Consider the following 51735-nt stretch of genomic DNA (forward strand, 5'->3'; position numbering starts at 1 on the left):
CTCTCTCTCTCTCTCTCTCTCTTCGATTACTTACAAGAAAAAAAGAGAGCAAGAATAATTTAAAATACTGCATATATTTGTCAGGCTGCAACGAACGATTATATTAAAAATATATTTTTGTCTAGCTAGTGTTCTCAACAACGTGGCTGTTTAAAAAATGTGGGCAGTTTTAATATTTTACTGATGAAGGCCAATTACATGTCATTCTATAAAGAAATATCTTTCATCTGAAGTTTCCAAAAAATTGGGATGGGTAAAAATGTTCTTAATTTTCTTTGAAATATTTGCTGACCGATAGTCAACATCGAGATTAAAAATGTATTATAAAAAAAAAAAAAAAATTACTTATTAAATATGTAAACATTTAATTTGTAGATTTGACTAAAAAACCCTGGGACCTGACAGTTAAGGAAAGTAAATTGGCCAGACTGTTAAAGCTGTGTTATTAATGTAAAGTTGTGTACATAATAAATGAAGATTCAGGGTTTTATCTTGTGTGATAAATACATAATGGCAATAAATGACTTGTGTGTTCTTTGGTTTGACGGAAAATCAGATAACTTACCGTTAATTAAAATTAATTAAAATAAATTTATTTAAATAAAATACCCCTTATCTGAACTTCTCGGGTCACGGGGAGCCTGTGCCTATCTCAGGCGTCATCAGGCATCAAGGCAGGATACACCCTGGACGGAGTGCCAACCCATTGCAGGGCACACACACACACTCTCATTCACTCACGCAATCACACTACGGACAATTTTCCAGAGATGCTAATCAACCTACCATTCATGTCTTTGGACCGAGGTAGAAACTGGAGTACCTGGAGGAAACCCCCGAGGCACAGGGAGAACATGCAAACTCCACACACACAAGGCGGAGGCGGGAATCGAACCCCCAACCCTGCAGGTGTGAGGCGAACGTGCTAACCACTAAGCCACCGTGCCTCGAGGGGAAACATATTTGCTGTTAATCATAAGTGTTGTGTAGTAACACAGTACAGTAAACTACTGTTTAGAAGAGTCTGACCTTTTTCAGCGTATAGTTTGTAGCTTATAAATCACCTTGACATTATTCATTCTTTAATTCATCTCCTTTCACCACCAAAATACAGTAAGGTCCTTTAATATTCAGACATTTACAAAGTTATTATGATATTATATCTACCACAGAATATTATAAGTGAAATTAAGTAATGAATATGATTTTAATTTGAAAGTTTTTCTAATCGTTGAGCACTTTTTCTTTTAGTATTACCTTCACATCGAGTCATTCTCGAATGAACAGCGGGACACAATGTGTCCAACCTGCCTTGTGTCTGAAATCCAGGCTGGTGGAGGTGAGGTAATAGAGTAAGTTTTCATAGCACTCTTTGGAGCTGCTAATACCAATAAATCATCACTTAAACGTTCCAGTCTATAGAGTCTTGTTGCTGTAAATGTGCATCCCTTCATGACCACAATTTATCATCTTCTAATGGCTACATTAAGCATGATAAAATGTTCTTTCCAGTGACTGCATCTAAATCTGAATCCATCCCCATTTGGGATGTGGTATAAGATTCACAGTATGAAAGATGTGATATGAGGAATTGTGTGATGCAAACATATCAGTATGGACCAGAATATCAAAGAAATTCTTCCAAAATCTTATGGAATTCTTTTATGTCATTTATTCTTGCAGAATTAAGGTTGATTTGTGAGCAGAGAGAGGCTCTAACCAGAATAAATATAGCGTTCCTAAAAAACTGTTCAACTGTTCTCTGTATGGAGTTTCCTCCCCAGGACAAAGACATGCATTGTAGGTTGAATCTCTAAAGTGTCTGTAGGTTGTGAGTGCGTGTATGATTGTGCACTGTTATATACAGAGTACCCTGCTTTTGTCCCCAGAGACTCCTGGGCACTGAAAAGTAGGATAAGTGCTGTAAAGAATGGATGGATGGATGGATGGATGGATGGATGGATGGATGGATGGATGGATGGATGGATGGATGGATGGATGGATGGAATCAGCTTCAATACACTGAGAGAGATATACCTTAAATAAGACCTTTCTTAATGTTCAACTATTTATGGACCCGACTATAGCTAAAATATTGGTATTGTTCTTCTGACGAATGTGTTTAGCATCAATGTCCTTAAAAACAAACTCTGCATTAGTAGTGCATTAAGATTAATAGCAATTAATCAATAAATTGATATTTCAATTGATCAATTTCAATTCAATTTCAATTCTGCCATTATGAATTATATACAGAAACATATGCTTGCAATAGTTACTTAAAAAAACGTACAAATAAACAACAACAACTAAAACAACAACAAAAATATGTGTGGACCCACATTACTACTTTGTCATTTCTGGAGTAATGTGAATAAAAAAAGAATGTGTTCAGTGCTACTAGTCATTGTTAATATCCACCCCATACATGTCTTTACCCTAAAATGGTCCTGTGTAGCTTCCCCTCCAGTTGTTTCAGAACATACTTCCTCTGCTGAACACCTTCAACTTGGTCAAGAAGTGAAAGTAAACAAAAGTTAGGCATGAGAGCAGGTTCTTCATGATGTAGAGTATCGGAGTCACGTAACCAAAGATATTCACCAGACAGAGCCGTAAAACCAGGAAGGGTAGCTCCTGTGTTACCGCTCCTAAACAAGTCAGCAATGGACTTTTAGGAGTTACAACCACACGCAGAATGGAGAAAAAGCTTAGGATGTATATAGGAAAGACCCAGTTTGAGTTGTAGACATCCTGAACCCCAGCCACTCTTATCATCTCCACTGTGTCCAGCCAGAAAATAAATGTCTCCAGGAAGAGCTCATGGCGAGGGTCTCGAAAACAGATGAAACGGAAAAAGCCTGAATCAGAGTGGGAGGAGTACAAATAGGCCATACTGGAAGACCGTGAGATGCTATCCGTATCTACCCAGCGTCCTGATGGTGATGTACTCATGACCTCTGACCTCAGTGGTGAGCCATTTGCAGCTCTGTTACTTTGCAGGTGCGATGACACAGTGGACACCTGCTCCAGGTGAGTCAGAACAGGACCAGGAGCCTCAAGGTACAGATTACCTGCTTCATAAAACAAAACCATTTAATTAAAACCATTTAATAGTCATTTAATAAATAATTTAGTAAATAATTAGCAATTCTGAATCCAAGCATTTATCCAATCATTCAGTCACGTATAAAATCATGTAGGTACAGATCACTTGCTTTAGTGAATATTCACTTTAAACATCAACAAAAGTTTGGGCACCCTGCAGAGTTTATAGCATGCACCACCCCCTTCAGGTGGTCACAGGTTCACATAAATTGGACATTAAAGACAGAAGAAGAAAAATAAATCATTGCTGGATCTTATACTTACTGTATAACCTTTATATATTTGTCTACAATTGAAGTATTTGAAGACTAGTATATTGCTAAAGTAGAAATATAGCATTTTATTTATTTCAGATCAAATTATTTTAGTAAGCCATACCTTTTCCTGTCAGGCGGTATGGACGAACTCTCTCTATAATGTCCATGCAGATGAGGGCAAAGAGCACCAGTGAGACAGGAAGCTCACTAAAGTGGTCATATAAAATTTCGTTGTCCAACTGAACCTGCCAAGACGTAAAGAAGGAGTCAGTAAAAGTGCTGCTGGACACTACCTCTGAGAAAGGTAGCTTATAAAAATAAAAATAAAAAACAACTTATATATACTTATATAGAAAAATAACTTATATATTCAACAGAATGTAATTACATAAATACTAACTAAATAATAAATAAATAAATCTACCTATTGTACTGAACGATATAAGGTCAATTTCATCAAGGAAGTTATCGTCAGCCTCATGGTCATAACCCTAAACAATTCCAATCAATGTTTTCTGTTGGTTGTAATAGAAAACCATTGACATTCCACATGTACAATTCAAGTTAATGATAAAACAGTTGGTTTTAGTGTGGCTTACTGAATAACGCACACAAGATCATTTTCTTTTCTTTTCTTTAAGTCCTTCATACATTTGCCTCAGATTATTGTGAACATAGTGAATGGTTTATGAACATTAAAACTATAGTCACCAAATCTCAACCCAATGACTAAACTCTAGTATAGAACTACAGATATAGATTTTCTTACTATTATCTGTAGAAGGCCAGAGAGTTTATAAGATTGATTTGTAATTGAGTTTAGGGCTAATTGTTTTATTAGCCACATTACTCTAAGCTGCAGAATACCTGTGTTGAATTATTACCCACATTTACATAACCTATAAAAAAAAAAAACTTACTGAAAGAATCCAACTGAAAATTTGTTTCACTTGAACAGTTCCATCAAGAGGTGGGTCAGATTTTGTAATCTGCTAATGACAAAATGTTACAAAGAATGCTAAGTGGCCTACCTTCGAGCTGGCAATAAGAATGGCAAAACACGGTAGCGTGCAGAGAAGTGTGTGAGCGAGAGTCACAGGTCTCCTGTGAAAGCACACAGATTAACCAGCTGTTAGCATGGACAGTGTAGTCAAGATACACAGCTAATGTTATTGGTATTTAAATAATGTTATTACTGTATGCAGTTTGTACTGGTTATAAGTATAGGCTAAAAACACAAGATTATAACCTATATTTTATGTTTTGTTCAGGACATTACTTCATGTGCATTTGCAATTTTCAAAATGATAATTATCAGTGTATTAGGGATTCATGGTGGTAAAGTGAGTAGCATTAAATACCTTACAGCTCCAGTGCCTCTGGGCAACGCTACCTTACCTTAATTTAACTACAGTATTAAAGTTGAAGTGTGAATAAGTGTGTGCATTGTGCTATGCAATGGACTGGCATCTCATCCAGGGTGTATCACAGGACTGGCCCTGGATTCACTGTGACCCTAACCAAACTGATTAATGAAGATGGATGCAGGAAGGATTGGAGAAAAAATTGGTAAGATGAAGGTCATTTTGTCCATGTCACACACAGACAAGCTATCAAGAGGATCTCTAAGCATGCAAAAAGATCTTGTGTATTTCTACTGAAATTGTTTGATGAAGTTAAGGTAGTGAATAGAATATAAGGGGTGATGGTAACTGAGAGGTCATTATATACAAAGGCAACACACACTTACCAGTTAGTAACGTCTTTAAACAACCCCCTGGACTTCAGGATAAAAAACTTCAGTGGCGCCCAAACAAGCAGAGACACAGTGGTCACATAGGCTATGGAAGCTGCTACCACCAACCAGTAAACAGTAGTGTCGTTGCATTTCACAGACATCATAAGCGATGCAAATCGCTCTAGAACTACAAGCACAGGCACACACAGACATGCAAACTCCAACAGCTCATACAGGATAAGCTTGATTGTCCTTCCAGAAAACATTCTGACTCGTGTCTGCGTGAAAATGGTCCAGGAGTTACCAGTCAAAATGAGAGCTGAGTCAGATGCATCCACTACCCCCACTGACACACACTTGTTCACACATAACTAACTGACTGCTGCTATGGACTCTGAACTTTCAGTCCTATTCATTTTTATTGGTATAACGATGAAGAAGTCATGCTTCTCTTTTTATTAAGGTCACAAAAAAAAATTCACTCAAGTAGCTATAAACTATACTTTGTGTATTTTTGATTTTGTAAGCAGAAATTGCAGAGAGGTGATGGATACGTAATGTGTGCTTGTACATGTGCTCATTTATGCAATTATCCAATACTGAGACATCAAAACAGTGTATAAACTAATAGAGATCCAGATCAAGATCTTCAGTTTATTTTCAATTCCAACATCACAATGTGATGCAACTGACATAGACTTTGGCATGGTTGTTGGTGCCAGACTGAGTGGTTTGAGTATTTCATTAACCGGTGGTCTCCTAGGATTTTCACACACAACACAAAAAAATAAAAAAAATTTAAAAAATAAGTGCCAATTTTGTGGCCAAAACCATTTCCTTGATCAGAGATTACAGAGGAGAATGACTAGTCTGGGTTATGGTTTATATATTATATTGCTGCCACACAGCTGTCCGTTGGGATAGTTGCATGATTTTGCTATTCCATAAAAACGTGTGTGTGTGGTTGGGTGGGGTGGGGGGCATTTAAAACAGATGCATTTAAAAAACCAACTAATAAAACTGGCCTGGACAAAAATATTGGTAAATTAGATTGAAAATGATTTGACCATATGGACATGTTACTCTAAAGTGTGTTCAACAATTTTGTTCACATGTGCATATAAACCTAACAGCTATAGCATTAAAACCACTGACAGGTGACATGAATGTAGATGATGATCTAATTACAGTGGCACATGTTGAGAAGTTGGATATTTAAGGCAGAAAATGAAGTCTTAAGTTCTTAAAATTGATGTGCACCAACAATGCCACCGCAGTGAAAGTGGCATAGAGAAAAGTTCACACCTTTTCTTTTCTGATGGATGTTTGCTGTGAACATTAACTGAAGCTCCTGACCCGAATATGACCGATTTATTTTTGTACTGCAATGCTGCCACGGGATTGGCTGGATGGTCGTACAAGGTATTCCTAATAAACTGGACAATAAGTGTAAACACTATTGACATCTAAATGGAAATCATTTTTAGTAATAAATACATTAGTATTTTGTTCACCATATACTGTAAATATGTATATAAATACAGTATAGTCATTTTAAATGTACTCTATATTTTCAAGTTATAATTTAAGCCAGTCTAAAGAACTGAAGCTAAGATAATTTTACACCCAAACTCTACCGTGATCATTTCATGTTTCCCTTTTTGTCATTGTAATAAATCAAAAAACACTTCACACAACAATGTACATTTGGGCTAATTTTATTGTGAATACTAATCATTCAGATGATTAAAATAGTATCATAAACAACTACGTATACTTAACAGAACTGATACACCAAGAATCTTTAAAACATGAAAACGGTCATTCTCCCTGTGAATAAAGTTTATATCGGGATCACAGCTGTGTGTTAAAGGCAGGAGACCACGTTGGAACTGGCTCATTGTCCCCAGGTCAAGATCTTTGTAGCGTCTCTTTAATATTTAGATACCCCCCTACGCGGATGATACCAGGGTATAAACGATATGACCCCTGTTCCAAATTACACATCCTAATCAAGTCACTTTTAGCCTCCGGCATATCCCAAAATGATTCAAAATGTAGTGACCGAAGGGTGGACCACACTCGTGGTGTAGATACATCATACACAACGGTTCCTCGCCGTGTTGGAATCAAACGTGAAAATGTACACAATTTTAGTGTTGAAATTCCCAGTGCGTAAAGGTTTCGATTTTCCAGTTAGCCGCTTTATTCCTTCTGCGGTTAAAAATGTTTTACAACTTAAAAGCGAGCTGAAACTCGAGACTGTGAGTTTAAATCATAAAAGTGCATAACATCGTCGAGTAATATTACTACATGCCTTTCACTGTGCTCTTTCGACAGAAGGAGCAGCTGCTGTAACACAGGTTCTCATATATACACATCTACATTTTTAAAGCAGAATATCATCCTTCTCATATCAAAGTACAGTGCATTTTAAAAACGACGGTCAAAATAAATAAAGACGTACTACAATTAAGAATCGATTGAACACTGTTAATTGCTTCAAAAGAAATGCTTCAAGATCATAGGACAAGATGGACTGCGCCATCCTGTTGAGAACTGCAGGGACTTCTGGATGAACTACACCACTCTGTTAAGGACCATGCTGGTGCTGTGCTACATGGCCCCGTGGAAGAGGTGGACTGGATGCAATACTTTCTAAAAATGAAAGACGCGTGTGTGCCGACTGACCTCCACACACACATAGGGAAATGAAAACCTCTCCTGTTAAACAAATAGCAACAAAAACCTGTAGCAACAAACACCTGTGACTCATAGAAGGGAAAATTATGTACATGTGCATGCTCAGGTTTCCCAGAACTAGTATTTAGTCTCTAGTAGGCATTAAGGTGGCACCGACTTGTCAAATAACTTAAGAGTGTCAGAATGTGAGAGAGATAGATAGTAAAATGATAACAGACGGAGGAGGACAGATGTGGAGCGAATGTGAACTTACAGAGACATTGAGACAAATATGGTGGGATGGAGATAGCGAGGTAGAGAAATAAAAAAAAGAAAGACGGAGATATGATAGAGATATATAAGAATGAGAGAAATAGCATTCAGGATAGAAAGATTTTATTATATATAGATATATAGATAGATAGATAGATAGATAGATAGATATATATATATATATAATATTAATATAGAGAGAGAGAGAGAGAGAGAGAGAGAGAGAGAGAGAGAGAGAGAGAGAGAGAGAGAGAGAATGACGGATAGGGAGTGAAATCTGAAGCTTGAGAGACATGAGAGTGTGAGACTGGTAGTGAAAGTGTTATATTTCATGACAGAGAGATCTATACAGACGCTCCCCAAAGTATCTACAGGGGAAATTACACTTTTTTGTCCCTTCCCAAAATATCTCACTTTAATTTTTCTAATTCCCTTGACAAACAAATTATGGCGGGATGATGCAAGTTAGCTACGGACTTGAACAGGAAACCAGGCAAGCACATCACACATCACGCTGTTGTCAAATCATATTATTTTCCCCTATGTATGGACACTCGGGATGGGAGGGAGGGACTGACTTCTGTCTTTGTTCAAACTGCATAATGTAAGCAGTCAGAAGTAAATCAATAATGGGTGTCTTTTTACTTGGTCAGACTGAGTGTTTCTGTGGATGTGAGTGCATTAATGAGACAGAGTAGTGTATATGGACATGTGCAATGACCGATCTAAGAGCGTGGATAAGTCTGTACCGTGCCCTGTAGCCATGTTGTTTTAGTGTTAGCTCGAACCTCTTTGTTCATGACAAGGGTGTGTATGTATATTGGAGAAGAGAAACATGTATGTGGGTCCTATAAGAGGGCTTTTTCAGGGTAAGGCCTCTGTTGAGGGTCTGTGGGATTGTTGCAGCTGTAACTGGGAGTTTGGTTCAGGCCTGCCTGTCCACCGGCGGCGTTCTGGTATGCCTGCTGCACTTCAGTAGGAGCCATGCTGCCTGCAGAAGTGCTGTACACAGGCGCCTGGCCTATGTACATGTGCACGTCACTGGTAAAAGAAACACACACATTGAATGCTTTTCAGTAAAAGGGATTACATTGAATATGAAACTAACATTGCAGTAGGTTTCTTTTCCCCTTAATGTGTGTGTGTGTGTGTGTGTGTGTGTGTGTGTGTGTGTGTGTGTGTGTGTGTGTGTGTGTGTGTGTGTGTGTGTGTGTGTGTGTGTGGAAGGGGGGGGTGTCCCAATCTAAAACAAAACAAAACAAAAAAAACAATACACTAACAGAGACAGAAAAAAAAACTCCACACAACATGAGTGTATTTCTTCTGTCTTATTAAGTTAATTTGAAAAAACTTCTTTAACAAAATGCAAATGTAATTAGAAATGGAAAAATTCAAAATTTGAAAGAAAAAAAAAAGATAATCGTTAGAAAAAAATAATAAACATCAGGATTTCAATCATCACACTAAACCTGTTGTTTATTATTGCCTATAACAGCATGTCAGGTGTGTTTTACTCCATACTTATTATTTGTTAAAGATTGTATGACATGTTTCTTACCTTAGGATTTCCAGCACTTACTTGACAAACTGATAGCTTATTTGTTAGTACAGAAATCACAATTTATTTACTTAGCCATGAGGCAGTCAAGCTGAGTGGGAAAAAATCTAGCATAAGCAGGGACACGTTTTAATTCAGAGTATGACGGATGTTCGTCTCAAGCCTTGACGATAATAGTTACGTATTGATATATTGGCAATGATCAGTTCTTTACCTGGGTGCTTGTTGTCCTGGTAAAGGAGCAGGCACCTGGTTCATGGCAGGAATCTGCTCCACTGGAACACTGTAACCCTGCACCCCTGTCGCAGCCACTGCATACTGTCCTGGAGCTGTCTGCCCCTGATACACCTGTAGACACACAGCATTACTCAAACACGGGGCATCGCCGATTGCACCGAGATGAACTCCTTTTCTGAGTAAAGCCCAAAATCGGGGAGTAAATATTTAAGCGTCTGTGATGAATCACCCAAACAACGATGATCGATGTACCGGCTTTATTTTCAACCTTGTAAAATTAACCTGAGGTTGTTACTCACCTGCTGTGAGGTGCCAGGCTGCTGCAAGTAGTACTGCTGGCTCTGCAGTTTGGCATACATGGCATACACGGGGTCGTCATTCATCAGCTTGGCATACAATGAGAGAGCCTCCATCACCTTCACATTAAGGTCAGACAGCTCTGAGTGTTTCCTAAAAAGGCACCAGGAAGAACATGACGGTTGTCATGAAAAAGTAAGATTTTTAACTCTGATAAAATTTTAAAAATCTGTTTTATTTAAAACAAAAAAGTAAAAAAAAAACTTCTCTCGATACCTGTCAATTTCTTCCAGTTTTTGATCAATGAGTGGACCCATTTGGTTGCAGGCAGCTAAATAGAAACCGGAAAAAACATTAAACGCATAGATCCAAATAAAAAATATACAGCAAGCATAGCCAAGACCACCCTTGTGCTGTCTCCCATGCCCTACCTTCCAGCTGCAGCAGCTCGCAGGCGTCTAACTCGTTATCTGTCGGATCTGCACTCTGGATCATTTGGAGCAACTGGTCCATTTTCTCCTGTGTGCATTACAGCATTGTAAATTTACTTCCACATGGATGGTCCAATTGAGCTACCATTAATGACAGCAGGAACCTTTTATTGAGTTTATACAGCTACTGATCGAGCCCAATCTATTTATAAGACATACACAGGAACTAAAACACCAAATTAGTGCATACATCATTGATTTGTGCAGCCCAAATTAGCACTGTGCATTATATTGCGTAAAACCCGTTCCCTATAGGAAGAACCCTCACCTCGTCTATGTAGACAGGCTCAGGCTCCGGTTCGATGGTCTCTACCTGAACGTCCTCGCTGAACTGAACGGTCTTTTTCTCCGTTTTCACTAAGCAGAGTTACAAAGACATGTGTATGAAATCAGCTCCGGAAGTATATAACACCTTGTAAGGAAATCGTCAAAAAGAAGCGCAAAGATACAGTGGGAGAAAATCAAAGTGATCAAATGAAGAAATGGGTGAAACAAATACACACATGCTGGTGACAACAGACAAAATCCAACAAAGAAAATTGACTTGACTCACTCATCTCTGGCTCTGCTGTAAGGTCTGCTGTGACAAAGTTGGATGGAAAAAGGCCGACGCCTTGATATGTCTCGCCTTTCCACCAGTTGGGGTCACTAGAATGAATGAATGAATGAATAAATAAATAAATAAATAAATAAATAAATAAATAAAAAGAAAAAGATCAAACCATATGTGCATTCCCTACTGACATTAAGCAGTACTTGTCAAGCATGCAGAGATTCACTGAAAAGCCAGATAAAGTTTCTATTCAAGCACAGTTCAAAGTTAAAGGGCCACCTGTCATCTAAGATGGTAATGATCTCTCCAGATTTGAAGGTCAGCTCATTGTCCTCTGCTGCCTCGAAATCGTAAATAGCCCGGACTTTCCTTCCCTCGGCTTTGTGGGAGGTGAGGAGGCTGCTGGTGCTCGGGTAAAGCCCAGACGTCTGGTTCTGCTGCCGCTGCTCTTTCAAGGACAACTCGATGGCTGGAGTAGGAGACAAAATCAAAGTCAAGGCTCTAGACTATTTCAAGTGTAGAGTGTGGTTGTGCATTGCACTGAAACAACCCCTTTATCTCATAGTTTGTGTTCTTTCCAAATGACTCATAGCCAACCCATGTGCACATGCTTTCACAGAACGTATGGACCGGGACGAAGAAAAAAAAAACACTCGATGTTCTTTTTTTTTACCATGAAAGACCTGCTCAGAGTCAGAATACTGAACGACTGCACCTCTAATGACCCCTCTGTCAAGCTCCTGAAGTTTGCAGACGACACCACACTGTTCGGCCTCATCCAGGACGGTGACGAGTCTGCTTACAGACTGGAGGTTGAACGGATGGCTGTCTGGTGCAGTCTCAACAACCTGGAGCTGAACACACTCAAGACAGTGGAGATGATCATGGTCAGGAGAAACCCCCCTGCTCTCCCCCCACTCACTATCATGGACAGCATTGTTACAGCAGTGGAGTCATTCAGACTCCTGGGAACCACAATCTCCCAGGACCTGAAATGGGACATTCACATAGACTCCATTGTGAAAAAGGCCCAGCAGAGGTTGTACTTCCTTCTCCAGCTGAGGAAGTTCAACCTGCCACAGGATCTGCTGAAACAGTTCTACACTACCATCATTGAATCCATCCTCTGCACCTCAGTAACTGTTTGGTTCAGCTCAGCCACCCAAACCGACCTCAGAAGACTACAGAGGGTAGTCCGGACTGCTGAGCGAACCATTGGCACAACTCTCCCCATTCTTCGAGAGCTGTACTTCTCCAGAGTGAGCAAAAGGGCAAAGTCAATCACTCTGGACCCCTCACATCCAGCACACTCACTCTTTGAACTGTTGCCATCTGGTCGATGCTACAGAGCCCTGAGCACCAGAACGACCAGACATAGGAACAGTTTCTTCCCTCTGGCAATCCATCTGATGAACACAAAGGCAGGGTCTCCGATTTTTGAAAGCCAATGTCGACATTTGGCCGCATATCAACAAGCCCCGCCCCTTTCTGCTCATTGGCTACACGTTTGTTTTGATTTTTGTTTATTATCGGCCCGACTCAGTTTTCTGAAGCATTTCTCAAAAATCGAAGACCCTGTCTTTAACATACACGGAGCACACGCTATTTACTTAAAACATATACTATGTATATTTCAGTTGGACATTTCACACTTGTACATTTGTACATACAAATTGCCCATATTGTATGTGCCATTCTGCTACACTGTGAACTTTCCTCGCATGTGAAAACATACCTGCAATAAAGCTCTTTCTGATTCTGAATGGAACAATGCTGGTTTATCACAAAGACTGAATTATAAGAAAACATCTACAAGCAAATCGATTCTGTATTTAATTTTGTTGCACATTGTCTCAGTCCATGCTCGTTTGTGCACTTTTTATTTCTTGCTATATTAAATATACTACATTCCATGGAGATATCAGTCTGGCCTTTTTTTTTTTTTGCCCGAGAACGTAAAGAATAGAATAAAATATGAGGTGACTACAGAAGTGCTGTCTGAGAGGTGCACCTTTGGCCAGGTCCTCTTCCTCTTTCTTGGTGGTGGATGTTGCTGGATCTTTGGCCACTAAAGCAGGACTGGCTTTAGCTTGCTCTGCTGCCTGCAAAACACAAGAGCACACCAGTTATTTACCAAGTTACACATTCCTAACCTTTAAAATTACAGTTTAGATACTTGTCCAACAATTTCATGTTTTTTGGAGTGAGGGAGGTACGGCAGGAGGAATGAAAAGATGGATAGATGAACAGATAATTCCCAACCACCAGCCAAGTCTCTTGTCACATCGCAGCTATCAACAGGGAAGGGTAATGGCTAGCTACATCTTTTTAAGCTGCTCTTCATGCCTTTTCACAAGGGAGCTTGGAGTACAACTAGCAGTTGGGTCATTCTAAACATCGTTGTGCTTCTGCTTGGCTTATTACTACTAGCCATTGTTTACGGAAATCATGGAACAACTGCAGGCGAGGAAAATGTAGACGTCGTTAATGTACCAACCTGGGAGCCGACAGCAGGAAAGGTGACACCCTGCTCTCTCAGGTTCTTGATCATAGCCGATATTAGACTGAGCTGGGGGTCATTTCGGAAGTCCTCAGCCCATTCCACCATGAGGGCCTTGAGCTTCTCACATACTTTTGGGTGGCCCTAATTAAAACAACAACAACTTCTCAGTCTCAGTGTTGTCTAAACGAATGGAAGTACCATACTCTCATACGCCAGTGAACATACCTTGTTTAAGACGTTGCTAACCTCACTAGCAAACTCTCGCGAGCACACCTCCAAATGGAAGATTTTCCCACAGTTTGACACACAAGCCCCTAACAACTGTACAGGAGGGAAAAAAAAGGATGTTCACTAGGAAAAGTGCAGGCAAACAGCATACCGTCCCCTCCAAAAGTATTGGAACAGCAAGGCCAATGTGTTTGTTTTTGCTTTACATAAGACATTTGGGTTTGAGCACAACAAATGACTATGACATGAAAGGGACAGATCAGAAATCCAGCTTTCATTTCATGATATTAATAACCTAAAAATTTTCAAAGTTTTTTTTTTTTTAACATGTTAAGATTTCTATATTTGATTACCCATCCCTTGCTTGCAATAACTGCATGAAGCTGCATCCCAGCTGGTAGAGAATTGTACTGGCTATAGTTCTATTGAATATTCTGAATAACTGCCATTCTGAATAACTTTCTCTCTTTTCTCAGCTTCAAAATTCTTTTCTTCCATAGAAAGTCTTCGCATGTCGAACCCCATCAACAAACCAATAGCATACATCCAGAGCTATGAAACTGGAACTCTGATCTATTCTCTCATATTTCGTATCTCAAATCCAAATGTCTTCATGGTATAACAAAAACGAAAAAGGTCAGAAAAACCAAAACCACTACAGAAGAATTGAAAGAGAGACTTAATGATGAACAAACTTACTGTCAGAGCCTGCATGGCTACATGAGGATCCTTGTGGTTGACTCGCCTCATAATGGATCGAAGGCATTCTTTAGGTCTATAAAATGCATGAAACTAACCATCAACGCTTATTCGCTCTGATATAGTGTACAGAGACGCTCAATCTGCCAGAAGATGAATAGAATTTAGGACGAAACAGGAGGCTGATGTGACTCACCCGGTGCGTGACTGTCCTATCTTATCGCATATGTCCAGTATGAGGCCCCAGTCCTCAGCAGTGTTCATCTCACTGGTTGCTTTCTCTACAAGGCAATATATATTTAAAAAATACTTGGAAGCTTTCAGTGCTTATGACTGACTGTTAAAGTCAATCATTAATACTAACTTATTATTATAGACATAAAATTAATATATACCCAAAACTGCTTGTTTGCGTCATGGCTTTCAGGCCTCATTATATATTTATGTCATACAGTTCAGTCTTTACTGTATTAAAAACCATATGATGAAACTTTTTTTAAATAATATACAGTATCATTTTGTCGGTACATTTGCTTATTATCCCTGGGAACTTAAAATCTTTCCATATATGCTATATACACACACTTCCTCCATAAATATTAACCTTCATAAAAGTCATCAATCATATGACACATATGGGGAAAAGAAAATTACAGTCAATGTTTACAGCATGGGACCGTGGGAAATAAAAATTGACATCATATGTATTAGTGTTAGACAGGGATGTCTGACTCAAGGGGTAAAGTGCAGCACAGATTTTTCCGCTTGAACCCACCACGAAACCATCAGGAAGATCTTAAAAGCAGGCCAATCTCCAGACATCTGAAACTATCCCCAGACAGCCGATTGTGTGTTATATCTGCTCTTATTTTGACTTTTTTTTCCACCAAATATTTGCTGAATTTTCCAGGAATAAACATGAAAACCATAAAATTCCACAGTCCTTAGAAAAAACAAACAAAACACAAATACCCCTGTAACAAACACCACCATAACTACGGGTTTAATAATTAACCAGAAAGCAGAAAACTTTGTGCATCTTGTCATATGATCTATGACTCTACTAAATGGGTGCATATTTGATTGGTCAGATTAATCTGATTGATTTACTCTTTTATAACATTAAGGTTATAGTAACAGTTCATTCACAGGGATGTGTGAGAAATTAAAACACGTTTGTATAAAAAATAGAATTAACTTATTATCATATAACAGCCCGCCCTGCTGTGTTAACACTTTCCTTTCTAATTTCCCACTTTCACTTAACATGTTTTGATATGTAAATTAATCAAGACGACCTCATGAATATGCAAATGAGTTGGTGACCTCAGATTTGGTAGCACCGCCTTTTGACCTGATAGCGGTGCATCCAGAACAACACCAGCGGTCAGTATAAAGCCGGTTAGCTCCGTTAGCTAGCCGCTCCTTAGCTTCACAGTCCATTTGCAGTGTCACTGTAGCTCCCGAATAAAGCGTACAGACTCAAATAAACAGGCCTGGCGATGACAACATTTACTCCACCTTTTATCTAGTACTGAACCCGTGTTCTTACACCTTACACCCGTTGTGCTGATATTATGTGTGGACGTAAATACAGTGAAAATGACGTGCCATGCTAAGTGCTAAGAACAAGAAGCTAACTAGCTAATCGGCCAGAAACTCCTTAAAAACCCTACTGATATGAAACAAACAGATGTCTAAGGCAAAATGTAGCAGGACAGCTGCTAAGCTAACAACAATACAGCATCAGTTATCTGGCCTGTGTGTGTGTGTGTGTGTGTTAGCTCGCTAACAAGCTCCACGACATTTCTACAACTTACCAACATCTTGATCAAAAGGATTGGACGTGAAAAGAGGCATCGCCGGAATATAAACAGGAACAACAGCAAGGCAGGTCTGATCTCGGCCCTCTTCTTTTCTCCTCTCGGTCACTACTTAGCTATTTAATAAATGAACAGACATAATAATAATAATAACTGTAGCAGCTCGAACAGTTCAGTTCAGACAGTCACTCCTTCGCAGCTTTCAGATGGTGCATTATGGGTAAAAAAAAAAAAAGCACTGGTGACTGGGAAAGCCTTTGGAAAGCTGCACTGTTTTCCACCCGTATTACTACAAAAACCAACCTACTTTAGGTTTCTTGGCCAATCACATTGGTTAAATCGGCCGCGTCTGTACTGATAGACGCGACCTGTAGCCAATCACTAGTTAGTGGGCGGGATTTAAAGAATACGGGTGGTAAACAAAAGGAATACACAAATATGAAAGTGTTTACCATGTAATTTATGATTACTTTGTTTTCAATATACATCCTGTATCTATTTGGTTCATTTAACATATTTAGTATTTTTTTATTCCTTATAAATCCCCTTAAAATAAGAGTACAAGGGAAAATTCTCTAATCATATGATTTAATCACGTGCCAATGTAACTAGTGTTGCTTTTAAGACTGAGGTTGATAAACCAGTATATAAACCAGTATACTATACTTGAAATGGATGATGCTGTAATAGATGTAGTCACAACATTCACTTATGAAGCTCCAGTGTTCCAAGAGTGTGGAAACTATATTTTTCTTTAATATCTTAATCTTAGAATTAGAATCAGAATCAGAAAGAACTTTATTGCCAAGTATGATTGCACATACAAGGAATTTTGTTTTAGTGTCATATGCTTACAGTACACAGAGACAACAAGATGAGAATACAATAAAAAAATTAAATACAAAAAAACACACATATGTAAAAATAAATTAAAATAAATAAATTGTGGATGTCTAATAATTACACCTATATGCTATGTTGATTTTCCCAACACTATTGCCACAAGGTTAGAAGCACACAATTGTATAGAATGTCTTTGTATGCTGTAGAATTACAATTTCCCTTCACTGGAACTAAGCAACCAAACCTGTTACAGCATGATAATATTCAGATGCTCAAAGCAAGCTCCATTAAGACATAGTTTGCCCAGGCCGGAGTAGAAGAACTTGAATGGCCTGTAGAGAACCTTTTGGAATGAACTAGAATCCAGTGCCTGATCTGACTAATGCTTTGTGGTTGAATAAGCACAAATTCCCACAGCTACATAACAAAATCTAGTGGAATCTAGTTTCCCCCAAAAGAGCGTGTGATAACCATACGGTAATGTTTTGGATGAAGCGTCATCACGGAAATTAATCATGACAGTCCAAGGTAATACTAACTTCAACTGTAGTGTGGACCTTCAACCTTATCAGTGAATTCTATTTTACTATATGTCTGTTAAAGTGATGGTACTCATTCCCGAAACAGTTGACCATCATTCATCATTCACGTTTTTAACCAAGTTGGGGGAAAATAATCTATATTTTATCTGTTCAGAAAAAAATGTCCTTGTTCAGAAAGAAAAAAAAATACAACTATGTCAGTCATGAATCCTTTTCCTCTCTTTCCTCTAGTACTATACTCACTCTGATTAATCTTTGTAAATTTTTTACTTTGACTGTGTCACATCTGATTGGTGCTGACTCCACTCATGCCAGTCATTCTGTAGTGTTTCATGCCTAAACTTGGGTGTAATTTGGGTGTGGGCCCATTAGAGTCTTTGTTTTATGACAATTTGTCCCTGGTTATAAAGCTGAAAACTCAGCATTGCATTTCATTTTCAGTTATTGCAATAAGATTGATTTGGAGTAAACAAGCTTTGATTCATCTGATTCACAACCAGGACGTACAATGCTGATGGATTTATACAAAACTAAAACAAAACAAAACAAAACATCGGTTTATGTAATGAGTGACACAAACCAAATTTACATTGAATGACCCGAGAATCTCAAATTTGATTCAATGAGCTATAACTGTAAAAGGATAAAAGGGAGAATCAGATGTGAATCAAGAATCTTGAGATCATTTGCTTTATTGTATTTGTTCATATATGAACCCAAAAACTGTTTACTTTGTTCACGCATTAAAACTGGTTTGTTTTGATCTAAATGAGTCAGTTAAGAAAATGTAATGCTTTGCCAATGACTTAACATTATATAAAGCCCTTTCAGGTTAGGACACATGCTGTGTTTGTTTAGATCGGATATATTAGATAGGGAAACACTTCCTTCAGTGCTTCCACCGACAATTTGCATTTCATTTGTTGCACACAATCAGGTTACAAAGAGCGATAGGTTTGAAAATGTTTCATGATATACATTCAATGCACATACACACACATATTATCACAGAAAGTCAATTAATCAGACTGAGGAAAAGGATCAATATTGCATGGAATATATTTCACCGTGTGGAATAAAGATGTAATTAGTGTCAATTTGCTATGTGAAGATGTGCACTAAAAACAATATAATTGCTCATGATTGTATTAAAAAATACTTTAATAAATTCAACATCCGTCATCTATATGGAAACAAAGAAATAAGAAATTTGGCATACATTTCTCTGTAGTAGTTGTGATTTCATTCATTCATTTATTCATTCAATCATTCATTCATTCAATCATTTATTACATTACATTAAAGACTATTTCCATTTTTAGCCAAAACATTCAATTTATAAACAATTACTTGAAAAATACAGCTTGTAGTTTATTTCAGTTTTTTTTTAAAAATAGAATGATTACATGGATATTGCAGATTCAAATGTACTGTTCTATTTCTAACTTGTTTATAATAAATCCTATTGCTGTTAATCTAGACAAAAAAAAAAAATAATACAAATAAAAAAACACCCAGTATATTCACAATAGAATAAACAGCCTTCTTTTCTTTTATCTGTATAGATTCTGATGATAATTGACTCTAGCTCACTGCAATTAATGTAGATAAAGCTTTATATATTGCACGGGATAACTGAAAAGAGTTTTGTTTATTACATAGGTAGATTTAATAAACGTTATTTACAATCGTGTGCTTATAATACATTACAGCATTTCCACCATTTTACATGAACATGATTGCCAATTTTTTAAATGTACCACAGTTTGTGGATATAACAAATGACTTATAATTTGTCTTCTTTCTTGTCCTTCTAGTATCATATAAAATTGTCTTTTGCCAAAACCATATTGGTGCTTGATTTGGACGGATGATTTGTAACAGTGACCACCTGAGTATTCTCCATGACTGTCATGTCTGTTCTTCTGGGGGTTTTTTCATCAATGGATGCTATAAAACTGGAACTTGAACTGGAAGGAAACCAAGAAATCCTTAATAAACCGGTTTAAAAACAACCGAACAAATGAACAAAATGCAGTGAATGAACAAAAGAGAAATCTAAATCAAATCAATATTTGCTGTGACCGCCCTTTGCCTTCAAAACAGCAGCAATGCTTCTAGGTACACTCGCACACAGTTTTTAAAGGAACTCGGCTGGTAGGTTGTTCCAAACATCTTGGAGAACTAACCACAGATCTTCTGTGGATGTCGGCTTTCCCACATCCTTCTGTCTCTTCATGTAATCCAGACACACTCGATGATGTTGAGATCAGGGCTCTGTGGGGGTCGTGCCATCACTTCATGCTGGTTTGAAGGCAAAAGTTAGTAACACCAAATATTGATCTGATTTAGATTTTTCTTTTGTTTGCTCACTTTGCATTTTGTAAATTGACAGAAATAAACACTCATTATTTATATTTCTGAAAGCATTCTTTGTTTTACAGCATTTTTTCACATCTGCCTAAAACTTTTGCACAGTACTATATATTTAAATGTGTTTGTATTTATCCCCAATGAGCAAGCCTAAGGTGACTGAGGCAACTGTGGCAAACTCCCTTACATAGAAAAGGAAGAAACCTTAAGAGGAAAGAGGGTGTGATCATAAATTGTTATAAACACTGGAGAGTGTTTTTATGAATAATGTCATTTTTACAGTCATAAACATAACTGAGTTGAATTGATGGGTGTTCCTTGACAGAGTTCCAAGCCTACCTAGATTTTGCCAAACCATGTACCAATGTGTGATATGGTCTGATGTGACCATGAACCTTGCCATGATTCTAAATGATATGTTTGGAGCAAATTTGGATGCAATGGGGCTACTTCTCTTCAGCCAGGAGTGGGGCTTTAGTCAAGATAGAAATAATCATCTATAACTCCAAAATACTAATCTATTTTTAAACAGATGAAGATGAAGAAATGTCTGGAAATGGCTCAGTCAAAGTCCAGATGATAATCCTACTAAAAATCTTGTGGAACGACTTCAATTTGTATTTGATCGAGCTGGAGTATTTTTGCAATAAATACTTCAATAAAAAGTTGCTCATTCATTTTATATCCACTGTACATGAATATACTGTATGTTGCGAGTGAAATTACTACTTACTTTCCTTTGGACGTTGACAAATGTATCCATTGCGGTCTGTACAGAAGAAGTCATTCCACTTGGCATCGTGGATGAGTCCTGCACAATCTTCCCCTTCTTCGTGGCCATGGCTCCAGTTATCTGGTTGGCCTGGTTTCCAATTCCTATATGATATATTTATTATACAAAGTATGCCAAAGACTTGCAGAAAGGCTGATAAACCAATATTATTAAAGTCTTTTTTTTTTGTTACGATATAAAAGTATTTCTCACGTAAAGGAGGGGATGGTCCCATCATCCCATCTCCAAATGTTTTCCTCTGCAGTGTCTGTAAGTCCCAGCCAAAAGTAACCCTTTCCTGCAACTTGCTTCCGAATCCAACCCTATTACCCAATCACACATATGCACATTTACATATGAATAGGTTTGTGTTGTGTCGTTCAGAATTTAAAAAAGTGCAATCACCTGAAAAAATACAATATAATTCTTTATCTATTAATAATTCTTAATATATTAATCTTTAAATACCTGTTCCTCGTCATTATTGATGGTGAGCATAGTAGAAGTCTTATTTTTGCATTCTTCTTTCGTTTCATTGAAATTCAATTTCTCAGATGGAGCTGAAATGTAGTAGCACTTGTCTTTGTAGGCCATCCAATGAGGTGGACATCCTAAGAGTGAGTTAAAATGAAGACCATTAATTATCTCTTAAAAAAAAGTAAAGTAAAATATGTTAATTAAATATAATTGAAAAACATGTATATTAAAAACAGATGGCTAGATAACAGAATCATTCTTAATAAATGAAATTCAAATTGAAATTGTATTTGTCACTTACACAATTATACCCAGTACAACGTAGTGAAATGCTTTTTACGACTGTTCTTAATATAAATATTTTTAAAAAAAAATAGGGAATTCCTATAAGGTAGAGATTAAAAAATAAAGTAAAAGTATAAAAATAAGGCCCAAGTTGAGGTACAAATTAAGGAGAAATAAATATATCAAAAATAGAGGTAGTAACTGAATATGGTACAGTAATGTGTGTGAATATGAACATAATGTCATAAATAACATAATGTATTTTAAAGTGCAAACTGTAAAAGTCAATTATCATAGAACTACAGTACAATTGTCTTAGTTTTGATATTCTCTAATAATTTAAAAACCAAAAATGCCTTTCTTATGAAGCACATTGTCAGAATCTAGCCCAGACATTTTGCCATGTGTTTTTTGTTTACATTTTGTGTTCACGTGTCTGCCCCGACCTGTCTGAAAACGGGGGGTGCATTTGGGTCTAAATTTTATCCCCGAAGACAGCCCCCGTTTTCTGACACACCATGACTTAAGAAGCACCAACTGAGAATAAGAATAGCAAGAATATGAAAAGGAGATTATGAAACATTGCAGATCAGCAAGGTGTGAATGTGAAAATGCAGCGAGACAGAACACATGTTTTATGAATTATTTTCACTTGCATAATAACATTTCTTTATAGCCAGAACACACAGATATATACGAAATACCCTAATTATTAAACATTTTATAATGTAATTTTTAATGAAATTTTACTCTTAAAAAATGATTTGTCAATTTTGCTTTAAGGGCATCCAAGAAAGTTTTACCTGGTGTACTGGTCGGAGAAGGTTCATAAGCTTGATGGGACATTGGGCCTTGTGGTCCTATTGGTCGCCAAGGCTTAGCCCCTTGAGGAGGAGGTCCATTTGGGCCAGGTGGTCCCTGTAGACCAATAGGGCCAACAGGGCCACGAGCTCCTGGTGGTCCTGCAGGTCCTGCTGGCCCTTGTGGACCTGGGGGCCCCTGAGGTCCCTGAGGACCTGGTTGACCATCTCTGCCAGCAAGCCCAGGTAAACCAGGATCACCCCTCTCACCTGGCGGCCCAGCACGACCCCCTGATCCTCTTGGCCCCTTTGACCCAGGGTTTCCCCTTGGTCCAGGTGGCCCTTTGAAGCCAGGGACCCCTGGAATTCCAGGTATGCCTTTGTCTCCTTTAGGCCCTGGCACACCTGGAGCACCCTTTTCTCCACTGTCACCTTTCTCACCTTGTTTTCCTGCAGGCCCTTGGGGTCCTCTATCCCCCCGAGGGCCTCTAGGACCAGGAGGACCTGGAACAGAATATAAAAACAGTTCCATTAGTTCATTCCTTTACAATCCCTCAAGCCAATATTGAAAACTTTAAAATGTCTAACCACCACCTTGAAGGATGGTGAAGTTGGTTATGAGCTGGGAGTGCTTGCTGTCCACCAGTTTCATTTCTTCCATGACTATGGAGAGGCTGCTCACTTCTTTGTCGAGCCTGGCAGCAAGCTCTTCTTGCTGAGTTTTGAGTTCACTGCCATCTGCCCTGGCTTCCACAATGCTGCTGTTGAGGGCCAGCAGCAGGTCTGAGTGCCTCATCACTGTCTCGGCACAGGTGCGAAGACCATTCAAGTCAGTGTTGATGGACCCAAGTAGCTGTGTAGCAACGGTCATGTTCCCCGTGACGCGGTCCATGTTCTCCTCGTTGCGATCCAAGCGTGTCTCCAAAGCATCAAACCTGTTGGTGGTGGCATTGTCATGATCACGCTGATGATCCATGAGCTCACGCAGATTCTGGTCATGATTTTCCGTAATAGCTGAAGCATTTTGATACTGCTCAGACAGTGAACTGAGCTGTGATGCTATTTCTTCAAGTGCATCACTGTTGGAACGGACCAGTGCTGAGTTGTTAGTAGTCAGCAGCTGGAGGTTCTGCACTTTTTCTCTGAGCCAATCAGAATCTGCCTTTGTCTGCCTGGCCACCTGCTGAAGACTCTGGTAGTCATTCTTGAGCTTCTGAACCGCCTGGCTGGTATCCTCCACTGAACTCTGGAGGGAGCTGATCAGAGTTCTTTGCTGGTTCTGGGTGAAGTTGAGAACATTAAGGCTGTGAGTGGAGCGACTCTGCTCCCCTGTCTGTACGTGAAGATCTGATTGGAGCTGTTCCGTTTCTGACTTCAGTCTATCAATCAGGCTGTTGTATGTGGTTAGTGTACGATTGACAGTGAGGATGGTGTTGGTATTGCTCTCTAGAAGGTCTCTCAGTGATACATGGCCACTTTGCATATCCTCACCTACAACCCGTAGCTCATCTAAAGCTGCCCTGTTGTTAGATGCTCTAAGGGCAACATCATTAAGTTGACTCTGCAATGTCTGAATTTCTGCCTTGAATGATAAGATTTCACCTGTGGCATTCTCTGACTTCTCTCCTGTTTGATGATCTGAATGGAAATATTAAATGACATTAAACTCAATACACTTTAATTGCACTGAATTTAAGCACTTTATAAACAATGTTATGGTTTGTCTTTAGATACAACTCACCAAGCTTTTTCAAGTCTGTCTCTACAGCAGATATTTTGCCTTCATATGTCTCCATCCCCTCAGTCACATCATCCATCCTTTGGACCACTGAGAAACCCACAAAAAGGACATTTATAGAAACACCATAAACACTACGTTGTGGGTTATTAGTGAGTTATTACACCCACTATAAAAGAAGATAATAGAATCAAATATTCATCCAACAGCGAAACAAACTGATGCCTAAAAACAGAGTAGGCACTATATTTAGTATTGTTACATTGGGATTTTAATAATAAACACTTTCAAACATTTCACCAAAGATACAGAATAACTTTAAACACCAGCCATCTTTCCTGACGAACCTATAACACCTTTGAGTGTTGGTTCTTCTTCGTTCAGAATAGTTTGAACCACACAGTTTTCAAAATCTGGTATATTTTCCTTTTTGGTGTGGTCTGTTTTGGTGAGCAAGAACACAGCAATCACTATACCTAAGCAATCCGGTTCCAAACGAAATAGTCCGGTGGTTGTCTACCTACTTTAGCCAACTCGAGAGTCCTATCTCTAGTTTACTCGTTTTGACTACTGTGAGAATTTGCAATGAGAACCAACCCTGCTGTGGATTTAGAGTTGCTGATTAAACCCCAAGGCACAAACTGAGCCAAAAGACAGCTAGTAATTTATTGTGTGTTCTGTGTTCTCCATGCTTGGGTGATTTTTATGATTTCACTGTGCACAGTACTTTTTAAGTCATAATGTTTTAAAAAGACCAAAGAATGATAGCACTTTACACATCAGCAACAAAAATGAAACCTTGATTGTAAAGAATGATTGACTATGACAGCAACAAATGTATGGAAATTGATTCAGTTTACCATCCACCAGTCAGGTTTACAAATCAGGCATACAATGTAATTGTCAGGCACGGATTTGCACGGATTCATTAGTTACGTTTACCTCATCCTAGTCATTGTTAAGTGTCGTTGTTTGTATTACTTTAGTCCTCGTCATTTTATTGTATTTGTCTTTCTCATTTATTAAACCCCATTCATTTGAAGCTATCCTGTGTACGGGTCCGTGTCCTTCCTTCTCTGGTTGTGACAGTAATGCATCGTATAAGGTAAATTATTTTTTTTAATAACTGCCAATTACACACATACACAGCAGACAACACAATTGGAATGAATATCATTCCGTATGCACAGTCACACAGCAAATGCATGACATTTAATTTCCTCTGGAATGCGGAGTAGCCATTAATCGGTCATGCTCTGGGTGTCTGAGTGTCTTCTAGAATGCATTGGTGTTCCCAATCCGTCTCTTCATCACCACCACTATGGTTTAAATGCTACTGCTTAAAGAAACATCGTTCTTAAACCACTCTTCATCTGTTCTTACATTTCTCTACTACATGGAGACACTGTCAGAATTTGGAGATCTTTCTTCGATTATATGTATTTCTTAATTTAATTAATGATTCTGATTTATACCACAGTGTGGCAAGCAGAGCCGATCCTGACCTCTCTGGGGCCCTAAACAAAATTCTAAGGGGCCCTCCTACTGTACCTGATTTGTGAGCCATGTAAACCATTTGCCACACATTCACACTTGCACTGGCAGCACTGCACAGCTAATGAAGCTAGTCCGGTAGAGACTAGAGACAGAATCACATCAACATAACTTTATTGTTATTTGCTCTTGCTGACATCAAACCTGAGGAGAACACAAGTTTACCTGATTGCTGTTCTCGCATTTCACTCTCATTTTGTTTCTTTTTTCTCTTTTCATGGCCAGATGGATAACTTCATATTGTCATCTACACAGTAAACATTAATACACGCTTTAAAATGAGGCAGGGGGAGGCGGGGCCTTGCGTAATTTGCGGGGCCCTACGCAACTTGCGTAGTGAGCGTATAGGGCCGATCGGCTAAGGTGGCATGTCTCTGACATAAGCACTATTGTCCAGTATTATTATTCCAATATGCTATTGTTTTAATAGTATCAGCTCTTTCACAGAAACTCATATCACAGATGCTAAACATAATCTAAAGCTAATAATAAACAGACTTAAACATGTTCTTTTATAATTCTTTTTACCAGAGGCCATGCTTTATTTGTGATGTCTTACGTAAAAGGAGACACAAATTTTAAGTTTTTCATGAGTATTTTTCTTTACCTAAAATAAAAGGTTTAATAATATTAAATAATAAATACTATTAAATACTAATAAATTCTATCTATAAAAAGCTTTATTTGTGCCGTCTGTTTTATATAATAGAAATAGAAAGGGTAGAAATGACGTGTTTGTCCAGCAGGGGGCTCACAACCCTCCTCTGTCCAGCAACTAAACACTAAACAAATCATGACACCCAACACCATCCTTGACTATTCTACAGAATTGCAAATATAAAATTATGCATTTGTATTTTTTTACTGATTAAAAATAATATGTTATTTAAATTTAATTTTGCCACGAAAAAATGGGACATAAGTGTAGTGCTAGATGTATTTTTATTAATGAGAAGTTTTCTGTTTTCTGTTCTATTCTGTTTCTGTTTCCTGCTGTGACTTAAAGAGCTTTACTTATTTGTGTCTTGACAAAATACAGAAAGGCTGGTTAGAGTTTAGAAATGCTATACCTTAAGTAACAACAGGGACATTTGTTCATGTTTTATTTGCTCGTTAATAAATTTCAAAATGGTATAAGACATGTATGCCATCTGTCTTGGTCTCAACCATCTTAGTCAGGTTTATTGATCTTGGTTACTAGTAATTAGTATAGACAGACAGACAGACAGACAGACAGACAGACAGACAGACAGACAGACAAATAAATAAATAAATAAATGTTTGCAGACATCTCCTTCACCACTAGAGGGTGCAACATTCACCATTCGCTTATATTACACTGGATTGCATAAACAGGGTAAGTTTAAGAGAAACAGGAGTTCAGCTTCCTGTGTTTACAGGTCAAGGCTCATTATAATTACTTATTTTTTTCTTAAACTAGTGCACTGTTTATATAACAGTTTAGTAAACTTTAGAAAAAAGAGCAGTGACTCATCAGTTCATTTACTCTTGTTTACTCATCTCCCTTAAAACTAAAAGCTATGCAAAATAAAATAAAATAAATAATAATTAAATGTTGTCATTCCACACAGCGCTTAACCAAACACAAAGCAATAACATGCATTGAACATGGAGGTCCATTTCAAAGGCTTGTTTGTTCGCCTCTCACTGGGAGTCCATCAGTGGGAGGCCAAAGCTGTCTTGCTGTCTGTCTCCATCTTCACCTCTATCATCAGCAGCACAGGGCCAAATTGTATTGACGAAACACTCTGATTTATATTCTGACTGAAGTCAAAAAGTCTTTTAGTCAATCTGGTGTAAGCACACCATCATCAGATTCTCATGGTTATTCAAGAACAATTTTAACAGAGGATATTATTTAGAAGTATTTAAACTACTGATATACTGATTACATCCCAGTCTTCAGAAAAGTGGGTGGAGATTCAAGTCACGATTAATATGCAAGTTATTTGGGACTGATTTGAAGTGCCTCGTGTCTGACCACCAAATCGAGTCTGGACTGGGTCAAAGGCCAGAAAATGATATTCATAGAAGAAAACAAAGGACCCTCGACTGGCATCTCATAAGAATCTTATAATATTTTGTTTAACTGGAATTTACTAGCAGTTTTTTCTTGTTTGTTTTGCTGGACAAATATTTAATGGCATTAAATTCAGAAACAACACCACATATAGGAACAGTGCAATAGGAACAGGTTTATAATCTACAAACTATAAACAACTAATGTTTTTTTCTTGTATTTTCTGATGGCCAACATAACTATTCTGATTTAGGTTTCAGGAGGAACTCCCATAGAAAAGGCTTGTAGCTCTGAAACAATTCCTTGAATAGTTTTGTACTGAACTCTGTTTAGATTGAATCATCTCAAACCTTCAAGATGTTCACAGCTGTTTTGTGTCCAGGGGGAGTTTTGGAAAATACTCAATTCAAACCCTTCTTTCTTGAAGCCATGGTTAATAGCAGTACATAAAATTCATGATTTACAGGATTCTCAAATGGATTTCACAACATTTGAAGCTTACAAAGAGTAGAAATGTCACTAGACTAAAGGTCGTAAAGATAATGTGTTTTTAAAAACATCCTGTTTCGAAGAAAAAATATGGCGGTGTAAGACAAATAATCTGACAAACAGTGGAAAGGTTTTAACAATTCTCAGCTGTTTATAGACTAAACAATCAAAATGTTTAGACAGACGTCTTTGTTTTGCCTGAACATTAATCATTCCTAGATACATCATATGTTAATGTAAATGTATTCAATTTAACTTACTGTTACTGCGTATAATTCGGCTACATTTTCCTGAAGAGAATAATGAACTGTAAATTATTAGAGGTGCAAGGATCACGAATAGTTTTTTTTATTATACATCGAATACGTTCACAAGACGAAAAGAGCTACATGGGATGATAGATCAAGACTTCAGCTTTCATTTCCTGTTAATTAGATTTACAGCATTTTGCAGACCCTTTTTTTTTGAGGGTGGATGGTGTTGCTCAAGGGCCCAACAGCAGACATTTCATGGATCTGAACTCATGACCTTCTGGTCACCCTAAAGCTACCACATCCCTTGTTTATGTTGAATGTTTTAAAAAATCTTTTCTTTTCTTTAATAGCACTGATTGTCTACTCTTCATCTAAGTGTTGGGTTTCTCCTGTGAAGACTGCATTTATTGTTAAAAATGATATACCAACATAAAGACCCGAGAGCTGATTTTAGGAGACAAGCAAGTAATTTTTAAAACAGAGAAAAGAGAGAAAAATAAATCAGTCATTGCACAAGCATCAGGTATTGCCAATACGGCCAAACAAAACAACAGCAGATGATGGGGGAAAGATTGTGAGAGCTGTGAGGAAAAAACCCAAAACAACATCACCATCAACCTTCACAGGTCAGGGGTTAAGATATCGCAGTCTGCTGTCCAAAGAAGAGTTACAAAGCATAAATTTAGAGGCCACTCATCAGCAATAAGAATGAGAAAGACAGAATGAAATTCGCAAAGAAATTCAGAGATGGTCCACAAATGTTCTATTACCAGGATTAACCTGGTCCAAAGTGATAGAAAGCCCAAAGTGTGGAAAAAGAAAGGAGGCAGTGCCTTTAGCTTGGGCTTGCATGTCTGCTTCTGGAAGTAAGGGCATCGGTGGCCAGTTTACAGAGAAATGCATCCAGTCTAATTGAGAAGAACATCATTGATTGAGAAGAAAAAAGTTATGAATATAAGGAAGGTTTATGACAAGTCAGTCACCAAAGCTTAACCCAATTGAGCAACATTTCCTTTCCTGAAAAGAAGACAGAATGGAGAAACCTCACATTACAAACAAGAACTGAAAGAAGAAAAGCATCACAGTAGAAGAGTACAACGGTTTGGTGATGTCACTGGGTGTTTGGCCTGATGCAGGTTTTGCCAACAAGGGACATGCAAACAAATAGTACGTATTAATTCCTTGAATTTACTTTAAATTACCACCAAAGAGAGAGAAAGGTCTAACGCATTTAGATATTAATATCAGGAAATGATGCTGAAATTCCGATCTATCATCTCATATTCATCTTCTGATCCCATAGCCAAATGTCTTATGTTTTCTAGCAAAAATAATAGAATTGGCCTAGGTGCTTTAATACTGTTAAAGTGGATTGTGTGTGTAACTCATATATTTTTCAGTATAAGTTGTACTGTAGTAATCTGTACAAACCCATTATATAAAAACGCTGTCCATACCTTTGTATCCTAATACAGCCACAGCTATAGTGAGCAGTGCACACAGGACATACAGGAGAGCAATGGCTGCCCTCAGGGCCCAGTCGTTTTTACATTTAGTACATTCATTTCCCTCCTGGATACCTGTGGAAAAAAAAAAAGCAAGACATCTCAGAGTCACAATACTGGAAAACAATAGAGATGAAAATTTTCATTCTACGAAAATCTGCATTGATTTCAGTTCTGCAAAGTTTAAAACATTTCTTTACTGCATGACAAAAAAATCAAATATTACAAAATTGCAAGTAAGCATAACCCTTCTTCCCTTATCTCAGCTTCCCTTATTTGGAAAGTTTAATAATTTCATCTGAATCATCTGAAAGAAGAAGTACCAAAGCAGAGAATTTCCCAGTAAAGTTCACAGCTTCTTAACATTTATGGTCAAAAGAAATAGTGTATTTTTTTAATTATTTGTTCAGTAGGTCTACTGACAAATAAATGGATTCTCTGTGTATCATCACTCAGTCGTTATACATATAATGCTAGGGATGAGAAAATGCTGACCATAGCTTTTGTTTTTCAATAAAATCCTGTCTGAATTTTTTATTTCTTTCCAACCAGAGTTACTTATGAATATATGTAAATTTTTTTTGTTTTACATTTAATTAATTTATAATTACATTTTATTAGTTAGCATTACATTTAATCAGCCAATTAGTTCCCATTATCACTTCAGATATATCACATATAAAAAGTCGTTCCATCACTAGCTTCTCATTATTCTCCAAATTGATGTTAATACTGAAAGAAACCCAAGAAACCACAAAGTGCTCCAGCCTGAAGACTTTCAGGTTTCACCATGTCAAAGATTACACAGGTGTCTATGTGGCCTTTTTTGCCATACAAGCCAATGTTTTACTATTAAAATCATAATATATTAGTAAAAGTGTATTACTTTAAATCTTGAAATGCTGTTAGAGGAAATAAAAGAAGACTTTCTGACCAATCAAATCTGTCCATTCATTACCGCTATAGTATAATGATAAATAAATCGCAACCAAATAAAAAAAAGGTTTGTAACCGCTGAATCAAATCATAAGGTGCTTTGACTTTTGGTGTCCTGTGTATCTAGTTTTTTATTTCATGTGAATCATGGGGCAACGTCAAAATCCACTGGTAAGTTCACACATCAGCAACCACACAACAACAACAGTCGGCAGAGTCAGTCTGTGGAGGCAGGGGAGGAGTCATGTGGATCTAAAGCTGATGTGGTCGGGCTTCAGCAAATAAACATCCACAACCACAATACATTTAGACATTCCACAGCTGGCCTAACATTCTCCCCCCTAAACCAATTTGATCAGAATGTGAGCCTTCATCAGCAGATGGTCACAGTGGCAGCCCTGGCATCTAGGTTGTCCTCTAATAAGAGCCCCAGGAGGGAGATGAAGGGGATGAAGAGGGCAGGTCACATCTCTGGACTCAAACATCTGTGTAAATATTGCCTCAAAGGGCCCCGGATGTGGTAACTGCGGCCCCCAGTGGCCCTGCTCACATTAAGTCCTCTGTAAGGTGGTCTCTATGTGGGGGATGAACACTCCCCTTTAAGATCTTATCATGTAGGAGCTCAAGTTTAACATCAGCACATAAACAAGCACTGCCCCTAAACAGGACGGAAACACAAGAGCTTTACGGAAAACCCTGCACTGCCCTTTATGTATTTACAGCCCTGTTTGTTCCACTGAATGAAAAGTATTTTCCCAGAGATGCCATCCACTCTCTCAGCATCCTTTGTTCTGGGGTATAAATCAGTCTTCTGAACAGCACACTGCTGGCTGAAGTTCTTCTGATGTATACAGAAATACTTATAACTTTTCCTTTAAACATCCAATTCTTCATTCTGGCTCACGGTTATAGATTGACACAACATGCAAACCACATTAATGTAGCAAAATCATAACAGCAAATCGGAAAATGCAAGAGCAAACTGAAAAAAACCCAAAACACCCAAATTAAAACATAACAGCCAACCAAAAACCCTACAACAAAATGTGAAAACACACCAGCAAATTCAAAACCACATCAACGTTAACTCAAAACAGAAAGGGGACGTCCTCGTTGCTGATTGGCTAAAGCATGTGTCTTTCTGGGAGTCTGAGGAAACAGAGAAGCGGATGATGTACACAGTAAAACGGAATAATAAATTAATTTTCTATTTTCCGGCAAGGAGTTTTATATATATATATATATATATATATATATATATATATATATATATATATATATATTTATGCTGTAGATTTTAGATAAGCTGTATCATTAATAGAGTTATTCAGAAGAAAGCACTCACAGTAATAACACTGGCAGGTTAACTAGAAGCCAGACTGAAAAACATCTTGTGACGTTCGTACGCCTTGTCCAATCGGGTATGAGAACGTGCTTCTGTTAGAAGTTAGTGTTGATGCACTTCGGATCGTCTCTGAGGTCAACACGCAGCTCAGTTTAGGTATAATAAACTGCCTTGCTCATTAAATAAAGGCTATAAGGAAGCCAGATGTGTCTATCAGCTGAAGTGCCCCTAACTGCAAGGTCTGAGCCAGGAAATTCTCAAAGAGTAAATAAATACTAGAGCTTCCTGTTTGTGGTTAAGGTATTGCAGAACTTAACATGATGCTGTCTGTGGCGAACTGACAGCGAACAAGTTTGAGAGAAATCACAATCCTCGTACTGGCCAAAAACTCAGAACTGTGACTAAAGCAATAAAGGCAATACACTGCAGGGGGGAGTCATAAACATTCTAGATTTTATGTTGTTGATGGAGTCCGATGAAAGAAGAAAGTATTGTGAAAGAGATGTGTGGAGGAGGTGGTGGAGACATAGAAGGCACAGAGGGGTATGGGGGGAAAGGGGAAGAAGGATAAAGTCAGAGAGGAGAGGGGGAAAGAATGCTGAGGTTCACATCAATGCATGTAAAACAGCTGTGTTTCATTTGGACTCAGGAAGTAAGAGACAGAATTCCTGTATTGCTCTCTCTCTCTCTCTCTCTCTCTCTCTCTCTCTCTCTCTCTCTCTCTCTCTCTCTCTCATGCTCTCTCGCTCTCTCTCTTTCTTCTTCTTTTTTTTTGTCAGTACCTGGTGCAAGAGCCTAGTCACACAAAAACACTGGTGATGGAAAGAAAAAGACAGCTATATCCAACCACAGACGCTCCAGGAACAAATTCTCCACAGAGAATTCAGAAAAACAAAACTGCATAAATACTCATGCAAATTATCAAAGCGTACATTCTTTCCATGTTTGTTATTCTTAAGAAAGTCTATTTCGGCATCTTTGCACACTGTCTTGTAAATGCTGCCCTAATTACAGGCTCTGCTTTAGATTAAAGCGTATATTTGTATTATTTAATATTATGTATATATTATGTATATGTGATGTAATGCAGTGAATACTGCTCCCATGACCAAGATGGAAGTATGAATTGGTTTTCTTAACGTGTTGTGTTTAGATATTAGCTATTAGATGTTTAGATGATGTTTATTAGATGATTAAAGTTGTCCTGAGATCAACCCACAAAATACAGCACCTAAACTTCATAAATCGTCAGAACTGGAAACGTTTTAGTCAGATGAGACCAAGATATGCACAGAATTGAAAAATAAGTGGGCTGCATATAAGAAAGAACATTTATATTTGTTACATTCGGTACTAAGTGTAGTTTTGTAGCTCGGTGTCCAGGGCTCTTGTAAAGCTTGAAGACATCATGATTTCTGCTATGCAGCAGGATATGCTGTATCTGTACATCATTAAAGTCAAAACTCCCACCAATAATCCATCATTTCTACTGTGCTATCGGACAATCGCTGCAGAGGTGCGCCAGATGTTTTTGCTTCAGTGCTTTTCTGATCTTCTATATAAACCAGCCTTGTGTGAGTTCTTGGTCAGCCAGGAATCAACCAAACACACTTGTACACTCATTTTATTGGTTTACTGAAAAAATGCTCAATGAATTTATTTCATTCACATGTGTGAATCGGTTCCACGTGATTGAATGGAGTAACATGAACACAATTAGTTTTCAGACATCCAACATGATTAGATCAGGTATTTTCAAAGCCCTAAATAAAATCAAACACTAAGCTCTTACCTGAGCTGAGAATCAAACCCATAATACTGGTGTTTTGCAAAAGAAACATTACCACTGCCTTATTTTCTATGTAGTTCCTATCAGTACCAACATCCTCATGAGGTCATAACGTAATTGGCTTTAGCAGATGCCCTTATCCAGAGCAACTTACATTTTATCTAATTTTTGAGTAATTGAGGGTTAAGGGCCTTGCTGTGGCAGCTTGGTGGTCCTAGGAATCAAACTTACAACCTTCCGATTGGTAATCCAACACCTTAACCACTAGGCTACCACATCCCACATTTATGTTAATACTGACTAAACTCCTCATTGTTCACTCCACATCATTTAGTCTACTCATTACAAACATGTTTAAATTCCTCTGGGTGGGAGGGATCTGATACACTCTCTCCATTGTCAATCACAGTGACATTAGCCAATTGTGGGTGTTTTTTCAATTGCATTCAATTTGTATAGCACTTTTAACAATGAACTTTGTCTCAAAGTAGCTTTACAGAGCATAACGTGGTAGATTAGTGGTTAAGGTTATGGACTACTCATCAGACGGTTGTGAGTTCGAATCCCTAGTCCACCAAGCTGCCATGGCTGGGCCCTTGAGTGAGGCCCTCAGCTATACAACTGTATACATTTTAACTTATAAATTAGCTAATCATCTGAGTTTATTATAGATTCATTACCAACGTCTCCATGCCAAATGATGGAGGTACAGCATATGTCGAGTGTAAGAGGTTGTTCTTCTCAAATTCCTAATGGGCTGTGTGCTCATGTATACAGAAGATGGCAGATAGCACTTTCCTCCGAGTATGTTACGCTGCTCTGTGATGCAGCATGAGCAACAATTTAAAAAAAAAGAACAAAAAAAGTGGTCGGCTGATTTCACATGTATCAGAGGAGGCATGAGTTAGCCTTTACCCTCTGTGGTTAGTAGTTGATGTATGATAGAGAAGAGCTGGTTGGTGAGTAAAAATGTCAACGTATGACAGAGACATAGACTAAATGAAAAATGGGTGTGTTTTTCATGCAGGTATAAATAAACTGTAAATATAACTCCATGCCCTCAATGACCCACTAGTCTCTTCTAGTATAAAACACGTTTAGCTCTGCTGTAGTACAGAAAGATGTTTGTATCAGCAGCGATCACACCGTACAACAGCTCATCACTGTGTCGAGACATTATTGTGCACTGAGCCAGTCTTAAGATCAGCTCATTGGCTCATTTGCCACTTTCCACTATATATTAATATCCAGTATACTGTAAAATAGCACTTTATTTCTTTTCTTTTTTCTTTTTTTCCATTCTTTGTCTCATATTCACTGTATACATCACTTTATATCTACTCGTTTAATCGCTGTTTACAATAATTACACTGTTGATGATGTCTCCTGCTTATACAGTGTCAATAAATGCTAAAAACCTACTGCAATACCACACCCTACTCTTTGGTTGTATTGTTTTTTTTATATAATTTTTTTTTAATTTTGTTTTATTTAAAACTTCAGTTCTGTTACATCTCACAGTGTATTTTTTCTCTCTCTCAGTTTCAGGAATTTGAAGTGATGCAGAGATTCTGTCAAAACTAAAAATATGTATATTTGTTGTATATAAATGTTTATATAATTTAACTTAACATTATTTATTTATTTATTTATTTATTTGTTTGTTTATTTATTAATTTAATTTAATTTAATTTAATTTAATTTAATTTAATTTAATTTAATTTAATTTAATTTAATTTAATTTAATTTAATTCCCAAGTTATACTGAATAGGAGTTATAAGCACTATATTGGCACCACAGGTGTGAAAATCTTGCAAAGGCCAATTCTTTGTTATAGATTTAATAAAGACATGCAGGTACATACACTTTGTTTCCTAGAAACTGCAGACCCCCTGGCATTTTTTTTTTTTTTTTACAAAGAACAAAACATTCCTCCTTTTCAGTTAATCTTATTAAAATGTTATTAAACACAGCAGTGATTGGCATTGCCTGTTTTAATGAGCATCTGCACTAGGCCTGGAGGGTAAATCCACATATTTTAGCTTGCTGAACCTCTACTTCATTTGCACTATTCTTTCTTATTTCTCTTTCTTTTTTTTTCTTTTCTTTTTTCTGTGATCAGCTCAAGTAAGCATTACACAACTCCCAAAGTGATGCTGAACGAGATCATTCCAATTCCACAAGCATTATACCGCTGTGCACTGGGACTAATAACCACCCCTCTACACATACATCAACAATCACGCAGAAGAATGTTAACAAGTAAACACTTACAAAAACTGCATATAACCACAGAGACAAATTACCACACCATTATGTCAGTAATCCTCTGCACTGTACAGCTTGGAATCTGTCTTTTTTTAAATCTGTCTTTTTTTTTTTTTTTTACAAAAACTTCCAAACAGGTTTATGACTCTTTAAATAGGCCAGGCCTCTGAGAGCATCTGGAGCTCATTAAACCTAGCATGAATCAAAGTATGCATGAGAACATTCGATACACCAACATGCCATGGACCGAAGGATAAACATCTAAAATGTCAATTCGAATTACATTTGCGATGCAGGGAGCTCTTCTCTAAATGGTGCCATTGTGGGTTGGGCTTCCTCTCAATGTAGCGCATGCATTTTAATCATGGAAATGTGGGTCACTTGACCTAAAGCTGACTCTTTGTACAAGGTATATGATCGCACAGGCAACAAAACAAGAAAGCTAAAAAAAAAAAAGGCAGGATATGATTTGGTCAAAGACATAAATTATAATTCTTATTGAAGTGGATGTCATCATAGACAAGATGTTTCCGGAGGAACAGACCGATGTAGTGCTGCCTACAGCAAAAAAAAAATAAATCATTTATTTCTAACTTCTATAGCCATAATGACATCACATAACAAAAGACAGAAATACAGGGAGAAGAAGAGCAGGAATGTGTCCTCTCGTGAGCTCAGGCTAGGCAATAAGCTCTTGCTTATACACTGGCATGGTTATTAGGCCATGTGTGAACTGTTTTCGGCTCCAATCTCTTCCATATGTGATCATGGTCTCATGCAAGAAAAAGTAATTTGGCAGGAACCTAGCCGATCCAGTCTCTTTTTTAAAATGTTTTATGAACAGAAAGAGCTAGTCCCTACGTCATACCGTATTGCGCAGCTGCCATTGTTTGTTTCACGTGACAGAGTGGACGCCGTTCAAGACTTCAGTTTAGTGGCAGGTTTGGAGGTGATTATGTCCATCCCCAGGGGAGCCATTTGCCTTCAGTTATCATAAGACCCACCGTTAAACAAGTCACTTATTTTAATCTGAAGCAGCAGGCAGGAATGAGGACGTGCAGAAAATCTGTTATTCAAAGAAAAAATCATTCAGAACCAGGAAGACAGATTCCGATTAAAATCTCTGACCGGAAGTCAAAAGTTCCTTGAAAAACAGACACTATTATTTCAAATGTGCCTGGAGTGCCACACTAAAGCCCTACTAAATATTTTAACCATTATACCTCTATTCCAGATGCCGCCAATCATTTAAACAATTTAAACTTTATGTTTCAGTAGGACACACCGGCGTCATCTTCAGCCATACTGCCAAACAGAAAGGAAAGTATAATCATATTGAACTTCATGTAATTTTTAACAAGGCCATCTGGAGACCATCTTTGAATTGGTCACTGCAAAACACTGATTTTGTGTTTGTGCAGCTATTTGTTGATTGAATGTGTGTTTGAGGTCATCTACATCTTGAAAGATACGTATTATGATTATTTTAATATGATTTAATATGACTTAATATGATTTATTGTGAACTTCCTAGCACAGGCGACCAATTTTTTTATTTCCTTTATAGCTTAAATATCCTGGGTTTTTAGTAAAAATTCATGATACCATAGCCCTTAGACTACTTGCCCAAGCCTTTTTATCTTTAAGCCTTTTTACCAGTACACTGGCGTTCCTTTTCGACAGCGGAATGGATCAATGAGTTGAATTATTTTATGGCCGCATGTCTGATATAAATTTAATCAGGACACTGTCTAGAGGCTTTCCATGTGAGATGTTTTTACTTCTTTTACTTCAAATATTAACCGCTTATGAACAAGTGCTTAGGGTGTCTCAGAGAGCAGAAATAGGTTCGATATCAGCATTTACTCTAAAAAAAAATGTATACGATTTTTTTTGAACTTTTCTCTATGAAATTATTGCCCCAGTGGGCTAAGTAAAAAAGAAACACTGAAAAACTACAAATTCTTAAAGCCCTGAGTGTCTACTTTTTTATATGATCCATTAAACCCACTTGTGGGGTGTGATATGACATGATAAGAAATATAACGCTGAACAAGGGCATGCCAAAGCAGGTGCAAACTGCATTTTTTTTTGGCCTCTAGTAAAAAGAGTTAATCAAGAACATGTTTGCTTTAAATCTGATTATTATGAGCTTTAGATTATTTATATTTTCTTCCATATGAATATAATGAAAACATAAAATGCCTATGTATTTTTATTTCCATTACTTGACTAGTGAAGGTCAACAACGGATCTGTAAATTATTTAAGTTTTCCAATGGTAATCAAAGACAATAGGATTTCTCAGCCTTGGCTACAGATTAGAAGGTTGTAATCTGTGATTGTTTTAATCCCAGCACCAACAGTCCCACTGATGACTTCTTGTACAGAGACTTAACACACAACTGCTCATATGTAGTCTGTCTCACATCCCTTCAAATATTTACTTATACCAGGTCTCTAGAAATGAGAAATGAGTAGTTTGCTGATAAAATACTGTAAAATGTAAATTATGCAACCAAACATATTTTCAGTAAAGTATTATAATATATTGCATCCTATTAAATAACACATAATGCAGTGCATTTGCTCATTTCCAGGTGAAATAAAATACAGCTGAGCAAATTCCCAGCAGTACCAAACTACCCCAGCTGTGTCCTTGATCAAGACACAGCTGGGGTAGTTTGGTACTGCTGGGAATTTGAACACACGATCAAAGCCTTAACCACCGAAGCACTACAATTAACTCAGCTAGCTCGCTTCGTGTCAGTGCAATCATTTAGTGCCAGCTAATTTAGTGGTTCAAGTGTTTGAATTAAAGTAACCATTTGTGCTAGTCGTGTTAGCTCTGTGGTTAAGGCTGCGTGTTACAGATTAGATTCAAATCTCAGCACTGCCATGCTTGGATTCTTAAGCAAGACCCTTCTGCTTCAGATGTTTTCCAGATCAATTGTAAAAGTTGTTTGTTTTTTAAAGCATCAGCCAAATGAACAGTGTACTTATTTTACACTATGTATACACTATCAGTACAATATTTGACTGTACATGTACATGCTGAGCATCTTGAGTGGAGAATAGTCTAAAGGAGAGACTGAAGGTAAAGCACCAAACTCTGCATAACATCAGTTCCTCCATAAAGTTCTTTAATAGAGCTAAACACAGCACACTACCCCATCTCGCTCTCTAGTCTCATTTGCTAGCTTATAAGCATGAGGTCATATACAGAAAAGCAAGACCATATGTTACAACGAGGCAAAGTTAGAGAACAGGCCTGAGGGGAACACACTGTCCTAACCACCTACAGTGTAGCGAAGCAGCTAAACTGATGATATATTAAACTTTGAGTACAAAACATCTATCAGGTTTCAGGCACATGGAAATGACATAAATGATATTGATGTCAGAACCATTGGAAGAATGTTTAGTTTAAAGCAGTTCAAGTGGAAATAATAGTAATGATCTAAATAATAATCCAAAAAAAAATAAAAAATAATAAATGCTGGATTAAATATTTGTCGCTAATATGTTTAAACTAATGGGAGACAAACATACATTACAGAGACTGGTGAAGGGACAGTTGTAGCTACATTCCCCTTTAAAACTACTGGAATGGCGAGGTCAATTTATTTGTTTTTCCTTCAGACTGAAGAGATCTTGGTTTGAGATTAAAAAAAATGAATTAGAATTTCCCATTTTATTTCCTGATATTTATATGTAGAACATAGCAAATTTTGTATAAGACCACCCAATTTTTAGGTGAGCAACATCACTGCCAGGTGTTTCCTGTTACCCAGGTGTGTGCTATTAGATTAGACTATTAGACTGTTTACACAATAAATACCTCTGAATGTCTACTCTTGGTTTTAGCTTTCAGCTTCACCTGTGAAAACTGCATTTGTTGTTAAAAAGGATAATCCTAGCTGACGACCAGAGAGCTGTATATAGGAGAAAAGCAAGGCATTTTGAAGCTGACAAAAGAGGGAAAATCAATCAGAGATATTGCTCCAGCACTAGGTGTAGGCTATACAACAATCTGAAATGTCCTGAATGAGAAAGAAACCACAACTTTTTATGATTAAACAACAGCACTTTATGATCTTCATGAGAACTGCAAGGAATAAAAAAGCAAAATAACAGTAAGAGGCATCTGCAACCAGCTCCACAGGACAGGGGTGAAGGCATCACAACCCATTATACATATATAACAAAAAATATGGAGACCATCCCATAAGATGTAGAAGTAAGAATCAGAAGAATAAAGTGGTGCATTTAGAACATTACATCAGTAGTGTTATTTTTCTACCATAGCTTCCTTTGTTTGGAAGTATGACATCACTGAGGCAAATGGTTCCAAAAAAGCAAGGCTGCCAGAAAAGATGGCAGTAAATGAACGATTACATAAAATGACTAAATCCGAGTAATAAAACAAAAATCCCAAACAGGAAATCATGTTCAGAAACAGCCAAAACTTGTGCTGTAAAAATTCAAAACAGATCAATATTTTTTTTATTAAATCAGTTTAAATATGAAAAAAAAAAAAAAAACATCCCTAGATGATTTACTGAGACACTCTTTTGGCCAGGTAGGAGTGCTAAGAGTTTCAAATCTCCTGACCTTTTCATTTCAACCCACACTAAGTATGGAAATTTGGTGGTGTGAGCAGGAGAAGCTTATGTCACTGGGTGGTCCACCCTTATGCCTTGTTTCCTGACTCAGCTTTGAATGCATTAAAAAGCTGTCTGTTTCTACCACCGTTGGATCCCGATATGCACTGTATCATCTAAGCCTGTACAGTAAGCACCATGCATCATACTAAAGTGCACTTAATACTCAGGAAAAGTGCTAGAGTACAGTGCTGCTTGCTTGTGTGAGCCCTGTATTATATTAATGTAGTCCTACAGCGCTACAGACAAAGTGCCAGATTGCCTACATGCAAACAACTCATCAGAAAGGCCCATGGAAAGCTAGTTTGTGTATCACCATTTTACTCACTTTACTATGATTTAGAAGGCAGGTCTTTCTGACTGCCAAAGTAATCAAAGGTAAAGGAAATAAAGGCAGAGTGCCTCCGTCTTGGCCAGCTCTGAAAATGGGATGTCCAGTTTGCAATGCCTTTGATTCTAAACAGGGTAAATGAAAATACATATATTACATATGCAGGCACAATTCTTTTCTTCTCAGAACAGGGAATATGGAGTTGATTTTGGCTGGTGGGTGAGCCAAAAGACTTGTGTTAATATATCAGACAGGGTGTAGCACTCTGGACCTGCAATAAAATAAAAGCAGCAAACTCACATATGTGTTATTTTTGACTAGTTGCCTGTTGAGGCAGTTGCCTGTCCATGCATCATAGAACAGCACAATTCCATGCCACAAAGCTTGTAATAAGGGGTGCAGTTTATGAGCAAGATTATCCCTGGAGGTCTGTCGCTGTTTCTTGGAAGTTGCGTATCTTAACTCAGCTCTGGATCTGAAAGTGTTTTTCACATCTGGTGTAGGCAACAACAGATGTCCTGCTTTGAAATGTCAATTTATGTCCATTTGTCCAGAACAGAGTGTTAGGGAATCACTGGTGGCTTATTCCCCTCGACCACAAGGCCTGTGACCACACACCTCCTAACCTTGGTTCCAGTGGTCATAGTATGACCTGTGTATTTTTGCATTTTTGCTCATCAATGCTCATCTTAGTTAACTACTCTGTGAGAAAATAAATCCATTCTTATGTGACTGTATTTGTCATTTCCAAAGTTCCTGTTTTCTAAACTAATCCCCTTTTCACAACACCATGGCTCATGCCAACAGTTTCCTGCTGGATATCTGTCATTCACGCTTGGTCTGAATTCAGACTCAAGGCATTAAAAGCATACCCCTTTTTCTGTTGAAAAGTGGTTGTTCCATTCTCCTGATCCTGGGGAACGAGATAAGGAAAAGCTATACAGACCAGACTCCCAGAGGGATTAAACTGTAGACTCTCTGACTTGGAGATAAGGGAATGTTCTCTCTGTACCTCTGCTCTCCATGAAAGAACTAAAATCAAATTACACTGCAAACACACTTCTAACCAATGTCCAGTTAAAGCCATTTGAAGGTGGGTGAAACAGACCACAAGAAAAGGTTCTGCAATGCAAGTCAAAACAATAACAGTAACATATCTATAAATGCAGGCAGCTTTCAACATCAATCCTTGGCAGAAATGCTTACCATTACCATATCTTACTCTGGGTGAGAATTTCCCCTATGACACAGAGGTAAGAACCTTATCGAACCTACAGTAGCAAAACACATCGAGGCATCTGATATCAACAATGCGTACTGCTCAAAATAATATATGTGATCAATTTTGTAGGTGCACCTTTGAAAATATTATTATATTGACAATGACTTAACCCTGGAAATAGTGTACATTCAGCCACAGATTAATGTTAATTAACCATCAGTTGAGATTAAATAACATTACAGAGTGGCAAATGAAAGGAAAAAGCAACAAATTGCCTTTGCATGGTATTGCTCCACAAAGAGCTTTTGCAGCAACAAATAATATTCCAATTAGAGCTTTTCAAAGTCATCAGTCAAACACATCAGGCCCAAATCTCCCATCAGTATTTACTTGGGCTGTGCTCTGATTACTGTGAAGGCCATAGCATATGATTTTGCATCACTTTTATACACGTCATTCAATCTGTGAGTCTTGTTCAATTCTCACATACCCTGTGGATGGGGTGAAATGATCATCTGAAAGAGAACTCACCCGTCTGAATAGAAACGTTTTGTCGTAGGTTAATGATGATAAAATAAAATAGTGTTATATGTACATATAGCTGTGTATATATACTGTATACATACGCAAAAGATTAGACGTGACCATCTTTTAAAGGGAACGAAACTAAATACTCCTTGTAGTAGAGTAGAGTAGAGTAGAATAGAGTAGAGCAGAATAGAGTAGAGTAGAGTAGAGTAGAATAGAGTAGAATAGAGTAGAGCAGAATAGAGTAGAATAGAGTAGAGCAGAATAGAGTAGAGTAGAACAGAGTAGAATAGAATAGAGTAGACGGTACTTTATTTCACCATCAGGGGAAATCCGGTAATGTTACAGTACACGATGAGCTGAGTGTTGTAATCAAATTCATTGCAAATCAATGCAGGAAACTGAATGTAAGTTATCACTAATACATTCTTGCCCACAACTGTGACAAAACAATGTGCTGAGATTTGAAAGACCCAGACCTATCTAGACCTGTTTATCAGAATGGTTCCTTTCCTTTGCTCAGGATGCGGGTTACTACAGGAAAGAGAACTGCATATTTTTCTCTGTCTATGTTTTCACTGGCTCTAAAATAAGGCCTGCGCTATGATGCTGAATATTCACTAGAAAGCGCACCCCCACAATTCTTTGCTCCAGCACCAACACAGCAGTATCCTGGCCAATCGACCCCCACACCCTCCAGCTTCTCCAGCTCCCTGCCCCCCTCCTCAGCCGATATGAGCTCCAGTTAAACAAACCCCCTGAGATTGCTGCAAGAAAAAGGATTTAAAATTTGTCTATGGAACACTTTTTTTTAAACAGCTCAGATCTCAAGGTGGATCTGATTACTCTTGAATCATTGAATTGTGTACATCGCACCATCAATGAAAAGTTGCTTTCGGTCTCGTTACACTTCATTTTAGGGGACAAATCAAATAAAAGTGGAAGTCAGTACTCTTGCAGTGGTGCTGACTCAGCAGTAAGAAATCACTTGGAATAACATCAAACTAAAATTCAGCGCACGGCCACACCAGGTGTCTTCAAGAGTCAGTACAATAGGCTGCACAATTATCAACAGAATTTTTTATTGATTATTTGGTTTAGAATTGAAACCACAATTTGTATGAAACAATATGCACATTTATTAATTATTAATTATTTATTAAAATGTTTACAGTACATCAGTAGCATGGCAGCTGCATTTTCCTAGCGCATTTAAATGAATGACAACTCATCTGCATTTTGAATCGCTGAATTACTCGGACATTTGTACTGTAATAACCAGAGCAAAAATATATTATCGTATATAAACCTTTATTCAGATTAAAATCCCAAAAGCACATTGTGTCCTCTCAAAGTTACATAAAAGGGAAACTAGTGGTTCTAATGGCTGGTTAAATCGTTTGTAGTTCTGTTCTTCTTCAACTCATATTCCATCTGTGAGGATGGAATTTACTTCATACATTTATTTTTTAGTTTGTTTAGTAACCGGGGGATTAAATTTCATGGCTCAGCTTTCTGTTTCTCCTCTTTCTTTTTCTGTAGTGTATAAGGGTCATGTGGTATAACATCTATAGTCACAGCAAATAATAGTGTTCTTGTCAGTACTGTGATGAATGAAATTGCTTAGCTATTTTTCCCCAAATGATGATGATGATGATAATGGCACTTACATCATCTCTCCAGAGCCTTTGCATTTCCTAATAGCTTGCTTCAGAGGATACCCGCATCATGTTCATGCCTAACTAAAGCACACGTCTCTAAATCAAAACCATTTGGAGTAAACAGCCCAGAAGTAATCCAAAACTGGTCTGGTTTTCTCACAAATCTGTCAGATCTCTGCAGGTCCATCATTCCCACTTTGCATGCCAGTAAAAGACAGAATCCAATTCTTGCCTGCCAGTTTAGGAGAGCATGATTAAAGTGCTTTGATCCCTTGCCTGGATCTTCTCACGTCACAAACATCACAATCCCTGTCATGAATCCTCCAACCTGCTGGCTCCCTGATGAACACAGCTATGCACAGGCATCTGGAATCTGCATATGAAGCTTAGATCTAGGACCTCAGCTGCTTAACCCTTTCATGCATAATGTCCAAAGACATAGACAGTTGATTTAAGGCTGTTTTTTTTTTTTTTTAGAAATATATTCCAGGTAATTCACCTCTAAACACTTCATTATATGTAGTTGATAAATGGGTTAAATAATACACAACATCTTATTATTATGAAGTAGGGCGAATGTATTATAATATAGAGATTTAGCTTTAGACTTGACTGTAATTATTTTTATAACTTTTAAGACATAGTGAGAACATCTGCATTGTTTTCGCCAAGAAATAGAGTAACAGTGACTCTAGTAATGTGAAACTTAAGCAATAATCTGAAATGCAAAAGTTGTGCAAACTTAAGATGGCCAAGAAGTCAAGTCCCTTTAGTACTGTATGTCATTAGAGAAGCCAACGAAGGTTGCAGAAAGATGCAATCATAGCAAAATATGGAAAAGTTTAAGGCTAACTATTACTTTTCAGTGCCTGATGCTCACTCGTGATAAATATAGAAAACTCCACTCTTTGAACAAAGTAAAAGTGAGAAGGTCTGTTCACACCAGTGTACCTCAAGCTAATGACTCAAGCATACGATGACACGGAGAAGTGTGTTAAATGTTGGCACATGACCCCATATTCATCTGCTTTATCCATACAGCATAGTTCAACATAAAAACACTCCATTTTGACAGAGTTCAGTGTCAAATAATCTATGTTTCGACAGTGTGGTGGTGTATAAGCTACTCACCAAAGCGTTTGTAGCCAAAGGACTGCACTTCCTCTTCATCGGTAAAGTCGTCTGTATAAGGATTAAAGGACAACGATATTAGATGACAGTGTCAGTGCTATGATGGTTTTCCATTGAAGATTCCTTGAAGTAAATGCATTAATATAACAATCTTTCTGACAGTAAAACTGGCTTAAAATAAGGGACACAGAACACAACTGTACTATAAAAAAAGTCTAAAATGAAGACTTACTTTGGCCAACCAGTAATAATTCTAACAGGATTTATCTGGAATACTCTCAGTCAAAATCTGCCAAACCCAGCATGTAATAACAGTGTTATGATTCCAAGGGCAGAAATACTTTATAGAAACATGTGTCCTCCTACTATTGAATTAACACTGGCTGCAAAGTCCATTCTCAAGTTAACAAAATGACACTATCCTAATTTACTGTTCGACTTCAGTCTTTAAACAAATATACATCTGTATGAAAAAAGGAAACCATGATTATGTATCTTTGTTGGAAGTCAGAAATCATTGTCAGTGTTATAACCTGCACGGCACACACAGAGACACAGGACAGATGTTTAAATGAGACAGTCCTGCACCTAACCACCTCTGGTGACTCAAGCAAATGCACAGACATTGAACACAAACCTGCAAAAACACATTAACATGCAAATGGAAAATAAAACAAGCATCAGGTGTTAGTTAGTCATGAAGGAGTAATGACGCCCTTTCCATATACTGTAGTTACAACGTTTTGACTAGATGACGATAAACTGAGGAATAAACCACTTGCTGTGTATATGTGCAGCAATATCCCACTTAGTCTGACCACCTTTTTTAAATCATTTTTACAATAAAAAAAAATGTTCATATGATTTATTCTGCTGTTATAGACAAATACCCAGAATTAAGCACTTAATAATCCATAATTTTGCTAGTGGGAAGTCAATTAAAAAAAATCTGGACTAGTTTCCAGATGTTCTGGGTCTGCAATTTAACACAAGTAATAAATTATGATTTAAGTATGATTTACAGATCAAAAACTTACCAACTCAAGACAGAGTACTACCTGATTAGAAATGGATACTGTATATAGATACAAGATTTATGTAAATACTACATACAACATGTAGTTTCTCAAGTGTTATCCTTTACCCCAAGGTACACAAGACCTAATTCAATAAAGAGCATTAAAACGAAGTAATTATATCTTGTAATTATATCTATTATATAATTCTATCCTAGAGCTGTGGTCTGCATCACATCCCTTCCTCCAGCCCACCACCCTCTCCACCTACCTTGTCTGCACAGGTAGACAAATACCCTCATGTCCCCCTCCCCTATAATCCCCAGAACTGTAAACACAGACACGCAAAGATGCAGACAAAGAATGTGACCTTATAAATTTCAGAAGTACATAAAGGTTAATGGATGTATAACTGAATCCATAACCATGAGATGACATTGTAGAACCTGGCAATTATGTTAGCATATAACTCATTTAACCATTAAGATGAATGCATGTAAATAAGACTGTAATAAATATCAGTCCAGAACGTTTTTAATTTCTGTCAAAGCTGTACTGCTAAATGATCTGTGTGCCTTTTTGTCACTTAAAATGCCCAAATGTTTTTGCTTACCAATGCACTTTACATGATTCTCAAACTGTCCTTTGTAGAAAAGAACATGACTCATTTATCCAAACATTGTTGCTCCCCAGTTCTCCATTTTGGTCTTCAGGAACAAACCAAGGCTTTTTTTTTTGGATTGCGTAATCCTGACTTCTTATTTTCCACTGTTCATAAATATACATGCAACCTGTCTTGGAGTTGAGACAGAGCACGAAGGCAGAAAAAAAGAATGCTCATAATCATAAGGTCTCTCTTAAAATCAATCCTTGTACTTTTGCACGATTGACATAATTAAAACAGATATAAATATACTTAAATACAACAATATTATATGTTTTATATGAGGTCACAGAAAGCCAGTTTTGAGCCATGCAGATGCTGGAACGTTCGTTCTCTATCTAAACAATAAAACTTCTATTATTGTGGCTAAATCTTTTCTAAAAATGACATAGGTCAGTGAGAACGTGATTTGTGTACAGATGCTTGAGTTCAACTCTTCTAAAAACAGGCAACTCGGCCAAAAACATACACGCGGCCAACCAGCCTTAACACACCACGGGCGCTTAATGCATGCCAGATGTTGGAGTAACACACATTCTTTAAAACGGAAAGAGAAAATAAAACACACACTACCATACTGCTGAGTAGGCTAGAGCAAAATACAAAGGTTTCTATAAATGCCTCGCTCATACTAACGTAGTAAATAGTTCAATCGTAGCCTAAATAATCAAATCATCGCACCGCCAGATGTTCTTAGTAGCCTACATTTTCATGCATTCAACAGTTAGTAGATTAATAGCACTAGATGTTTGTGCTTCATACTACCATGTTTATCAGCATGTACAACAGTAGGCACAAACCTGTTCGTATTAGATACTAAGGTACTAAAATAGTATGTCAAATAGAAAGATCCAAAAAATACAGCTCTGTAAAGTTAAAAGATTTTTTTAACCTTGATTTTTTTTTTGTGAAACTTACCCTTCATTGTGGATTGAAGCAGAAAGCACCTTTGCCTTAACGATGTTCACATCAACTGCATGACAGAGTTGATGTAAAATTGAAAGAAATGTAAAATTGAAAGTCCTGGTTTACGCAAGATGTCCAATATTTGCAGGGCCACCTGGAACGGTAGTGTACGATTTTATTTTATTTTTTTTGGTCAGGAGGTGGACACGAGTCCTGCAGCAATGTCCACAAACTTCTTCAGTGAAGAGCAACTATCAGATATTTCAAAGAAATAAAATTTCTGTGCAAACGTATCCGCGGGGAATAGAGTTGAAGTTGAGGTAAAGGAAGAATACAGAAAGCGCAGCAGGAGTTGTGGAGTAGTGAGCAGCCTGTGTTGCCCACTTGGTTTTTACATTACGAGAGAACCTTTAGCTAGGCACCCAATAGTAAAGAGAAGCCATGTGAAAGCCGATAGGCTCACTAAGGCTCAGTGTGTAAAACTTCACATCTGGAGTTCAACTTCCTCCCCGAAACCCTGGGGAGGGAACACACACGAGCGCGCGTGCGTACCCAGAACTGTACTCACTCACACATATTAACTCATGCACACACTGTAAATGCTCCTCACACACACACACACACACACACACACACACACACACACACACACACACACACACACACACACACACACACAGAGTAATGGAAAAATCGTTGCATTGTGATATAGTTGTTTCCAGTTAACTGCCAAAATAATCGTTGACTTTGTTGAACTTTAACACTCAGAAATTCACTCATACATTAGAACAAATTAGTTTTCTTTTTCTCTGTTGAAATTATGTTTTTTACTTTATTTGGTCTACTTTAACTAGACATATTTTACCCATTTGACCTGATCACTATAGGGATTGCACATAGAGTGAGAAAAGCACAATTTCTGGTATAAAATATATACCTATATTTGGTTTTCTAAAAGAGACAAAAAATCTATTTTGAGTTAAAAAAAAAAAAAAGAATTTTACTTGCCACAAAATGTTCCATCACAATGGACCTTACACACAATCCTTATATTTATTTTTTTTTCTTTTCTTTTCTTTTCTGTGAAAAACTAGAAAAAGAATGTCAGGGATCCAGTAATCTAAAGACTCTCCAAGGATCACTCCAAATAACCTTATTGTAAAATATTTGAAATTTGAAATATTTGGAAGGTCAAGACAAGGTCAGGTACAGGGGCGGTTCTAGACCTTTTTTAGGGTGGCTTCAGCCCCCCTGTGTGTGATCTCAGCCACTATAAAACTATAAGTATAATTTTTACTTTCATAAATAAATAACAAAAATTACGTTAAAATGCAGGACATGTCGTCGATTGGAAAGAAAATTATTTATCAGTTAGATTTTTTATTTACTTTGCTTTTACACGCGTGTGTTGTAGTCTTTCAAAAGTGCGTCTTCAGCTGTCTGCTTTATTTGAACGGAGAAGCACAGGTACGCGCAGCGTGCACGCGCAGTCAGAGCTGGAGGCGTTTATCTATAACGTTAATCGGCGTAAAGCCGCAAAGACGGCAACCAAAAGCAGTGAAATTCCAATAATGTTATTACCAGAGTTGACAGCACAACAAAATATTAAAGCAAACAATACTAAATAAAAATAACATTTATTGATTTGATCTTTGTTTAAAAAAGGTATCAGCATGGCCAGAGAAAATACACTGATACTGTATTTACACAGTGAGTTGCCTCAATAACAAGGAACCAAAAATCTATGAAGTGAGGAAAGATTTGAGGTTTGATTCTGCTGATTTAATGGTTGGTAATTTGTATAATAAAGGGCACTAATTTACTCTAACATCTGTCAAGACTGCCAACAAAAAGTAACCAGCACATATTTATTTCTTTATTAGACAGACTATAGACTCTAAAAAGACAATGTAAGCTTGTGGATCATGTTTTTGTGTTTAAAACTAGTCTGTGGTGGTTGGATCCTGTTTTAAACCAAATAAACAAAATACAATTTAATCCCTTACTGTGAATATAGGCTATGGAAAAGTTTAAAAATGTAGGTGGGAACATTGTACAGCATTTTTATCGTGAAGAACAGGAGAGAGAAAGAGGGTTTATGGAGTGTTGATGACAAAAGTACATAGAGCAGATTGCAAATCAAATCTTCACCAAGGTGAATTTGTTTCCCTTGCAAGGACTGAGGAAAAAATGGCTCCCAGTGGCTTCCGAGTACTGCTTTAGCAATATCGATCCTAGTTTAAATCTTAACAACACTACAGCCATCTGTGGACACAAATCCAAGAGAACAAAATCGACCATGCTCTTTGGGTGGGATGTTGTTATTTTCCCTGTCAATCACACCCCAATATAATGCAGTATGAGCAGCAGTTTGAAAAGATGTGGATTGCTGGCTTCATATGTCAAAAGACTCTTGGGTGGAAATTGGCCAAGGCTAATAATAATAATATAGAAGAAGCAGAAAAAGAAGGAAAAAAACATTATATATATAAAACATTATAAACTTACATTTGCTTTGCACCTCAACGGTTGGACGCACCATTCCCACATCTGCCATAGAGTTTTCAATCTCATTGCTTTGTGCTCTGGGGGTTTCCTATGTGTTTTATCTTCTTTTCCATAGAGATGCACTGTAGTCTGACTGGTATCTCTAAATTGTCCCTAGCTGGTACCCCATCCAGGGTGTCCTTTGCCTTCTCTCCAGTGGACAAAAGGGACGAGTGTTTAGGTGATACCTGGCAACCTGTTTATAATTTTGCTCTGTGCACCAATGGATTTAATAAACAAGAACATATGCAAGAAATACAGTAAATATATTTGTATGACATATGCCATATTATTTGCACACATTTTGCAACAGAAAAAAAATCACCAATTTGTTGGTAGATGGTTACTGAACATGAATGAACGAATGAATGAACGAACGAACGAATGAATGAATGAATGAATGAATGAATGAATGAATGAATGAATGAATGAATTGTGCTATGTCTACCAAAGTATCAACAAGAATTAACCATCAGATTACATCAGTTTCCTCTTAAACACAGCCACAAAAATCAAAGTGGCTTCTTGTTCACACAGTGTCTCTTTGTGTCTGAATAATCATGAGTGAAAGTAATTAAGCTAGTGACCATAAATGGTTAATAAGCCAGTA

General features: G+C 37.6%; 2 protein-coding genes across 3 annotated transcripts; both read right to left on the reverse strand.

Annotated features, from left to right (window-relative positions):
* Window positions 1-948: 948 nt before the first annotated feature.
* tmem236 (transmembrane protein 236) lies at window positions 949-5484 on the reverse strand. 2 transcript variants are annotated; one of them, XM_047803918.1, is made up of 4 exons: window positions 5113-5484; window positions 4394-4466; window positions 3484-3607; window positions 949-3071 (listed from the first exon to the last, which is right to left on the reverse strand). In XM_047803918.1, the coding sequence occupies exons 1-4, from the start codon at window positions 5364-5366 to the stop codon at window positions 2476-2478; spliced, it is 1047 nt and encodes a 348-aa protein (XP_047659874.1). In that variant the 5' UTR covers window positions 5367-5484; the 3' UTR covers window positions 949-2475. The 2 variants fall into 2 exon arrangements, with proteins under 2 accessions (XP_047659874.1, XP_027024929.2); XM_027169128.2 differs by having other exon boundaries at window positions 950-3074.
* A 1318-nt stretch (window positions 5485-6802) lies between these two features.
* On the reverse strand, window positions 6803-49093 carry LOC113657611 (signal transducing adaptor molecule (SH3 domain and ITAM motif) 1). Its single transcript, XM_027169535.2, has 23 exons — window positions 48591-49093; window positions 45993-46043; window positions 30070-30192; window positions 24278-24364; window positions 23131-24174; window positions 22540-23040; window positions 21443-21585; window positions 21188-21297; window positions 20995-21078; window positions 16442-16542; window positions 14818-14902; window positions 14622-14697; window positions 13920-14015; window positions 13689-13835; window positions 13203-13293; window positions 11471-11660; window positions 11192-11286; window positions 10907-10995; window positions 10579-10666; window positions 10424-10478; window positions 10150-10300; window positions 9828-9961; window positions 6803-9096 (listed from the first exon to the last, which is right to left on the reverse strand). The coding sequence occupies exons 1-23, from the start codon at window positions 48595-48597 to the stop codon at window positions 8904-8906; spliced, it is 3741 nt and encodes a 1246-aa protein (XP_027025336.2). The 5' UTR covers window positions 48598-49093; the 3' UTR covers window positions 6803-8903.
* Window positions 49094-51735: the final 2642 nt, after the last annotated feature.

The sequence above is a fragment of the Tachysurus fulvidraco genome, chromosome 1, assembly GCF_022655615.1.
Source record: "Tachysurus fulvidraco isolate hzauxx_2018 chromosome 1, HZAU_PFXX_2.0, whole genome shotgun sequence".
Classification (NCBI taxonomy): domain Eukaryota; kingdom Metazoa; phylum Chordata; class Actinopteri; order Siluriformes; family Bagridae; genus Tachysurus; species Tachysurus fulvidraco.

Coding starts and splice junctions, on each gene's coding strand:
- LOC113657611 (XM_027169535.2), bottom strand. Junction 10,996..11,191: donor TACAGCAGAGCCAGAGATGA/GTGAGTCAAGTC, acceptor AACTCTGCTTAG/TGAAAACGGAGAAAAAGACC. Junction 9,962..10,149: donor AGCCTGGCACCTCACAGCAG/GTGAGTAACAAC, acceptor GTGTGTCTACAG/GTGTATCAGGGGCAGACAGC.
- tmem236 (XM_027169128.2), bottom strand. CDS start 5,366: ATGTTTTCTGGAAGGACAATCAAGCTTATCCTGTATGAGCTGTTGGAG. Junction 4,467..5,112: donor TTTAAAGACGTTACTAACTG/GTAAGTGTGTGT, acceptor GTGCTTTCACAG/GAGACCTGTGACTCTCGCTC. Junction 3,608..4,393: donor TTCTTATTGCCAGCTCGAAG/GTAGGCCACTTA, acceptor ACGTCTTGGCAG/GTTCAGTTGGACAACGAAAT.